At 35.4% G+C, this 72,089-nt stretch overlaps 3 protein-coding genes and 1 long non-coding RNA gene across 4 annotated transcripts; 3 read left to right on the top strand and 1 right to left on the bottom strand.

Annotated features, from left to right (window-relative positions):
* Window positions 1-3,793: 3,793 nt before the first annotated feature.
* On the top strand, window positions 3,794-10,767 carry LOC149415841 (uncharacterized). The gene is made up of 3 exons (XR_016303632.1): window positions 3,794-3,906; window positions 9,194-9,739; window positions 10,666-10,767. It is a non-coding gene; the product is annotated as an uncharacterized LOC149415841 (long non-coding RNA).
* A 439-nt stretch (window positions 10,768-11,206) lies between these two features.
* On the top strand, window positions 11,207-14,342 carry LOC149415840 (uncharacterized). The gene is made up of 4 exons (XM_089641738.1): window positions 11,207-11,214; window positions 11,299-11,771; window positions 12,141-12,733; window positions 14,229-14,342. The coding sequence occupies exons 1-3, from the start codon at window positions 11,207-11,209 to the stop codon at window positions 12,404-12,406; spliced, it is 747 nt and encodes a 248-aa protein (XP_089497864.1). The 3' UTR covers window positions 12,407-12,733; window positions 14,229-14,342.
* Window positions 14,343-46,662: 32,320 nt separating this feature from the next.
* LOC149415839 (uncharacterized) lies at window positions 46,663-47,541 on the bottom strand. The gene has a single exon (XM_089641736.1). The coding sequence runs from the start codon at window positions 47,539-47,541 to the stop codon at window positions 46,663-46,665; it is 879 nt and encodes a 292-aa protein (XP_089497862.1).
* Window positions 47,542-59,748: 12,207 nt separating this feature from the next.
* LOC149415838 (serine protease inhibitor swm-1-like) lies at window positions 59,749-62,549 on the top strand (the record flags this gene model as incomplete). The annotated part of the gene is made up of 4 exons (XM_089641735.1): window positions 59,749-59,815; window positions 60,780-60,881; window positions 61,309-61,491; window positions 62,347-62,549. Coding segments are annotated over 4 exons (555 nt in total), but the record flags the coding sequence as incomplete, so codon positions are not given.
* Window positions 62,550-72,089: the final 9,540 nt, after the last annotated feature.

Raw genomic sequence — 72,089 nt, 5'->3', positions numbered from 1 at the left:
GAAAATAGCTTTTAAAATCCGAACCCAAGTCTTGAAATTAGGCCCGTAAAAGTGATGAATTTTCCAAAAATTGAAGTTTATACAGATTTTCAAATGGATTTCAATTCAAACCACAATTATTAGTAGGATACCAAAATATGAGTTCGTTCAGCGCCATAGGGTCTGAGAAAACAGCTTTTTAAATCCGAAACCAAAATTAGGCCCGTAAAAGTGATGAATTTTCCAAAAATTAAAGTTTATACAGATTTTCAAATGGATTTCAAATTGGAATCCTACTAATAATTGTGCATCGCCTTAATGAAATTATGTAAAAAATAATGATATGCGATAAACATGTGTACAATATAAATACTAGTTAGTATTAGTGCTAGACTGTTTAATGTGTATGTATTGACGGGATAAATACTTGAATAATTTCCTCTCTGTTCATAATTACTATTGGTTAGACGCGTTTCTTTATTTTTAGAGGTTAGAGAGAAAGAGATATAGTTTATGATTTTGGCAACGCAACTTGAAAAGCACTTTTTGTGTTGTTTTCCCTGCTCTGGACTGGATATTGTGAAATTATGAAAATATTTAAATGAACTTAAATTTTCTCTGAAAATGTTATCTGTCTTTTTAATAATGTTGGTACATGAATATCTTTCAATTGTATTAAGTACTTCTAAACAATCTCCCATTAAACTACAAAACAAACTCAACTATCATATTTATTATATCTGTTTACTTTGTATAGGTATGTTAATGATGCCAACAATTGAGAAAAAAATACAACTCCAAAGATGTAATTAATATATTTTTATTTTAAAAAAAACATAACATGAATGCATTGAAGTATACTCCTCTTCTACACAATTAAAAGCTTTTAATACAAGAGTAGTACTTGATCTAAGATGTGCAAGATTATATGGCTTTTAATATCAGAGTAGTGTAGGTACTTGATCCAATATGTACAATATTATATGCCTTTTAATACAAGAGTAGTACTTGATCTAAGATGTGCAAGATTAAATGTCTTTTCACAAAAGACATATCCTTGATTTAAGATGTAGAAGATTTTATACCTTTTAATACAAGAGTAGTACTTGATATAAGATGTACCAGATTAAATATCCTTTAACACAAGATTAGCACTTGATATAAGATGTGCAAGATTATATGCCTTTTATTTTTATGACATAAGAACATGTAACAAAATGAGAAAATATTAAATTTCCAATAAAAATTGTTTTTTACACAAAACTTGTAGCCTTATTGTAAATACACCTTCTATCCCTGGGCAAAGATAAGTAAGTACTTTAAACAAGTGGATGAGTTTGTGTTCAATATGTCTTAGGTATATCACTGTTTCAAAGTGGTAAATACTTTTAGTATCGCCCTGGCCGGAAACAGAAAGAATGGAAATATATCTATTTACAAAATTAACCCACTTCCCGACATCCGATCGAGCACTCAGCAGATACAGTCGTTGTCGATGACAATGCATTCTATCAACTTTTGGTGGCAATCATATATGCATTTCTCTTAAATTACAGCATTTAATATATGAAATAACTGTCGGTCCTACCCGATCGGCACTTGGCGAGGTTGTTAACGCCGTTGACTCCAGTTCCTGGGAAGAAAGGTAAAGGAAAAAAATATATAACATGCCATTGCATGGCATGATAAATGTATCATGTGCAATTTTTGGTTGACGACATGATCGTTTTCATTGACATTGTCACCAGTTGGAACCGTTTCGTAATGTGATTTGTTAGATCGTTTTTTTTTATCAATAATTCTGGAAAAAATATTAAAATTACATATATAAAAATAAACTCTATCATTGTAGACTATTTGCTTGACAGAACTGAAATAATAACAGAACTTGAAAAAATCTTTCACAGAACTTGAAAATTAACTTTGAAATTTTAAAAATTGTTCAAATCTCCGAAACAACCCGTCCTTAGTCTTCCACACATTTTTAATTGTATTCATAGTTTGTGAAAACATCCCATTGGTGTAGAGCACAGACATGTGAGTATCAATAGACTAGAAATTAAGGATGAGGGGTAAAATCAACTGTTGAAGAACGAAGAGGGTAAAGCTGACTGTGATTCGTCAATAAATCAATCTGATAGTATATAGGCATCTCGCCTTATAATATCACCATTTAGTTCTTAAAAGTAAAATCTGCTTTTGAATGAATAGACATTTTTACATGGGAGCGCAAATTACTCGCCACGTTATGAACAAATTTGCGAAGTCCAAATTCGGCAAAATAAATTTCTTCTATTTTCAGAGTCGAATATTTCGTTTATGTATTTAGTTAAGACACTTTTATAAATGTTCATGATTTACTTCCCAGCAACCAACCAGCTTTGTGTTTCACGTCGATAGTATATGTTTCTACAACTGATCCATATTATACGATGTGAATATGCTTAAAATAATGTAAAATAATGCTTATATATGGAATGTAATACGACAATTGGGTTTATTCTCTTTTTCACATCTATTTTTACAAGTTTTCATATCACACAAGTCACCATTTTGCCGTGTTATTTCGTAAAATGAACCGATGATGCCTCGACCATAGTTCGCACAATAATGATGACGTCACGTTTTCTAAATTCACTTGAGGCCATACGCGAGCACAGCCGGCTCCAGTGGAACCGGTATGGGGAGTGGGGAATAATACGCTTTTAATCACTTAGGGCAGGTCTACTAATATTCATATGTCTATGGTGTAGAGCATTTTTTTAAATTCCTTTATTTTTCCCAATTTGTACATTAATTACATGCAATATTATATAAATCAATACGAATAATGGGAACCCACTAAGGCGCAGCCTTTGCGTGGGTAATATATTTAAGTTATTATATTATTGTACCTAGAAATAAACAAACTGTGGACATATATAACAAAAACAAGATTACATTTTGTCTAAGCGGTTTGTATAAAAAGTGTTTACAATAGTGTATAGAGAATTTATAAGTGTTTAGTGTAATATATGGTGAATATTTTATGAGGAACATAAATTGATACAAATTAAATAAGAAAAGTTTCAACTGCTGTATCGAAAAGCCATAAATTTAACTCTTTTAAATATTGAGGAAGTTTAGTAATCACTTGAATATTTTTCGGTAAAAGATTAAAATTACGAGGTCCAATGAAACTGCAGTGTGTTTGCATTTGTTTTGTGTTCGTTTGGGGAGTATAAAATACATTACTATTTCTAAATTAAATGTTGATTCTGTTTTCATTTATTTCGAATTTATTTTTGTTATATGTATTTCATAGTTTACAAAGTAAATAGTTTACGGAGACAATATTTTAGATTCTTTGTATAACTCATCTGTTGAAAATGTTCTTTTCCGATTATACATAACTTTGATGATATAATTTTGAGTTATTTGTAAAGGTTTTATATGTGCATGAAGCGCACCGCCCCATCCTAATATTCCGTATACGAGTGAAGATTGCACCAAGGAAAAATAAATAATTTTCAGTAATATGATGCCCATCGCAACAACGGGTTAACGTGTACTAGGGGCATAAAACACGCTAAATACGCAAAATACAAGATGTTAATTTTCTGAGGTAAAATTACTTGTGTTTTAGAAATCTCACGATTTTGATTATAAATTTAAATTGAAGCAATAACTAATTAATAATCTGATGTACCGTAGAATTTGAAAATTGTTTCTATCGATACTGCTAAAAATATAATTCGCTTACGTAAGTACTTTATTTTTTCTGTGTCAATTTTTTTATTACACTGGCAGCCCTAGTCTATCTAAAGTCAACCCAAGTCAACTTAACCTTCAAAATAGGAAAAAATGAGTAGAGTGATTTATTTATAAAAGAAACATGCAATAATGCGTGATTGAACATCAAACCTGTTTAAAACATCGCACATTCACGTGAGTAATCTAAAAGTGTTATATAAACGGGCGCCGGCATTTCAATGTGGCTTGTAAAATGTGAGGTTATCTACTTAATATTATTGAGTTTTAATTGTGACAGCTGTTTCGCCTGCGTTATATCTCGCCCCGCAACTACACTGCCAAACATTACGTCAATTGGGATGATGACAATGCGCAGTTGTTACATTGTTTATAACCCTAAAACTTACGAAAGGGTTACAATGTCAAACCAAGATATCTGTTTAGTTTGTGCGGGCCATCGTACTTCGTTCACTTTTTGACATTTATGGTCGGTGTAGACAAACGTCGCCTAGTGCTAGTGAAAACCTCAAGGGTTGGGTATTATCAGCGCAATTGTAGGTGCCAAGGTGCTGATAATACCTAATACAGTGCCCTTGAGGATTTCACTAGCGCCAGGCACCGTTTGTGCAGGCTCAATTGTAGGTGCCAAGGTGCTGATCAGATGCAATGATAGCCATGCTCGATGGTATTCCAGGAATCGCTAGTTAAAATCCTTCGGGTACAAGCTGTTACACCTGTATAGAAATAATACTTACTTTGTATACTAATAAATATTTCCCTAACTGCCGCACTTTTAATAGGAGCAGATAATGGAAATTAGATTTCGATCCAACTTGATTACTTCAACAAACAACTATTTACGTCGAAAGAGATGGTAAATATGTATTATAATTCCATTTTTATTAAATCAAAGTTCAAAATGAATCTTATAAAACGATTCCTCTGCTGCCATTTTGTAATTTTTCTGTACGGTTAAAGTTTCGTTTCAATTTAAATTTGCATAAATTACTTAATTAACCCAATCTAAGCACCTAATAACCTATTTTGTGCATGTTAATAGTTGTTTCTTGTAGTGATTGTTGAAATTATAAAGTGTAATTCTTATAATGTGTGCCTAAAATTGCGGCAGTCAGGGATAAATAATAATAATTACCCATAAACTTATCGAAAGTGACCCAGCATTAAAGTTTTGTATTCATTTTGTGATAAATTGAAGATGTCCACTTACTTGGCATAATTATTCTCCTCCATTAGTATTCTAGGCAATGAAGAATACACAATATGGTATCCCGACTTTCAGCATTAGTGTACGAACACAAAGGACGCAGGTTTCTGCTTTCTGATTTGTCGGCGCACTGGCACAGGCACTGGAGAATGTTTGTATGTAAACGTATGAGACCGCACATAGTGAAGACAGGTTCAGATTTGTAAATGAGCATAGCATTGCCGATAAGCTCTACCGGAATGAATTCTTAATTCCTACTCGCTGGTGACGCTTATTTTCTTGAGCAGGAAGGTAGTGACCTGTTAATTGCCGATGTTTTCAACAAATCGCCAGTCTGAGATAAATCAAACACTCTACACACAAGTAAAAACGCTTCGTCTGACTGACAGCTGCTGTTAAACTGCGTTCTACGTGTCCACAACTCGGCGCCAACTGCCGCTGACGAACTCAGACGCTGAGTACGGATAATCTGTATAGCTGAAACCCGCGTCCTTTGTGTTCGTACACTAACGTATCAAAACCAGCAATTCTGGACAAGTGTTAAATCCTTCTGTCTGACAATTTAAGCAAATCATTCAGATAATTTACAAGAGTATTGTAGTCCAACGAACATGTCCTAACATCAGCTATTCAAAGTTGCGACAGCTTCAATAAATATAGAAAACTTCCCCCATTGATTGATACTCCCTAATAATAATGAAAGATTTTTTAAATATTTATGTTGAGGGATCAGTAGGATTTATAGGTCCTGTTAGAAGTTCTACCGAGCCGAACCCTCTGATATGAAAATATCTGGAGTCGGTGAATTATTTTCCCATTTGATCTCTGGTAAGTTGACGTATTGTTTTGTATTTATTTTACTTATATAATGCACTTGCATAATGTTGATTGACTAGATGACCATTTGTGGAAAAGTGTGTGGAAGGGTTTAGTTTTTCCTATGGGGAAGATTTAACACGGACATAAAATCGGATGATTTAAAATATTTGGCTAATTTATATAGCGCCCTTTTCGTAAAAAATCACCTCGAGGGCGCTGTACAAATATATTTCTTAAATAGTTAATACTAGAACTACTGACTTAAAACCAGTGACTTACGTCTGAGACTTATATCTAGTGACTTACGACTAAGGCCTATAACTACTATCTTAATGACGTATATATTTACAGATGTAGAAACTTACAACTAACATTACCAATGTGTTTTTATAATTAATTTTATAACACGGGTGCAAAATGCGCCAAATGGTTTAACTGGATATATACGAGTATCTTAAATTAATGAAATTAATCGTCGATCTTTACTGCGTTTAGGTGATTCATCTGCCAACAATTAAACCGATCGACGTGTTATATATTAAGAAATAATAAAGAAAAAATATTGCTAGTATCAATTTACAAATTACAATTGATTGAGTGTAGCTAAGCCCTGTTTAGTATTTTCTGCAATAAAATACTTTGTAATAATCCAGTCATATCTGTCAGTGCGATAAGGTACGTTAGGCTGACATGTTCTTGACTACAATTTACAAGTATTTATTTAGTTTTTATTATAACATTGACCGGCACCGGTGCTTGACCTATTATTGCATATCGGCTCTGCTTTTCCAGCAGAATGGAAGTTCTATAGTCTCTCGTGTCTAGGATGAACCAAGTATGTATGAAGAATGAGTTAATGATGAATGTAAGTAAGTCTAAAGTCACGGTGTTTGAAAGAGAGAGTACGAAAACAGTGTGCAATATAGTTGTTGCTGAGGAATACTTGGAGCAGGTGGATGAGTTTGTGTATTTAGGAAGTATGTTCTAGAGAGATGGGAAGGCTGACAGAGATATTGAAACAAGGGGAAATGCAGGTAACTCCATTCATGGAGGACTGAACGCAGTTGGCGCTAACTAAACATTGTCCAAAGAAGCCAAGCTAGCAGTCCACAATGGAGTGCTGGCACCTACCCTGATGTATGGAACTGGCAGAGAAAGGATGAAAGTAGACTGAATGCTGTTGAAATGAAATCCCTGAGGCGTGTGCGTGAGATATGTGGAGATCCGCAAAGAGTGCAAGGCTGATGTAAGCGTATTGGGTAAGATTAAGAAAGGAACGCTTAGATGGTTTGGGCATGTAGAGCGAATGAGCGAAGAAAGGAGGATATATGATGCCAATGCGAATGGAAAACAGAAGTCGGGGACGCCCGAGGATGACATGGCACGACCAAGTGAATCAGATACTCGAGTCGGGCCATGTCAAGAGTCAGAATAATAGAAGAGTATGTATTAAATGTGAATGATGCAAGGAGTGAGTTGTTTGACCGTCCGTAGTTTTTGGTTGTTTGGCGGGTAGCTACCGCAAAATTTTACAGTAAAAAAAACTAATTTAACATTGTATAACCCTACACAACAATAAGTCATTTTGAAAATGTACTTTTACTGGCTATTTTACATAAAAAACGTCTGAAAATCAATTCGCCGGTCAAAGCCCGTCGTTCCACGGGTCGGTAAGCAATCGACACGGTATATTATTTATATCTCAAGCGCTGCAGACCGTTACCTTATAGCCAACTAATTCCCCGGTCAAAGCCCGTCGTTCCACGGGTCGGTAAGCAATCGACACGGTATATTATTTATATCTCAAGCGCTGCAGACTGTTACCTTATAGCCAACCAATTTTCTGCGCAGGATCTTGCGGCATTCGGGTTATGTCGATTGCTTACCGACCCGTTGGACGATGGGCAAAGTTAGAACAAATCGGGGGTAACTTTGACCACCCCTAGAAATACCTATTTACAGGCTTTTGTATTAAATTTTCAAGTCCTAAAAATGTTTATAAAGAAGAAATAGAATCATGAAAACTATTTTTAAAAGATTTCTATAATGTTTTTTAATAACTTTTGGAGTGCCGAAACTAACTTTTGGAGTGCCGAAACTAACTTTTGGAGTGCCGAAACTAACTTTTGGAGTGCCGAAACTAACTTTTGGAATGCCGACACTAACTTTTGGAGTGTGAATTGTGAATAAGATAAATTCATTGTAGAAATGTATTATATATCTTGTTTCCCGCCTTTGAGGTGCTTTTTTCACAAAAACGGCGCTATACAAATCATCCAAATATTATTATTATTATAATATGGCGGCACTCGAGAGGTTAAAGGTCAAAATCGTTCAAAATAAGCATATCTTACGGTAATAAATTATTATAAGCAATAATTGGTTTGCCTGTAATATCAATACAAATTTAAAATATCTCCCGACGGGAATTGAACCCGCACCTTCTGATGTCCGGTCAGACGCTCTGGACCACTGAGCCACGTCGGCTTATTTTCAACACGCCAAATAATTCAATATGTACTAGTACTTCAATGAACAATTATTACTCATTTTTTTCACCTGTAAACGGGGATATAGAAGATATTTTCAATTTGTATTGATATTACAGGCGACCAGAGATGTGCTTTATTTCAAATAAATCCATTTCAAATGTAAATGCAAAATGGAAAATACCCATTTTGCATTTTAAATGCTTTTCTAAAAACCATTTTGCATTTTAAATGCTTTTCTCAATGCATTTTCCATTTTAAATGCTTTTTTGCAACATTCTTCCTACTATCTCCACTCATCTTTTTTTTCATAAGCCCCAAATATCAATTGGTCCTCAACCTCGCTATGAGAGATAATTTCCATTTGTCAAGTTGCTCCCTGGTAGGAGCCCTGGCAATTGAGTTATACCATTACAAAAAATACTGATTCAAATACTGAACATGGGGCCATGACGCTGTAATATTAAATGTTAGATAGCAGTTTCTATGTTTTTACATTGGCAACATTAGTCCCGCGCAAATTTTTAGTGGTTTCATAATCTGTAGTCGTGGTGTTTTTGGATTTACCTTCATGTAATATGTTTGTTCTACATTGATGTCCATTATTAAATGACATAATTGTTTAAAAATTATATAATTGTTTGACCTGAGAAACCATTTTGCATTTTCAATGCATTTTGAAAATAGGTATTTTGCATTTTGCATTTGAAATGCTTTTCTAAAAACCATTTTGCATTTTCAAATGGAAAAGTTTTGACCCATTTCCATTTTGCATTTCAAATAGTTTTGGGTACCCATTTTGTACATCTCTGCAAGCGACTAATTATTGCTTATAATAATTTGTTATCCTTTGTGCTATGCATAAAAACCTTGTCTTATAAACATTAGTTTATCATTAAAAAAATAATGTCTTACGGTATTTATAATACATTTTTATTTTACTTTTCAGATTAAATATGGATTACAAACGAAGGACCAACGCAGAAGTTTTTTTTATAATGTAATAAAAAAATATATAAATAACCGAAATGTGGAAAAATTCCCAAAGAACTTTTGGATGCTCAGTGCTTTTCTTCCAAAATGGCAAGAAATGCTTTGACCCATTTCGCCAAGTCAAACGAATTATTTGCCAGCGACAGAACTTAGCCAATACAAATAGCCAATGTAGCTTTAATATACACAGTGATAATAGACTAAATAATGCAGATTTACATAGAAATATTCAAATTAGGAATAAGTCCAGTGTTGGCTGTGAGAAAAATCAAAAAATTCTCGCCGCTTTGCAAAATGTCGACGAAAAAGAAAATAAATTAGCTTCGTCGAGTGAAAAAGAAAAAGACGACGGAATCGTTTTAAAAGACGATAATAATACGGTTATTAGAAATAACGATGCAGAATTGTTGCCTATTTTTTAAGCATTTACCAAAGAATTTTATGAATATTGGGAGGAAAATTGACCCATACGTCAAACTGATGAGGATCGACAAACCTATAGGTGAGTTTAATTTCAATCTTTAAAGAATTAATAAATGGAAATTGTATGGGGGACATCGGTGTCCCATCCACAATCGACAGGTTAATGTCAAACGCTTTAAAAAGTAGATTTGATTGATTCGTGTATGATTTTAACGACTTAAAGAATAGTGTTGTTTTCAAACTCCTGTGGTATAAATCTGTGTTACTCTTCCTTCTTTTATTTAAGGCAACGTTTCGGGTAGCCTTGAAGTGTACCATCATCGGGACAGATGTGTAGAAATGATACAGACCGGTCCGTGTTTTAGTTTTTCAACTACAAACCATAAAGATGGCCAACGATGTTGAAACATTAGAATTTCGACTTTGCCAATGTTGCTTGTCTACAGAAGTAGATGTTTTTTCATCTAAAAGCAATTATGGGATCATTTTTGAGATTCTCTCCGGACAAAAGGTATTATCAATGTATTATTTAATCTATTTAAACATTACTGTATTATAATGATTTGACATTTTCCGAGCCAAAAGTATAATGGTGATTATGTTTTTGGTTCTTGAGCTGTTGCGCTTCCTCCTTCTTTAGTCAACCTTTCGGACAGCATTACAGTGTCCATCATCAGATGTAAGCCATTTGACCTTATGTGCAAAGAAATAGAGAGAAAAAGTTTGTGAAGAATAAGTTCAGAATCGCTTGTGATAAATATTGCTTCAGAAAATACTTTTTATTTGATGTGTGCAGCTTCTCTGTTGACTTTGGAATAAATTATACTTTTTGCCTGTTGTTTTGTTGTCAAGATTACGGATGTCACCACAGTCAGTAGATTAACTTGACTTATTTGGGATGAAATGTTTGGGGCCAATGTGTCCCAATAAAGCGGAATGGACTGTTTTATGCTAAACATGATTCCTTTGTTGATGATTGACTGTTGTATGTATGGGTGATTCCAGCTGGATAATGCAGAGTTCCACCTGTGCCGTCAATGTTGTCACGATATGGGGAAGTTATCTCGGTTCCGCCACATGTCCTTCTGCGCCAGACAACTTCTCCGCCAGTTCTACATCAAACACTCTGACAAACAACAGGTAAGCTTTTTAATATTAATCACCGCTGAAGTTAGCGCACTTTTCCCCCAGAAACCCTGTCAACAATAGGCTAGATTCCCAACTAAACACGTCTTGTTCACAAAAGGTATTCAATACAAGGATTAAAGAAAAACCTTATAACGAGTGATCTCTCGGCAGCTGATAATATCATGCATCCCATTACGTCAATTTAATTTAATTTACCCCGGACAGATAGTTTTTTAAATATTTTTATTAAACTTTTTTATTATTATGTTTTTTCTATTTAAATATTTAATTAATTTATTTAAAATCTCTGGATATAACAATGTGTAAATAAAATTCTTAGTTGCCTCTATTTTATTTACCTCTATTGGTTTGATTTATTCAACTCTATTCCTATATTGTTATTATTATTACACTAAAAATGAAGTCGTAGACTTACAACAAGGCGCAAGCTAGTGTAGGAAGTAGAGAAATATATTAAATATCCCGTGATTTTTCACGCGTCTGTGCTAGCTATTCATATTTTTATTGTCAACAGGTCAATTTGGAGATCCTTACACGAAAAAGAGCAGAATTAAATTTGGGAGTAAAACTTTCACGATCTAACACTCTATGTGTAAGCATATTTGCACAAGAAGTGGATTCCCCAAGTCTGGTGCAAATTAGTTCCATTTCACATGGTGCAAAACCTTCAAAGAACTTTACACAAGATGTGTTGGGAGGTACGGAAAGCAAAAATGGAAACCAAATTGAAATTAAAGAAGAAAATTTGAATGTGGAACGTGACATTGGATTTGAAATTGGAATAGAACAAAATAATACTTTATCAGAACATTTTGAAGAAGACGACAGTAATTTTGATGATTGTGAAAAATCTAAATTTATTGAAGGTGCTAAAAGTATTGTCAAAAGAGAAATTAAAACGAAACGGAAGACAAAATGTAAAAACATTAAAAGACGAATTAATGGTATTTTAGATGCTAAAGGTTTGTATATTTTACTTAAATTATTACTATTTGTGAGTTAGGCAGAGCCACCTCTGGTCTGGAGCCCTAAAAAACGATTGACTATTTTAATAAACAGCAATCCTTAGAGTACAGCAGTCAAATGGGGATTCCGTTCTTGTACCTGAATTTTAATTGGAGATGTTCCGAGGAAACATTTTTATACGGTTGTAATTTGTCACATGAGAATGGGTCGTTCTTGAGTTCAACAGCTCGACTCTGGAATGATTTGCCAGTCTCTCGTGTTTCCACCCTCCTACGACATGGTATTTCTTACTTTTCTTTAAAAAGCCTCAACACAGGATCTCCTAATATAACATACGACTGATTTACAAAATGTATCTATTCCAGAAGCACCGCAGAAGTCTGGAGTGGATAGAGTTGAAGAGGAGGCTGGTAGTCTATCATGTTCAGTGTGCCGCCAGTTATTCTGGCCCCAGAAAGAACTGACTGAACATCTACAGCAACATGTGGGGGAATCCAACGGCAGTGCGTCCAGGAGTGTGCAGTGCGAGGTGATGGATGAAGAGAGTCCGGCTGGAGAAGTCAAAGGATCTCCCGCCACGCAACTGATGTATTCAGACAAACCTCACCCCATGAACAGTTACCGGCTGTAGCTTGCCACTTGGGGTGACCTATGGCAGAGGGGAAGTTATTGCCTGCTTCGTGAGTTGAATTCCTCATCACAATATCTCCGCTCAGTGTGATGGTAGACAGCATTGGAAACAGCGACTTTGTGCATTTGGAACTTTGACTCAACGGCCGCTAAGTTTAATTGGAAATAACAGTTGTTGATGCCATTCGAGGTGTGTAAAATGTGAGTTACATTTTTGCAGGCAGGCAGCGAAACACACTTGCGCTGTACATGGAGTAGGTCAAACCTTCTGCTGTGACAAATGTGGGAAAGAGTTTTTGAGCAAATCTCCACTGGTTTCTCATTTACGGTAAGTACATTTATGTATTATGTAGAATACGTTTTTCACCGCAGCGGGTGCTTCTATAATGTATTCTTTTTGTAGTTTGGAGGCTGATAGTGATATTGATAGAAGGATAATTGTAGGAAATTGTATTAACCTCCTGAACGCCAACGCATCCTCAACCCCTCAAGCCTTTGGCATATTGACCCTTATATTTTTTAAAGAAACTTTCTGAAGGTCGTAGAATTTGTGTGTATTTCCGCTTTGCAATAAATTCAAAATAAATTAAATATATCTGGATGTATCCGGAAGGTGAGTTCTGTTGTTGAAATACGCTTTCAAATTTTATTATTAGAAATCTATATAAATAAAAATGTAAATATTCATTTGTTCAAAACCTTATACCCCCGAAATTTCTTCACCGATTGCTTTGAAATTTCGACACAACGTTGCATTCGAATCCGCGTGTGTTTTTATATACCTATATTATGTAGATGTCACCTTTGACAGGTAAAAACATGCTATATTGTCAGTGATAACAAAGATCATTGTAGAAATGTATTATATACTTGTACAGCGCCCTTGAGGTGATTTTGCACAAAAACGGCGCTTTAAAAATTGTCCAAATATTATTATTATGTCACCTGCGGTAGGTAAAAAATACATTTTTTGAAAAAAATCGCCATCTTTTGAAAGCATCACACTCTTGTTTCTCTATCTGCACAGATAGACTGAGCCACAGCAACTTAAACTTTAAACAAAAAAATGTAATTCAAACGTAAAAAAACTTCAAAAATGGCTCACCTTTCGTTTTTTCATCTAAACTCTGATTTAAAATTGGTGAAAACGAAAAAAGAAACACATGTTTTTTTAGACAATTTATTATAAACATTTCTTTCAACTCACTTTTAGTCATTTCATTTAAAAATAATTCATTAATTTTTCTCAAATTGCGGTCGGAACCTTTAATTTCATAGAGGTGTACATTTTAATTCCTCTGCGGTTAACTTATTGATTTGAATACGAAGCGTGGTGTTTTCTCTTTCTAACACCATTTAGATCATATGACAGTAAGGGAGACACAACCATTTCGATGAGACCATACGAGCTGTACCTAAAGGCAAACAAATTGTCCTGAAAATACGTTTAATTAATCATTTCTCTGAATATAATTAACTATTCTGGGGAAAGTACAGATGGTAGATTATACATTACTTCTATTAATCTATTAACACATTATCTAGTAAAACGGTACAATTTACAAAAACATCATTTTGCAAAAAATAAGTAAGTTATTACGGAAATAATGTCAGCCAGCTTACGGCGGATGATTGGAAATTAATCACCGTCTTTCCAAGGGTTAACCACTAACTAGGATACAATTCTTAAATTTCTGACGAAATCGCACAGTCCTTTGCAATCAGCAAAGTACACAACACCGGAGCTCGAGGGATCTTTTAGTAGAGTAAGAGAAGGGTTAATGACATATATTATTATCATTGTTGATTATTTAATGATTTAGATGGCACTGTGCAGCCGCGGGCCTTCCCCCCTCCCGGTCCACTAGTGCGTCGAGTGTGACCGCCACTACAAGTCGGCGTACATCTTGCGTCAGCACTTTGGCCGCACCACTCGATCCCAACCTCTACAGGTGAGTGCCGCCTAATACCAGAGTGAGCAGGCAGCATTCTGCCAATGCGCTCATATCTAGTTAAACCTCTCTCAGGATTATTAGTTTCGTTTTGCGCACAACACAGCTATTACCCGTGGAGTCAGTTTGTTTGGTCTGAGAAATCCTTGTCTTCATTACTCTCATGGTGAGATATATGATCTAAACGGTGTTGGAAAGAGAAAACACAACAAAGCACATTAATAGCAGATTCGAGTGCCCCTCGGTGCGGCGCTTCCGCAGCCCCGCTTTGCTCTCCCAGCATGCGCGCGCCGTGCATGAGCGAGTGGAACAGCTGACGTGCCACAGCTGCGGAGGTAACTATGCCACGCTGGACTCGCTGCAGTCCCACGTCAAGAAGAAACACATGGGCTACAAACCGCCGCGCAACTGGGCGTGTACTTACTGCGATAAAAAATTTAGGGTAAGTTTTATAAATTACTAGCTGAATAGGCGTTGCTTGGGGTTATAAACAGTGGCGGCTCGTGACTTTTGAATGTGATAGAGTACAATGAGTGCGCCGCACGGATTTCCTGAAAATCTTCATACAAAAAACCTAATTTTCGAAAAAATATAAAAAGTCATTTTCGGCAACAACATCAATGATGCCATTTTTTGTAATATTAGCTAATTCTAGTACACCCAAAAGTCACGAGCCGCCACTGGTTATGAATGGTTTGAATTGTGAATACCTGACAACTGGGTGCTTTTTGTGGCAATAAATAGTTGGTGGTGTAATGGTCGCTTTAGTTCCTCCCAAACAGTTGATCGAGGAAAGATTCTCGGCCGTGGCAATTTTTTATTTGAAATTTTGCATTTTTGATTTTAATTTTGAATTTTATTTAAAAAATTTGTGAGTCTGCGTTATGATCCGATCACTTTACACCTGTGACACCTAACAGTTAAGTTAAGGTCCTAACCTAACCTAACATATCCTGGCCTATTTTTTATCACATTCTCTTTTGTCCGATTACCGATTTTGGTCACATTTTAAAGTAATTTGATAGTAAAAAGCAAAATTGAATAATGTGAAAATAGAAACATTAATTTCAATGCAACACCGACTTGGAGCAATTATAGTACATGCAGATGTGAGGTTATGATTGACGCATGAATTGACACTAATTATAGTACATTCAGATGTGCGGTTATGATTGACGCATGAATTGACACTAATTATAGTACATTCAGATGTGAGGTTATGATTGACGCATGAATTGACACTAATTATAGTACATTCAGATGTGAAGTTATGGTTGACGCATGCATTGACACTAATTATACTACATTCAGATGTGAGGTTATGATTGACGCATGAATTGACACTAATTATAGTATATTCAGATGTGAAGTTATGATTGACGCATGCATTGACACTAATTATACTACATTCAGATGTGAGGTTATGATTGACGCATGAATTGACACTAATTATAGTACATTCAGATGTGAGGTTATGATTGACGCATGCATTGACACTAATTATACTACATTCAGATGTGAGGTTATGATTGACGCATGAATTGACACTAATTATACTTCATTCAGATGTGAGGTTATGATTGACGCATGAATTGACACTAATTATAGTACATTCAGATGTGAGGTTATGATTGACGCATGAATTGACACTTTATGTAATTGTAATTTGACAGGAAAAACAGTTTATCTTTTAAGGTTTTTTTAAAACAATTCCAAACTTTGAAAGATGCTGTATGCATACAATGCATCTGTGTGGGTTGTGTGTTTTTTTTATTTTAATTTTTTTAATTTTTTAATTTTTTTATTTTTTTTATTAACTTTCAAAAATACATTTTTTACAATTAAGTCCCATTAAACTGATTGTTATCAGTTTGTCAACGGGTTCTTTTAACAATTACTTTTTAAATACATACACAATTTTTACAAGTACATAAAATATACACATAATTACATTAGTACAAAAAAATTCTTTCACATAACCATTTTTTTAACATACATTTCCTTCTGTGAGTCAATTCACAGCTTTTTATTGAGTTTGGTAACATGTTGTAAATTATTGGAACGGGGTATTCTAGAGTTCTTTGACCATATTTATTCAGGTATCTGGGAACTACAAGTCCATCGTTTGCAATTAGTCTTGTATTTTGAACATGTGTCACTATTTTACTATGTTCAGATTGAGATGTATGCTGACTCGCAATTTTAAGCCACAATAAAGCACGAACAGATAATACATTTAAAGAGTTGTATAGTAATGACTTTGATACGTCATTTCTTTGTTCGTATTTAGTTCTGTTTAATAATAATTTTACCAAAGAATATTGTACATTTTGGACTGAAAGAAGATTTGTTTTGGTTGAATGTCCCCATGAAGTTATTCCGTATCTTATTAGGGATTCCGCCAATGATAGGTATACTATTTTAAGCGTATTTGGTGGAACAAAAAACTTCAATCTATAAAGTTTGCTCACTATAGCTCTAAGCCGTGTGCACACTTTTTGTATATGTATATCCCATTTAAAATTACAATCAATTGTTAAGCCTATATATACGTATTTTGAAACAAGTTCAATATTTTTGCATGAGCATGGTTGTATTACAAAGTTATGGATGCAATTAAAGTCATGAGAAATAATTTTAGGAGTTATGGTGATGTTATTATGAGGAGATCTGATGTGCATAAGCTTCGTTTTTTTAGCATTGATTATTAAACCTACATCATGTGACAATTTTTGAAGAGATGGATGAGAGATGGTCGGTTTAGATGAGAGAGGTGTATAGGCCAAACGTTTATTTGGGTTTGTCAAATATATGTACGTATTTGTTGTTATTATTATATGAAATGGATTTCTAAAGATACATATTCGTATAGTGCTCTATAATAATATGTTGTTTATTACATAACTTAGAAGTTTTTATTATTATACATGTCACATAACATGTGATACACAGAAAAGTCTCACAGTGAACTGGGCTGTAAACCGTTATTTTACTTTTGGTCTTTACTTTTCTGCGCGGTGGTCCTGAATTCGCGCGGGGCACGTCAACAAATAGCGACGGAATACCGTACCGGGCGGGAAAAGCAAATATTCTAACTTAAAATATTAATTCAACTATGAAATCTTAATCAATTTTTTTTTTAATAACATCAATTCTAATAGACGGTTAACTTTGGTAAAAAAAATTACTGGAATTCCTTATTGAAGAATTATTTTTTTTTCCATACAAAATGTTAAAGTGACGTAGTTCTTACAATTTGAATGACGTCACACCCACACCCCGCCTCTTACCGCTCGGATTCTTAATAAAATTCAAACTTTGAGAATTAATTTAACTATGAAAACAAACTTAAAAAAAAAATACTCGTATTTAAGTTTAAATGCGAACATTGAAAAAAAAAAAAAAAAAAAATGGAATCAACTTCCTTATTGTCATATGTGTATAGGAGCTGATCGATTTGTATTGATTGTATGTTTTATGTTAAGATACAATAAACTTTAATACACAAACAAGAATTGTTTTTTTAAAGTATTTTAAATTATCTTCAACTGTTTATCGAAACGTGTTATTTATTATCTCTACATACTAATGGAGAAAGTGATATTAAACGAAAATGAGACTGGGCAGTGTTCTCATCCAGTCTGGCATATTCCATTTGTATTTTCGTTGTAAACTATTGTTATTACCTATAAAATGCCAAATAACAGTTTCCACAAACATTTGGATAGAATTATCACATAAAGGTATGAAGTTTCAACGTCATGTTCAGTCAGATGTGTGTGTCGTTGAACGTGTGAGTGATCATGGTTAAACTTTACTAACATTAAACATTTTTATCATATGTGAATTTAAAAGATACATGGGAGTTCGATATTAAAAAAACCTAAAAATGCTTAAAATTATACAAAGGGTTCAACGCGTAAAGCAGAGTTTTTCAATATGCATGTTCAAATTTCATCGCAATCTGCAGAATGATTTATTTTATTTTATTAGGAACATTAACAGGTTTATAACATAACATGCATAGAGAGAGAGAAAAAATAAGTAAAAGAATTAGGTTACAACCCAATAACCAATTTTCACATCATGCAATAAAGATAAAGAAGGTTAAAAAGCAATAAACAAACAAAGAAAACAAAGAAAGATTAAAAACAAAGAAATGTTAAAAACAAGGAAATAATAAGAGAAAATGTATATATATATATATATATGTTTATACACGTATAAACACATACATACATATATATACATACACATGCATATACACATATAAATACATACGTACACACATACATATACATAGTTGCATACATACATACGCATACATACATGCATACATACATACATACACACACGTACATTTGATATTAAATACAAATAATATTTAAGAGTGATAATGAATAAATGATGAATGTAATGTATTAAATTTAGAAAAGGGTTAATTATTACAATACTCTGTTAACAAAATTTTTTTTAAAAGCTCCTAAGGAATATTTTTCACTCAACTTCCTTATTGTCTTGTTATATCAAATTTAAAAATATTTAACACACTCCATAAAGAGTAGTTTCTACAATTATCTAACATTTACTACAAAATAATATTCAGCTTCACATAGCACTCTTTTTAGGGTGAATTGCCTAATACAAAAAAAAAAAAAATATTGAGCTTCATAATGTAACTTTTCCACATTCTGAATGATGTGAAGTATTTTCCATATTTCTGTAATATAAGATATTTAATATAGTGTTGAAACATGATATGCTAACATAGTAGTACAATTAACGTCATTTTTAGATCACATTCATGTAATATTTCTTAACATGTTTCAAAACTGTATTTAATAACATTGTTAATTTTATAACATTATGCAAACATGTATCTTAGTCTTAAGTAATCTTAATGTACAATAAGTTTATATCGAACTCTGATATCATGAAATATACAATTTTGTGTTATAGTCACAACTGTTTTCAGCACTTGCACCAAACCAAAATGTTTCTGGATGCAAAAATTTTAAGTATAGGTAGCTTAAACATCTAGTCAAAGCATACTCCTAGATATAACTTTATTTTTATAACTTCTTAATATTTATAGTAAAAAGTCTTCTCGTTTACCACATTGAAATCTATTTTCATAACTTTATATACATTGTTCAATCACTTACAAATTCTGAACTTTATAAAAAAATGTTTTTTTTTTTTTTTAATTCTTGCGACATACAGCCATATTGTATTAATAAACTTTTTAATTTGAAATTTTACTGCTTTCTGTATACATAAGTAGACTGCAACTCAGTGAGCGACATGTTTATGTGGTGTGTGCCCTACATAACATAAGTCATTTTTTTTAAACTATTTTTTTCTATGTATACTACTATATATTTCTTTTTTTCTCCTTCATATCGTTTAACAACTGCGGGCGAAGTATGTAGACGGTACCTACCAGCGAATAACATAAAAGATTATTTCCCTATTATGGCAACATTCTGGACAGGTACCGTGTAAATGGTACCCACAGCGGGCAGCGGACGTAAGTCCGCTGGCCCAAAGATTCTTGATCTCCCATTTGCCTCGCCTGGTGGTGTCTTTTGGTTCAGACCGTCTACATTCTAGAAACTTCCATTTAAATTTATTGTCGCGTATAACTGGTAACGATGTGTTATAAATAAACTCAGTGAACTTCAATCTTATTTTTATTCAAACAACCTTCTGATATTTAGAGTCATGTTAGAACCCGTTTTCACCTACAAAATAAGTAATTCTAAAATTATATTGGCATTGCAGCCTTTACAAACCCGACTTTTAAAATTTAAAAAAAAATCCATGGTTAAAATTTGTTCTGTTATGTACGGAGAAAAATACTAACATTTTCAAATATCTGAGAGGAAAATGGTCATCAGTGAAATCAATGGAACTTTTCCTGTCTGCCCAGGTAGGAAGTTCTCGAGCGGTTAAAGTACCTAGCAGTTGTGTTTACCAAATAATTCTAGTAGGTACAAGGTGCGATCTCCGCCGGGAAATAGAAAAGAAAATGTTCTAGAACGCACTAGTAGCTGCTGCTACAGTTCTACAGTTTTGAGAGTGAATTTAGAAGTGTAAAAATATTATTTGAAGAAATAATTAGATACATTACTGTACACATATTCATATATATATTTTGATATTCGTGTTAGTAGTATGACATAAGTTTCATTTTTACACATACATTGACAAGTTACACGTACATTTAAGTTTAAAAAAAACAAATCTTTTACAATGCGTTTCAGAACAAATTCAAAGAAATCTCATGGTTATAAATATTTTGACCACTATAAATTTATACTAATTTTACATACTGGAAACTCTCCGGTGAAACATATCATATCTATTACTAGAATTTATTCTGTAAATAGTTTTCGTGAAGGTGAATGTTAACGCAAGGAACAAGAAAAGTGTCCAGTCAAAGAGTCTTTCGAGAAAATGCATAATTGCATATGAAAAAAAAATTGTGAGTGCACACGCGTTTTTTCAAATCTCTCTTCAGCCAGAAAACGAAAAAGTTTTTTCTCAGCTGTCAGTCAGTTTTTTTCTCTTCAAGGTACAGTAGTGATAACTTGCATAGTTGCACTCGGAAAAAGACAACGGGGTTTTTCTCCGCTCTGAGTCAGCATATGTTCCAACAAATGTCCTATATGTTTTTCTCCACTGTGAATCCGCATGTGTCCGTTTAGTTCCCTTTTTTGATAACATGCATAGTTGCACAAGGAACATGAAAAAGGTTTTTCTCCACTGTGAATCAGCATGTGCCTCTTCAGCTGACCCTTTTGACAACACGCATACTTGCACACAGAACATGAAAAAGGTTTTTCTCCACTGTGAATCCACATGTGTCTGTTTAGTTCGCTTTTTTTATGACATGCATACTTGCACAATGAACATGAAAATCGTTTTTCTCCACTGTGAATCTGCATATGGCTCCTTAAATTACTCTTATGTTTACATGCATAGTTGCACACGGAACATGAAAAGGGCTTTTCTCCACTGTGAATCCGCATGTGTTTTGTCAAATATTGTTTTTGAGAACAAGAAAAATTGCAAACGGAACATATAAAAGGTTTTTCTCCACTGTGAATCAGCATGTGATTCGTCAAATGAGCCTTACGAATACACGAATAACTGCAGTCAGAACATGAAAAAGGTTTTTCTCCACCATGAGTCAGCAAGTGTCTCTTCAGGGTACTCTGTTGAAAACTTGCATAGTTGCACTCCAAACATGAAAATGGTTTTTCTCCACTGTGAGTCAGCATGTGTATCTTCAGTTTACCTTTTTGATAACTTGCATAGTTGCACTCCGAACATGAAAAAGGTTTTTCTCCACTGTGAGTCAGCATGTGGTGCTTCAGCTGACCCTTTCGACAACACGCATAGTTGCACACGGAACATGGAAAAGGTTTTTCTCCACTGTGAATCCGCATGTGTCTGTTTAGTTCGCTTTTTTGATAACATGCATACTTGCACAAAGAACATGAAAATTGTTTTTCTCCACTGTGAGTCAGCATATGGCTCTTTAGTTGACTCTTCCGATAACATTCATAGTTGCAAGCGGAACATGAAAAAGGTTTTTCTCCACTGTGATTCAGCATGTGGCTCCTTAAATTACTGTTATGTTTACATGCATAGTTGCACACGGAACATGAAAAAGGTTTTTCTCCACTGTGAATCCGCATGTGTTTTGTCAAATATTGTTTTTGAGAACAAGAAAAATTGCAATCGGAACATATAAAAGGTTTTTCTCCACTGTGAATCAGCATGTGATTAGTCAAATGAGCCTTACGATTACATGAATAACTGCAGTCGGAACATGAAAAAGGTTTTTCTCCACTATGAGTCAGCAAGTGTCTCTTCAGGGTACTCTGTTGAAAACTTGAATAGTTGCACTCCAAACATGAAAATATTTTTTCTCCACTGTGAGTCAGCATGTGTATCTTCAGTTTACTCGGTTGATAACTTGCATAGTTGCACTCCGAACATGAAAAAGGTTTTTCTCCACTGTGAGTCAGCATGTGCTGCTTCAGCTGACCCTTTCGACAACACGCATAGTTGCACACGGAACATGAAAAAGGTTTTTCTCCACTGTGAGTCAGCATATGGCTCTTCAGTTGACCCTTTCCATAACATGCATAGATGCACACGGAACATGAAAATGGTTTTTCTTCACTGTGAGTCAGCATGTGGTTCTTTAAATTACCCTTAGATTTACATGCATAGTGGCACACGGAACATGAAAAAGGTTTTTCTCCACTGTGAATCCGCATGTGGCCCGTTAGGCGGCTCTTTTTATAACATGCGTAGTTGCACAAGGAACATGAAAAAGGTTTTTCTCCATTGTGAGTCAGCATGTGCAACTTTAAATTACTCTTTTGATAACACGCATAGTTGCACACGGAACATAAAAAAGGTTTTTCTCCACTGTGAGTCAGCATATGACTCTTTACATTTTTATTTTGAGCATTTGAATAGTTGCACTTGGAACAAGAAAAAGTTTTTTCTGTTACATGGGTGCGCACATTTATTGCAAAATTTGAATTAGGATAGGAGGAGTAGTTGTGATGGGGAAGAGCGAATCCTTTTTCCACAAAATGCGTCTGAAGATCTGTCGACAAATTGGAAAAATAACATGGGTGAAAATGATTCAGATAAACTTATTTCCTAAACTTAGAGTTAATAAGTGAAATAAGTTCGTAGAATGGTTAAAAAAATAGGAGTGTCCGAATCGTTCAAGTTTAAAGTGAAAATCGGTTTTACCTGCTTCCTTGGTAATTCTTCCAAAGCGTTCTAAGCATTCCTCTTTTACATCCGGCAGATCTATGTCAATTTTCATAGAAGTAAGCCCCGCTTCATCTTGTCGGGGTACAAGATCCGCGTTTACGGTAACTGTCTCCACATAAATGCTTCCTGTAATAAAAAGGACAATAAATAGAATGTATCTTTGCATGGCCAGCCCTGAACCAGACGGCGCCAGCCACGAGTTAAATTTTGACTGCCCTAACAGTCTTAATTAGTACACGCCAAGGCAGGATATCACTGTAATCAATAAAAGGATGATTTGTGTTTTTTTGTAGCGCGGTATTTATCAAAAATAATATCGAGGATGTGTTAGGTTGAGCACTCGACGCCCGGAGCGAACTGCTCCAATTGCGCCAGGATAGGGCCAGCCTATCTTCGTAAAATTGATGAAAACGAGAATTATTTAAATTGGTAAATAATAAACTATTTTTTTACGAATACAGATACCATTAATCGACGAGGTCATTGTCAGATAAAGAAAATGACCTCAGATTTCCGCTTCAGTGACTGATTCTTCAAAAAAACAAAAACTTTCTCTAGAGCACCCGTAGTAGAGAGTTTGATTGTTTTCAGTCAATGGGATATTGTTTTTCCTACGATATTTATGTATTTTTAACGTATAATAAAAACGTGTTGTTAAAATCATGTCCCAAATGAAATTAGGTGAGAATCGAGGAACCGAGAAATTTTTGTCAATAATATAATAAAGTTTAATGAGTGCTGTATTTTGGTATTTTCCGGCAAGGACGCATATTAAGGTAAATACCCAATCAACCTCATGTATTATGAGAAAGGATGTTGTGAACAAGTATGTGTCCTGTTTGGACGACATTTCAAAAGAGATATTGATTCCGGACATCCGAATTTAAAGTTCTATATTTTCCACGTATGCAATGCAACAAACTGGCTGTCTGAGTACTCTCCGCACATTGCGAGAATTCCTTCGTTACAGCTGGGTGATCGAAATCTAAATCTGAAAATGCAATTTCACCTCCATCTTCTTCCCGGAGACCTGGTTCCGTCTTGATGGATATAGTATCTGACTTCAGGAGATCCATGGTCTGCTTTGGTAGAGTTTGGTTATTGGTTCAACACCAAAAATATATCTGAAACAGAACGTTGTTAAAATAAAATGATAAAAATCCAAAAGTAAAATTAAAACAGGATACATGATTTTAAGCTAAGCTCGTTAAATAATAATAATTTGTACCATTAAAAATTGAATATAACAACCTGCAAATCCTGATACATTGATAAACACCTAACTTTTAAACAGCATATTCAAGATATTAAAGATAAAATCAACCCGTTAATTAACCTATTTAGCCGGATATCAGATCTGTTACCAAATAAAATTTAAAAAGGTCTATATTATAGCCTCATACATTCACATTTAAACTACTTGATTGAAATCTGGGGAAATGCATATGAAAAATATATAAATGAACTTCACGTAAAACAAAACAAAGTAATCATAAAGCTATTTCACTTTAAACCTAGAAACTTTAACAGAAAAATTATGCATGGAAACAAAACTATTAACATTAAGAAACTTTTTATGAATATTATACATGTCTCCTTAAATGCAAAATAAATAATAAACTCATACATCTAAATACAGAAATCATAAAAACGTACCAATTACAGACACACTTTACACGGCAAAACGATAAAATACATTTAAACACCATACATACTCATTACGGCAAGCAATCCATTAGTTACGAGGGGAGCAATATATATAATTGCCTCCCAGACGAAATTAAAAATGAAAAAAAAGTGTAGGTAAATTTTAAAAAAAAGTTGTTCAATTTTATGCTCTGTCAACAAAACAATGATAGTGAATAAAATCGTAATGTAATATATTAATATGTAATATACTCATTCCTTATCTACAAACATGTGTTATTTACATTTATTTACTCTTTCTTATTAAAACTGCTTATGTTTTACGCATGCCTAGTTTATCAATACCTAATGCTCTTGTTTAAACTATTTTTTGAAATGTTATTATTATGTGATTTAGACACTACCATTTTGTAAATTTAAAGTTCCTATGAAATTCTTGTTTTTATGTAACTATATATGTATATAACTATAGATGGAATTTGTATAAATGTATGTGTAAGCAAATATATGTACCCGCCTCAGAACAGAAATCTTCTAGTGAGGCGGGTTACTTTCATATTTGTTATATTGATCATATTATTGCAATAAACGCCCGGGTTTCCGGCATTTAAAAAAAAAAAAAAAATATATATATATATATATATATATATATATATATATATATATATATATATATATAATGTATTAGTTTTTTCTAGTTAAATACGTGAAAATGTAATTTTCTTTTTTCTAGAATAAAAAAAAACATTAAAAAAATAAAATGTGGTTTCGCTTGGAATATCCTGTCAAAAAAACGAAGTCGTAGCCAAAACACATATTAGAAAACCTTGAAGATATGACGACGGTTAAGAGAAACGTTGTTTATCGTGGAAAAACTGTATTTATATATTTACAATGTTTACCGCCATTCCGCTTTTAACAAAATATCTGTTAACCATATGTTTTTTGTTGTGTAATTGTAATAAATGCCTTCTAAATACTAATCTAATAATAGGTAGACGTCAAATTGACAGTTTAAACATTCTACTGTGACAAAACGCCCAATGATTCCCTAACTAAACTGGAATAACGGCAGCTACCAAATAAATAGCGATGAATATAAGAATGAGTACTTACTTTAACAATAACCATCACAGGCGTGGGATAGTAAGTTTAACAACGCGGGATAAACAGAGTTGGGAAACAGGAAGAAACGGCTCTCGGAGAAGAAAGCACTAGTTAGCACTTGTCAAAAATATTTATAGGTTATGCATAGACAAGAATGAAGTCATAGACAATTATTATAATTTTCATGGCGACCAAATAACTCAAAGAAAAAATCATTTTCAACATGTGACTTTAGAACACATACATATTGTTAACATGCATATTCATCATATGATAATTAATAAGAACGGTTATTATTAAGAATGATCGTAACTAAGAATAATGATTTTTAAGAACATTTCATATTCAGCACAATTCGCGAGTCATTCCACGCTAGTGGTACCAACTACCAATATAAAGGCGGAAAGCAAGTTTAGCTATTATGTCTTTCAAAATCAGGAACAATTTTATCGATATCCCATTCCTCTTGGGATGCTATGATTTATATGTACCAGACCACTAGAGCCGAAGTCGATACCATGACCTATTCAGAGTACCAAAAGGCAAAACCGACGTCCTGGCAAAGCATAGCACGACGTGGGGAGGTGTGCTGTTAAACAAACTTGCAAAGAATTTGGATGTAAGTGACTGTTCTCTAAATGACTTAAAACAATTATTGAATAGTCACCTAGCTAAATGCTGACATATGTAAAATTGTACTGTAATTGGAAAAAATATTCTGTTGCACAATAAAAAAAATATATATAAAAAATATTCCAAACAACACTAAATCAACTGTCACCTTGTTTATGGTCACCGTCATGCCTCCGACTACGTCCGATTAAAGCTTTTTCCATAAAATGTGTTCTTCAATTTTCTAATTTGTTTAATAAAATGCTTAATTGGGACGATTCGAAGGGCTATGTCAACATTTTTCACTTCAAATTCAAGATGTTATTACAGCTGTATTTAAAAATGAATAAAACAAAGGTAGTGAACATTTCCAGTGAGAAAAACAATTTGAATATCGTTCCATATATTGTGAATTCGTTAATAGCACAGGTGAGGTACCTGTGTTATTAAGGAATTCACATAAATCAAGTCAGTAACCTGTAAATATTGTCATTTACCCTAATGACGTACCGAAATGTACAAGACATTTAGATCTGTTGTGGACAGATTAGATATCCACTTAAATAACACGGTATATCATAATTTCATACCAATAACACTAAGATTGATGCATAAAGTACCTAAATAAACTCCACAACTTTGACATATTTTCATTAATTCATTCAAAATATCGTTACAAAACCTAACTGATAATTTTTCGATTTCTTAATAATTGATTATCAAAATATAATCGTTGTCAATTATAAACCTTGTCAAATCACCCCCGTGTTGTGGGTAAGTTCTGCCTCAAAGTCTCAACAAAACAGTTCCATTATTTTACCTGGTTAATTATTGATTCGATAAGGGTTATAATTAATTTTAATTATATTTTTATTTGTTTTCCTAGTTTCAATAGAAAAAATTAACAATGTTGTTTGCTTAAAATCAAATTTAATAATATAATTATTAAGTTCTGCAAGTATTTATTGGTTTTTGTTATTGTTACAGCTGTTTCGGCTTTCAAGGCCATTTTCAAACTGTGGTTAAGCCACGTTTTGACGACTTATTAATATGATTCTATTTTACCCCCTCCCAAGTTCAAATGATTTATTAGCGGTTAAACCAATTTACTGATAAAAATAATTGTGACAATAGATTTCATATTCAACATATAAGATGTTATAATAATAAAAGCACATTTTCAAAATTCGCAGAACATCTCTTAGTAAATAATCACGTCCCGCTTGACAACAACGAATTTAAATTTAAAGTAAATTTAATCTAAGGCCCTTTCTTTCGATGTGCAAGGGTTTAAGTTCGTTGTTGTCAAGCGGGACGTGATTATTTACTAAGAGATGTTCTGCGAATTTTGAAAATGTGCTTTTATTATTATAACATCTTATATGTTGAATATGAAATCTATTGTCACAATTATTTTTATCAGTAAATTGGTTTAACCGCTAATAAATCATTTGAACTTGGGAGGGGGTAAAATAGAATCATATTAATAAGTCGTCAAAACGTGGCTTAACCACAGTTTGAAAATGGCCTTGAAAGCCGAAACAGCTGTAACAATAACAAAAACCAATAAATACTTGCAGAACTTAATAATTATATTATTAAATTTGATTTTAATTAAATTTTTAAAAAATTAAATGGAGTTCTACCAATTAAACACAAAAACAATAAATAATGTTGTTTGCAACTAAATAATTTTTGAGCTTTAATGTGTTTGTGATATTTGCAAGTAGATTTCTTTTTGACGCTTTTATGTAAATATTTTTTTTGTGCATTTATTTGCAGGTATCGACACTTGCAGAGAGCCATTTTTTTGTGATTCTCTTTCGATGAGACCAATCCAAGTTACAGTACTGCGCACTTGTCTACAACTTACTGTCCCATTACTTTTTCGTCCATTGACATTGTTTTTCAAACCTTTTGTTTAAATGAGAGTATATTCAATAACAAACCTAACAAATAGACAGTCCCGAAAAACAATGTCAGATTTGCATGTATTGTATTTTTGAAATAAAGCTGTTTAAATAATAAATAATAAACAAATTCTTTATTCCAGGATGTGGGGAGGTTAGTTCAATACCACACATCCCATAGAGGATACAGATAGTATTTACATTTAGTAAAATAAATAAAAAGAGATTAAAAAATTATAAATTAATTTGAAAATTAAATTAAATTAAAGCAGAGAAGCACGGGAATCCATCGGATCTAAGATTATGGGAGCAAGTATCTTTTTCCAATGGTCTTCAATGCTCGATCCTGAAGTCAGACGGGATTCTATGATAAGAATGTTTCTGGAATGGTTTATCATTTCCCTCAGTCCTGCAATCCTGGTTCTTAACAGAGCTGTAAATCCTGGAACTCGCCCTTCTGTAAACATTGAGGAGGCACTGCAGTGCCTGGGGAGTCCAAACATCAATCGGTAAGCATTGTTATATTGCACCCGAAGCCTTTCAATTGTTCTTTTCTTGAAATTAGCCCAGAGCTCGCATGTGTGGCGCAAAAGGCTAAGAAGAGCGTCCTTTGGAAAACCCATCTGACTGTCTTTCGTTTTCGATTGGGGTCCGACTTGATCTTAGAGAACTCGTTCAAATATTCTGGCGGTGGCGGTGGCGATGGATATCGGTCTGTAATTTTCCTGTAAAGTTATGTCTGTCAGTTTAGATTTTACTATCGGTATTATGATTGTCTTTGTCATGTCTTTGGGTAGATAACCACTCTTTATGATATCGGTGAACAATGTTGCCAGTAGTTTCAGAATCGCTACCCCTCCTGCATGTTTGAAGTGTTCGGTACTTAAGCCGTCATATCCTGCTGATTTTCCGGATTTCATGTTTTTAATGGCGGTTTTCACCATGTTTGCAGTGACTATGGGGTCAATGTCATCATAGGCGTTCAAATGCGTTTCGTTTGAGGAGATGGTCGGCGTGGAATTAGCGAAATATTTTTTGAAAATATTGGCAATTACTTCAGGATTTGTTTCTCCGTTTATGTTGCACGAGACTTTGAAACGCATGTTCAATATTTTGTTAGACTTATTCCAAAATGATTTGCATTCCCGATTATCTAAGTCCGCTGTTATTTTATCCATCTGGAGTTGTGTCGAATTCTTTTGGCATTGTTTTAGAGCTGTTTTGAAGGCGGCACGCTTTGTCCTTCTATCCTCCGCGATGGGACCATTGTGCGGTCTCCCATTATCAATCCAGGTGAGCATCGCTTGTCTTGATTTTTCGTATTTATCTGCGACAAATTCATTCCATCCACAAACTTGCTTATATTTTGGTGAAGTAGTATTTCTAAATATACAAGCGGCACTGTATCGTAATGCTTGTAGTATACATCCGTAGAGGTGTTTTATTTTGGCACGTTCAGGGTTGCCACTGTCCTCACGAGATGATTTTTTTGGCTTGATTTTAGCTAGATAAGTTTGCGAACATGAGTTATAAATTCCGATATCACGTATATTTTTCGGATTCCATAATGCTGGATCCCTTAATATAGATGAAAATACTTCCGATGTTACTATTCCATTCGTATTTAAAGTTAGTTCGAGGGGTCGGTGGTCAGTCCAATGAACATCGTAATGTATTTTCATCTCGATAATTTGTTTGTAAATATTTTTCGTAACTAGTCAGTGGTCTAACCACCTGGTAGTACTATGCGCGTCACTGACGTATGTGTAAGGATTCTCAGGTAAAATTTCGGCGTCGGCACAAATGTATTCGAATTCTCGACAAAAAGAATTTAGCTCTATTCCAAAGAGTGAGTCGGGATTAGCGTTGAAGTGTCCGATAATAATTTAATTGATATTATCTTTTTCGTCAATGATCGTTTGAAAGGAGGCCAGGCAGTTGGTAAACTCCACAAAGTTGTCAGTTAAGCAAGTCGGCATATAGATCGTGAAGATGGTTAAGTTTTTAGTACTCAGACTCACCTTGATTCCGGCCATACGACAATTGTCCATCGGGATTGTGGTAACCCTTTAATTTTGCTTTTAAATTATCTCTACTCCGCCGTGCGGCCTACCTAGTAGGGGACCGTTAGCTATATTGACGGCAGAGGTGCCAAAGCTATTGAAATGCGGGTGAATATTGGACAAAAATTCAATCTCGGTTGGCAGTAGCCACGTTTCTTGGACTAGTATAATGTCATATGATTCGCAGAGATCGTGAATAAATTTTTCGGAGCTACGGACCGATCTGCAATTAATCGAAATAATTCTTAATTTATCGGTTGTCATTTTGATATTTGGTTGATGCACGCGATTCTATATATTTACGGAATACAATTCCTTCCGGCCATAGTTCTTCCACCAGGTATTTCGGCCCTTCAGTTGCTTTTACAGAAAATTTGAAGGTGTTAAATGGCGTGGGACGGTAAGGCTTAATTTTTTCGATCTTAGTATTTTCGAGACCATTATCTACAAGGTAAGTCTTTACGTCGTCCTCGGTAGTTTCCAAGGTAAACCTTGAAATATAAATTGACGTAATTAAATCTGCCGACTTCAGTGTCGTTGAGGTTGCTTTTCCTCTCAAGTTACATTTGGGTTTTCTAGTTACTAATGTAAATCCTCTCTCATCTTCCGCAGGAGGCCGGGGCCGCGGGCAGTGGTCACGCGATACCTGTTTATTATTTTGTTTTAAAGCATGTGCGAAGTTCATTCCCGGCTGCACTGGACTATATGGAGTGTGTTCGTTCATTGTCTTTGTGTGTGTGGTTGAAAGTGCATTGCTAGAACCAGTCGATAAGCAGGATGCGCCGCCCGTCGGTATTTGTTTACTATCTGGAAATCGTGGCTTACCCACAGTCAAGTGGTTAATAATTACTTCCGAATTCCCAGTTAAGTCAGTTTGTTTGTTTGGGACCTGAATATTTGCAATTTGCTCTCTTATTAGTGCCAGTTCTTGTTTTATGTCTTCATTTTTTGTGGTCGATGAATCTTTTAGTTCGGTTTTTATATGCGTTATTTCCGTTTTCAGTGCATTGAGTTCCTTAAGGAGTTTGGACACATCTATGCTGTCGAAGTTGATGGGAGGCAATTTATGTAATTATTTAGCAGCGAACACTGGTAGCTTATCAGGATCGGTCTCCTTCAATGCTCTCAGGATGTCCTGGAGGTCTCGGCTGATTCTGCCATCTCCTTTCCGCAAAGTACGTTTATCCGGAAGCTTTTCAAACAGGATAGTTTTCGCCTCCTTTATTTCCTCTTCGGAGTAAGTAGAGATGCATAATTGTGCAATTGCAATCTCATCCAGAGTGTCTGCCTTGTTTTGAATGAACGTAAGACTAGTAATATCTGAGTTCAAATTTTAACTACGGTGAACAACGCTAAATGCGGTTGGTAAAGTTAGATTTAAATGAAAAATTGTAGCCAATAAGTAGTTATCTGTATTTACTACTAATAATTACAAAAACAAGAATATTTCAACTTTTTTTTAAATGAAAGAGTTTTCGTTTTTTTCGAATAAAATCTTAGATTATATTGTGACATTGCAGCCTTTACAAACCTCACTTAAAAATTTTAAAAAAAATCTAGGGTTAAAATTTGTTCTATTATGTACGGAGAAAAATACTTACATTTTAAAATATCTAAAAGGAAAATGGTCATCAGTCAAATCAACGGAACTTTTTTCTGTCTGCCCAGGTAGTACGTTCTCGAGCGGTTAAAGTACCTAGCAGTTTTGTTTACCAAATAATTCTCGTAGGTACAAGGTGCGATCTCCGCAGGAAAATAGAAAAAAAAATATATTCTAGAACGCACTAGTAGCTGCTGCTACAGTTCTACAGTTTTGAGAGTGAATTTAGAAGTGTACAAATATTATTTGAAGAAATAATTAAATACATTACTGTACACATATTCATATATATTTTGATATTCGTGTTAGTAGTATGACATAATTATCTTTTTTACACATACATTGACATTCAAGTTACACGTACATTTAAGTTAAAAAATATCAAATCATTTACAAAGCGATTTACAACAAATTCAAAGAAATCTCAAGATTATTAATATTTTGACCACTATAAAATTATACTAATTTTATCAATTTGTAATCTAAATTGTACATACTCATTTTTCCTCTTGCTGGTATGTTTAATTTCATATATTTATGTAGTTTGCTTTGTTTATTTTTAAATACTATAAATTATACTAGTTTATTCATTAATTATCAATTTTTTCAACTTGTAAATGTGTATCTAATCGCGTTCGTGATTGGATACAAATTTGCAAGTTATTAATTAATTATTTTGCTTCCCCAAAAATGGACGTCTTGTATAGTTAATGCCTAAGGTATTTTTTGTATTAAATAATTATGCAATGTAGTGTTCTAGTTCTTATTTCTAAATCTGTAAATATTTCACTTACTTACATGGAAAAAAAAACTAAACAAAGACAAAAACAATATAAGACACTACTTACAAATTCACATTGAACATTACTTGACACTGGCTAGAACACTCCTTTGGGGTGAAAAGCTATTAAATTTAAAAAATAAATAATACACTGGAAACTCTCTGGTGAAACATATCATATCAATTACTAGAATTTATTTTGTAAATAGTTTTCGTGAAGGTGAATGTTAACGCAAGGAAGAAAAAAAGTGTCCAGTCAGTCTTTCCGAGAAAACGCATAATTGCATATGAAAAAAAAAAATGTGAGTGCGCACGCGTTTTTTCGAATCTCCCTTCAGCCATAAAATGAAAAAAAAAATTTCTTAGCTGTCAGTCAGTTTTTTCTCTTCAAGGTACACTGTTGATAATTTGCATTGTTGCACTCGGAACAAGAAAAGGGGGTTTTTATCCGCTCTGAGTCAGCATGTGTTCTAACAAATGTTTTATATGTTTTTATCCACTGTGAATCCGCATGTGTCTGTTTAGTTCGCTTTTTTGATAACATGCATAGTTGCACAAGGAACATGAAAAAGGTTTTTCTCCACTGTGAGTCAGCATATGGCTCTTCAGTTGACCCTTTCGATAACATGCATAATTGCAAGCGGAACATGAAAAAGGTTTTTCTCAACTGTGAATCAGCATGTGGCTCTTCAGGTTACCCTGTTGATAACTTGCATAGTTGCACTCTAAACATGAAAAAACTTTTTCTCCACTGTGAATTAGCATGTGCTTATTCAGCTGACATTTTCGACAGCATGCATAGTTGCACACGGGACATGAAAAAGGTTTTTCTCCACCGTGAGTCAGCATATGGATCTTCAGTTGACCCTTTCCATAACATTCATAGATGCACACGGAACATGAAAATGGTTTTTCTCCACTGTGAGTCAGGATATGATTCTTCAGTTGAACATTTTGATAACATGCATAGTTGCACAAGGAACATGAAAAAGGTTTTTCTCCACTGTGAGTCAGCATGTGCCTCTTTAAATTACTCTTATGATTACACGCATAGTTGCAAACGGAACATAAAAAAGGTTTTTCTCCACTTTGAGTCAGCATGTGCCTCTTTAAATTACTCTTATGATTACACGCATAGTTGCAAACGGAACATAAAAAAGGTTTTTCTCCACTGTGAGTCAGGATATGACGCTTCAGTTGAACCTTTTGATAACATGCATAGTTGCACAAGGAACATGAAAAAGGTATTTCTTCACTGTGAGTCAGCATATGACGCTTCAGTTGACCCTTTTGATAACATGCATAGTTGCAAGCGGAACATGAAAAAAGTTTTTCTCCACTGTGAGTCAGCATGTGGCTCTTTAAATTACCCTTATTATTACATGCATAGTTGCACACGGAACATGAAAAAGGTTTTTCTCCACTGTGAGTCAGGATATGATTCTTCAGTTGAACATTTTGATAACATGCATAGTTGCACAAGGAACATGAAAAAGGTTTTTCTCCACTGTGAGTCAGCATGTGCCTCTTTAAATTACTCTTATGATTACATGCATAGTTGCAAACGGAACATAAAAAAGGTTTTTCTCCACTGTGAGTCAGGATATGACGCTTCAGTTGAACCTTTTGATAACATGCATAGTTGCACAAGGAACATGAAAAAGGTATTTCTTCACTGTGAGTCAGCATATGACGCTTCAGTTGACCCTTTTGATTACATGCATAGTTGCAAGCGGAACATGAAAAAAGTTTTTCTCTACTGTGAGTCAGCATGTGGCTCTTTAAATTACCCCTATGATTACATGCATAGTTGCACACGGAACATGAAAAAGGTTTTTCTCCCGTGTGAGTAAGCATGTGGCTCTTTAAATCTCCCTTTCGAGAAGATGAATAGTGGCAATCGGTACAATACAAATATTTTTTTCTTTCATGGGTGCGTACGTTTATTGCAAAATTTGACTTAGGAGAGGAGGAGTAGTTGCGATGTGGAGGAGTGAATCCTTTTTCGACAAAATGCATCTGAAGATCTGTGGACAAATTTGAGAAATAACATGGGTGAAAATGACTCAGTTAACCACATTTTTAAAACTTTAAAACTTAGAGTAAATAAGCGAAGTAAGTTCGTAGAAAGGTTAAAAAAAATAGGAGAGTCCGAATCGTTCAAGTTTACAGTGAAAAATTGGTTTTACCTGCTGCCTTGGTAATTCTTCCAAAGCGTTCTAAGCATTCCTCTTTTACATCAGGCAGATCTATGTCAATTTTCATATAAGTAAGCCCCGCTTCATCTTGTCGGGGTACAAGATCCGCGTTTACGGTAACTGTCTCCACATAAATGCTTCCTGTAATAAAAAGGACAATAAATAGAATGTATCTTTGCATGGCCAGCCCTGAACCAAACGTCGCCAGGCGCGAGTTAAATTTTGACTGCCCTAACAGTCTCAATTAGTACACGACAAGGCAGGATATTACTGTAATCAATAAAATGATGATTTTTGTTTTTTTGTAGCGCGGTATTTATCAAAAATAATATCAAGGGCGATGTGTTAGGTTAAGTATTCGACCCCCGGAGCGAACTGCTCCAATTGCGCCAGGATAGGGCCAGCCTATCTTCGTAAAATTGATGTAAACGAGAATTTTTTTAAATTGGAAAATAATAAACTATTTTTTTACGAATACAGATACCATTGATCAACGAGGTCAATGAGAGATAAAAAAAATGACCTCAGATGTCAGCTTCAGTGACCGATTCTTCAAAAAAACAAAAACTTCCTCTAGAGCACCCGTAGTAGAGAGTTTTATTGTTTTCAGTCAATGGGATATTGTTTTTCCAATCGATATTTATGTATTTTTAACGTATAATAAAAACGTGTTGTTAAAATCATGTCCCAAATGAAATTAGGTGAGAATCGAGGAACCGAGAACTTTTTGTCAATAATATAATAAAGTTTAATGAGTGCTGTATTTTGGTATTTTCCGGCAAGGACGCATATTAAGGTAAATACCCAATCAACCTCATGTATTATGAGAAAGGATGTTGTGAACAAGTATGTGTCCTGTTTGCACGACATTTCAAAAGAGACATTGATTCCGGACATCCGAATTTGAAGTTCTATATTTTACACGTATGCAATGCAACAAACTGGCTGTCTGAGTACTCTCCGCACATTGCGAGCATTCCTTCGTTACAGCTGGGTGGTCGAAATCTAAATCTGAAAATGCAATTTCACCTCCATCTTCTTCCCGGAGACCTGGTTCCGTCTTGATAGATAAAGTATCTGACTTCAGGAGATCCATGGTCTGCTTTGGTAGAGTTTGGTAATTGGTTTAACAACAAAAATATATCTGAAACAGAACGTTGTTAAAATAAAATGATAAAATTCCAAAAGTAAAATTAAAACAGGATACATGATTTTAAGCTAAACTCGTTAAATAATAATAATTTGTACCATTAAAAATTGAATATAACAACCTGCAAATCCTGATACATTGATAAACACCTAACTTTTAAACAGCATATTCAAGATATTAAAGATAAAATCAACCCTTTAATTAGCCTATTTAGCCGGATATCAGATCTGTTACCAAATAAAATTTAAAAAGGTCTAAATTATAGCCTCATACATTCACATTTAAACTACTTGATTGAAATCTGCATATTTTTTATAAAATACATTTAAACACCATCCATACTCATTACGGCAAGCAATCCATAAGTTACGAGGGGAGCAACATATATAATTGCCTCCCAGACGAAATTAAAAATGAAAAAAAGTGTAGGTAAATTTAAAAAAAAGTTGTTCAATTTTATGCTCAGTCAACAAAACAATGATAGTGAATAAAATCGTAATGTAATATATTAATATATAATGTATTAGTTTTTTCTAGTTAAATACGTGAAAATGTAATTTTCTTTTTTCTAGAATAAAAAAAAAACATTAAAAAAATAAAATGTGGTTTCGCTTGGAATATCCTGTCAAAAAAACGAAGTCGTAGCCAAAACACATATTTGAAAACCTTGACGATATGACGACGGTTAAGAGAAACGTTGTGTTCAGGATCTTAACTTCACTCTCCTGACAGAGCAATCCGGCGTGGTGAGTCACCAGATTCCAAGGAAGTATGACTGGAGTAACTCTTCAATTAAAACTCCAGCTCTTGAATATTGGTCTTTATTTAACAATAAAAAAGACCCGTAGGCAGCTCATGTAAGGTGAGCCCAATATTGCTATCTCTCTCCGCGGTTTTATAACCCACATGTAAGTGAAAACCTGGCAGCTCTGCCGTTTTGCCAAAACGACCGCCCAAGACGGATGGTAACAAGAGAAGAAAAATTAAATCCGTGGCAATACGAAATTGCCCCGGCAATCGCTAACACAAAATAAATGTTGCCACATCATTAGGGTGACAAGCACCAATATTAATATTTCAGTACCTGAAATCTTAACATATTCCCGCCCCAAAACGAGTATTAAGGAATAGTCGTTTTTCATAAAATAATGTAGGAAGAGATTGCAACATTGGTACTCAGAATTTACCCAACAGGTTCACATACAAAAATAAACAATATTCAATACATGGATATCAAAATAATAACAAAAAAACTTATAACAACGTATATAACCCTATGTCAGACTTGACATTAAAAAATAAAAGTCTAATAACGTAGAAACTTCTGGTGCGCTGCACCCACTTATGAGAAAATATCTTATCACTTGGCACTGTTGAGCCTGACGGCATTTTGATTCACACATAACATCACTTTTAGTGTTGTAATTTGTTCTTAATCCAGGTTGGAGGAAGGATCCTCCATGGGAAGTAGACAGAGCTGTGTCACGGCTCTTTTGGTGACACCTCTGGCCGTCCTCAAGGAGACGACGCGGACGCGTCCGTCTTGACCAGGGTGGATCTCCGTCACTCGCGCCATCCTCCAGTACTGCGGAGGTAGTTGGTTGTCTTTGATGATGACCATGTCACCAGGCTGTAAACTGCGTTGACGTCCTTCTTGCCATTTGACTCGGTTCTGCAATTCTGCTAGGTATTCCCGGCTCCATCTGTGCCAAAAAGATTGAACAACGGTAGACATCTTTTGGTAAATATTAAGCCTGTTTGTAGGCAGATGATGGATATCAAGCTCAGGCAATGCTAACAGGTTGTCGCCAATAAGGAAGTGTGAAGGAGTGAGTGCGTTTAAATCATTTGGATCTGATGATAATGGAGTCAGAGGACGGGAATTTAAACAAGCCTCAATCTGTATTAGTATGGTATTCATGCCTTCGTATGTCAAAACAGTTGACCGCATTGCCTTTTTTAAATGTAACTTAGTCATTTTAACTGCACTTTCCCAAAGTCCACCGTGATGCGGTGAGCGGGGAGGCAAGAAACTCCAGCTAATATTCTGCTGGGCTAAAAAATTATGGATTTCCTTATCAGATGCCTTCAAAAAATCAAATAGTTCAGTAAGTTCCCTATAACTACCTGTAAAGTTAGTTCCATTATCACTAAAGAGTCGTGAGGGTTTACCCCTCCTAGCTATAAATCTTTTCAATGCATTCATAAATGCCATTGAAGTTAAATTAGTCACTAATTCTAGGTGAATTGCCTTCGTTGAAAAACAAATAAATAAACATATGTAAGATTTTACACTCTTAGCATTTCTGGTTAAACCAGACTTAATTAAAATTGGACCTGCATAATCTATGCCGGTTACATAAAATGGTCTTTGGATTCGGAATCGGTCAGCAGGAAGGTCACCCATGAGCTGGCGACACTCGCGCGGACGGACTCGGAAACATACAATACATTTATGCAGTGCTCGCTTTACTGCGTTTTTACCAATATTGGCCAAAACCGTAAACGCAGTAATGCGAGCAGAGCATTACATCCTAAATGCAAATTCTCATAATGCAGATGGGTTACTATTAAGTCAGTCAACTTATGATTTTGTGGTAACAAAATTGGATGTTTTTGAGAGACCGAGGTAATATCAGATTGTGATAGTCGACCTCCAACACACAATAACCCATCCTGCATAAAAGGATTTAGTGCCTTTACCTTGCTCCGCCTAGATACAAATCTTCCATTACTTAAAGAAGCTATTTCATCACGAAATGCGAATCGCTGAGCGTTCAAAATCATTACATGCATGGCATGTTCCAGTTCGATTACAGAAAGCTCGTCGACCCGCATCGGTTTTCGTTTAGAACAGTTATGTATGAAACGTAACATATAAGCAACTACGCGCCTCAGTCGTCTTAATGAAGAATAATTATTAAATATTTCCCAATCGACAGGACTACTAGTAACCAAAACTATCCTCGCCGTTTCTGGCAACTCCGTGGGAGTATCAAATGTAGTAAATGAAACGTCATTACCTAGCTGGTGCAGACAACGTATTGATAAATAAGGCGAAGGAGCCAAACCATATGTCACCGTGTTTAGCGTATAATGTTTCAAACAATCCTCCGCATCCCTTTTCCATAATATACGCTGGTAATTTCTGTGTTCCGGGTTGATATTAATTTGGCGGTACATCTTTGCAATATCTGCGGTGACTGCATATTGATGTTTTCTGAAAAATACCAAGTGACAAAATATATCATTTTGAATGGTGGGCCCAATCATTAGAGCGCGATTCAAAGAAATCCCTCGAGCGGGTTTAGCCGACCCGTCAAAAACAACACGAATTTTAGTAGTTGTGCTTGCTTCTTTAAATACAGCGTGATGTGGTAAATAATAAGTAATTTCATCGCGTTTTGGAGGTTCACATTCAGTCATGTGACCTAACGCAAGATACTCATCAATAAATTCCGAGTATTGTTCCTTTAAACTAGGTTGTCTTAAGAATTTCCTTCCCATTGACGCTAATCTACCTTTAGCAATACTAAATGAATCTCCTAATTGAGATAGGTTAGATTTAAACGGTATGTTGACTACAAATCTACCGTTTGCATCGCGTTTATGCGTGCCTTCGAAAATCCTTTCACATTCACTATCTTCCAGAGAGTGATGCTTACTATTTTCGGTTTCTTCAACCTTCCAAAACCTTTCTATTTGGTTCTGCAAAGAATTTAATGAAATATGACAAACTTTAACTGGCCTCGTATTATGACGACTCTGTACAGCTCCTGATATTATCCAGTCTAGCTCCGTTCGATGCAATGTAGGTTTACCCTTTCCTAACTGTATCTGATCCGTACGAAGCACCTGCCAGAAAACCTCTGCTCCGATCAGCATATCAATAGAAGCTGGCTGGTAAAACTGCGGATCAGCTAACCGGACACCGTCTGGAATGTTCAACATTTTTGGGTTAATCACGGTCTGTGGAAGATTGCAAGAAATCTCATCTAATACCAAACAAGATATTTCATCCTCGTATTGAGAACATAATGATTTAAATTTAATGTCAACTGTTTCCTTTACATGAATTAAATTATTATGCAAACCTGAAACAGGTATGTTCAATTTTGTACAATGCAAATTTAATCTTTTACAAGTATCCTTTGTAATAAAATTAGACATTGAACCTGAATCCAAAAGTGCGCGTATTTTGTGTGTTCCACCGTACGCGTCTTCTATTTTTACTATTACGGTAGATAGTAAAATTTCTCGCCCGTTCATGTCGCTATGACACGCTAAATTCACTGGTGCCTCCGACTGACCCTTGCCAGTTGAAGTACCCGCTTGTACATTATCAGTATTGATATGTAACAGAGTGTGATGTTTTCGATCACAAACACTGCATTTTTCCTTCCACCTGCACACCTTTGAAGGGTGCCCCGGTTTTAGGCAGTTATAACATAAATTGCTCTCTGAAACGAACTTTCTTCGTGCCGCTGGTTCTTTGTTAACAAATATTTTACAAGAATAAATGAAATGGCTGTCATTACACAGCATACAATTAACGTTGCTTGACGCTAACGTAACCTTGTTCGTAGAATTCCTTTCCTTAAAATTAAAAAAATTTGGTTTTGTTGCAACTGGTTCCGCTTTCTGTTGCATTCCACCATTATCACCTTGGATAGTTTCCAGGATCTGCGACCTTTGTGAAATAAAATTGCTAAACTGCTCGAACGTAGGATAAACTTTATCGCACTCCATGGATTCCCACAGGCTACGTGTGTGATTATCTAACTTTGAGGTTAGAATATGTATAATTAATGTGTCCCAATGTTCTGTTGGAAGTTTTAAATTATGTAACGCTCTCAAATGAATGTTTGCTTGATCAATTAAATTTCGCAATTCATGATGATTCTGTCGTTTTAACGGTGTAACATTACATAAGAAATTCAAATGTCTATTTGCAATAAGTCTGATATTTTCGTATCTTAAAATAAGCATCGTCCAGGCTGAACTATAATTATCTCCGGTTATTTCTAGAGAACTAATCAAATCAAGTGCGTCTCCGGACACATAACTAATAAGGTAATGAAATTTCTGAACATGATTTAATTTACTGTTATCATGAATTAGGGCAATGAACGAGTTCTTAAAAGTCAACCATTTATGATTATCTCCTGAAAAAATAGGTATTGAAATTGGTGGTAAATTCACTGATGTAATCGGGACATTTTCAATCTTCTTAAATTTTGATAATATTTCCTGTCCTAATGCAATTAAATTAAAATATGTACCTTCAAAATTATCCCTCGCGTCATGATCTTCTGATTTATTCAATAAATCAATCTCCAGCTGAATTTTGGAGAATTCTATCAGAGAAGGTTTGATGGCATCTAATCTCGACGACAATACGCTGGGCCTAATATCATTTTCGTTGCTTAAATAGGTTTCAAATCTCGTTAATGAACCTTTCAACACCCCGCGCTGTCTAACCAACTTGTCGAGTTCCATTTTTTAGAAACGAATACCACAATAACCTGATTTAAAACAATACACAACTCGAAACGGCAGCTTGACGTTTGACGTGAAAAAAAATAATACTATGGATTATAAAGAAACCGATCACAATACTATGGCATGCAAATTGCAAAGCTTGCAAACGCGTGGCTAGATATGTAGGTAAGCAAAGCAAAGTTATTCGGCAGAATACAACAATAAAAATTATTATCACCAACAATTTTATGCTATTTTGAAAGCATCTGATTATGAACACCCGAATATAATTCGATATAATCAATACGAAATAATGTGGCATCTACACAGATTTTTAGCTTTTTTAAATGGAATTTGAAAGGACAATGAAAGGAAGGCTACAACCTGATTTGCTGTGCATGCGAGCGTCGTGATGAGGCTCGCTTGATCAATCCAATGATGGTGATGAGGACGCCGACTGGACCACTCCCGATGATGATGAGGCCCGACTGGACCACTCCCAATAATGATCTTCCGTCTCAAATGGATCAATCCAAATAATAATCATCCGGCTCGAATGATCAATGTTCAGGATCTTAACTTCACTCTCCTGACAGAGCAATCCGGCGTGGTGAGTCACCAGATTCCAAGGAAGTATGACTGGAGTAACTCTTCAATTAAAACTCCAGCTCTTGAATATTGGTCTTTATTTAACAATAAAAAAGACCCGTAGGCAGCTCATGTAAGGTGAGCCCAATATTGCTATCTCTCTCCGCGGTTTTATAACCCACATGTAAGTGAAAACCTGGCAGCTCTGCCGTTTTGCCAAAACGACCGCCCAAGACGGATGGTAACAAGAGAAGAAAAATTAAATCCGTGGCAATACGAAATTGCCCCGGCAATCGCTAACACAAAATAAATGTTGCCACATCATTAGGGTGACAAGCACCAATATTAATATTTCAGTACCTGAAATCTTAACACGTTGTTTATCGTGTAAATTATCTTATATATATAATATCTGTATTTATATATTTACAATGTTTACCGCCATTACGCTTTTAACAAAATATCTGTTAATCATATGTTTTTTGTTGTGTAATTGTAATAAATGCCTTCTAAATACTAATCTAATAATCGGTAGACGTCAAATTGACAGTTTAAATATTCTACTGTGACAAAACGCCCAATGATTCCCTAACTAAACTGGAATAACGGCAGCTACCAAATAAATAGCGATGAATATAAGTATTAGTTCTTACTTTACCAATAACCATCACAGGCGTGGGATAGTATGTTTAACAACGCGGGATAAACAGAGTTGGGAAACACGAAGAAACGGCTGTCGGAGAAGAAAGCACTAGTTAGCACTTGTCAAAAATATTTATAGGTTATGCATAGACAAGAATGAAGTCAAAGACAATTATTATAATTTTCATGGCGACCAGATAACTCAAGAAAAAAACATTTTCATCATGTGACTTTTGAACACATACATATTGATAACATACATATTAATCATATGATAATTAATCACGGTAATTAATAAGAACGGTTTTTATTAAGAATGATCGTAACTAAGAATAATGATTCTTAACCTTTCCTCATCTGTGGTGTGTATTTATTTTTTATTTTATTTTATTTTATTTTATTAGGAACATTAACAGGTTTATAACATAACATGCATAGAGAGAGAGAAAAAATAAGTAAAAGAATTAGGTTACAACCCAATAACCAATGTTCACATCATGCAAAAAAGATAAAGAAGTTTAAAAAGCAATAAACAAACAAAGAAAACAAAGAAAGGTTAAAAACAAAGAAATGTTAAAAACAAGGAAATAATAAGAGAAAATGTATATATATATATACACGTATAAACACATACATACATATATATACATACAAATGCATATACACATATAAATACATACGTACACACAAACATATACATAGTTGCATACATACATACGCATACATACATGCATACATACATACATATACACACGTACATTTGATATTAAATACAAATAATATGCAAGAGTGATAATGAATAAATGATTAATGTAATGTATTAAATTTAGAAAAGGGTTAATTATTACAATACTCTGTTAACAATTTTTTTGAAAGCTCCTAAGGTACACGACAGGATATCAGCATCAAAATAAGTTTTATTATAATGATTGCAAGTTCTTAGTAAGAAAGAATTTTGCCTGAGACTCGTTGAAGCAATTTCGATATGAAACAATGATTTGTCTCTAGTTTTCTTACTTGGGACTCTAATATTGATTGATGACAAAAGGGCTGGACGGTCAATATGACCACTCAAGACTTTGTGTAAGTAAATCATGTCCGCAGTGTCTCTCCTGCTTTTTAATGTTTTAAGTCCGTAGTGCTTGATAGAGCTTTCCATATCGTAATAACGTAATTGTCTCCTGAAGTTCAAGTGATGTACAAACTTTCTTTGAACAGCTTCAATGCGTTTTGTATGAATGTTATAAAAAGGATTCCATATGGCAGAAGCGTACTCAAGATGACTACGGACGTAGGAGTAATACAAAATTTTGAGTGTATGGATATTGTTGAATTCCTTTCCAATACGGAATAAAAATCCTAACATGCTCAATGATTTCTTGACAATCTTATCCACATGTGCCTTGAATGAAAGTTTGTCGTCAATCAGTACACCGAGATCTCGAATTTGATTGACTTTTTTGAGTGGTTGACTGTTTGTAATATGGTAATTATATTCAATTTTATTTTTATTTTTTGTAAAGGTTATTACATAACATTTGGCAGTATTAATGTGGAGATAGTTGACAGTACAATAATCATTAAGCCTATTAAGATCTTGTTGCAGTTTATAACATTCAATAATAGAGTTAATAGAAAGAAATATTTTCATGTCATCAGCAAAAAGTAAAACTTTAGCATGCTTAAAGCATTTTACAATGTCATTGATAAATATAGTAAAAAGCAACGGTCCCAGGTGAGATCCTTGAGGGACACCTGAAGGTACATTGACAATCTCAGAATTGAAACCGTTTACTGCTATTATCTGGGAGCGTCCATTTAGGTATGAAACTAGCCATCGGTACAAATTACCGTGTATTCCTAAAGCTAAAAGTTTAGACAATAATAGGCTGTGGTTGATTTTATCGAATGCTTTTGAGAAATCTGTATATATAGCATCCACTTGGATTCGTTTATCCATTGATTTTGAAATATATTCGGTGAATACTGCAAGATTGGATACAGTTGATCTTTTTTTCATAAAGGCGTGTTGATTATCAGTTATAACAGACTTAACACAGTCATAGAGTTGCTCATGAACAATCTTTTCAAGAATCTTACTGAAGATAGGTAGTTTTGAAATTGGCCGATAGTTCTGGACGTCGTTTTTAGAGCCGGATTTGAATACTGGTGTAATGAGAGCACATTTCCATCGGTCTGGGAAGATGCCTTCTTTCAGTGATGATTGAAAAAGCAGTAGGAGAGGCTTAGATAATTGCTTGCTGCACATTTTTATAAAGTAAGATGGTATTTTGTCATATCCTTCTCCCAACGACCATGAGATATCATTAATTATTTTTTCTATCTGTTCCTTGGAAATTGAAATAGTAGAAATATTTATAGGATTATCAGTTTGGGGATTATTAGCGAAAGCCTTTGGAGTAACATTATGATTATAAGTGGATGCAAAATGATTTGAAAACATATTACATATAGCTAAAGGATCGTTAGCAGTTACATTCATTAGTTTCATAGTGTTGGGTAACCCCGTACTATTTCTTTTACTTTTAACATAGGACCAGAAATTCTTTGGGTCATGCGATATTTTGACTTCTGCATTTATTATGAATTGTCTATGACATTCGTTCGAAACTTTTTTTTGTCTCGTTCGCAGAACACAGAATTCATGATAATCTAAAGGATTTGACCATTTTTTCCACTTTTTAAATATTCTGTATTTTTCTTTTGTTAATTTTATTAAAGCCGGGTTATACCAATATGGATATGTGCTGTTATCCTGAACTTTTTTTGATGGAACGTTACAGTGAATGATTTCATCCAATATATCGTAAAAACGGTTAATAGCTATATCGGTTGTTAGATTAGAAAATTCAGCATCCCAATCAACATTGTTGAGGACATTGTTTATATTTTCATAATTCGCCTGTTTAAAGAGATTTATTGTTCTTTTCTTACTTACCATGGGGATTTCTATCTCTGTACTGATATCAATAATGATTGATTTATGATATTTACATTCAGGTATAAGATGTTGGGAGGTATGTGACACGATTACAGGGAAAGAGCTAAAAACTAGGTCTAAGAATTTGTGATTGTTGTTCGGAAAAGTACAATATTGTGAAAGCTCATTAAAACTAAGAGTGTCAGAGATTTTAGAAATAATTTCAGATTGATGACTATTTGTAATTTTCATATTATTATCATTACTTATTGACCAGTTTATTAAAGGTAAATTGAAGTCACCCGCTATAAGAAAATTATCATCACGATGAAGCGCTCGCAGTTCACATAATTTATCCATAAAGTCATAAGTGTTACGGGAGTGATTGGCTCCAGGTGGAATATAAACGCAACACAAATTGATCCTTTTGAGATTTTTAGTAATAACTGTCACCCATAAGTCTTCAGCATTCGATTCCCAATCCTTCCGCTCTACAACTGTAAGGTGTTTCTTTAACGCAAGAATCACTCCCCCTCCTCTTTTATTCTCACTACGATCGCGTCTAAATACTATGTAACGATTATCAAATAGTTCCTCACTGGCGATGCTTTTCACAAGCCAAGATTCAGTTATCATAATAATATCATAATCATTATTGGTAATATTTATGTAAAATGTATTCGTTTTAGAGCGCAGTCCTGTTACATTTTGATAATAAACGTTTAACATTATTAAGTGTAGAAAGCAAAGAAGAGAATTATATTATTGCATCATTAACTAATGCGTTGAGGATGAGTTGTTTGCCGATTGCATTTTGGATGATAGTTTGAGGAGAGAATCTTTGGTTTTTACAAGCACAGAAGCAGACGTATCATCCTTTCTCAAGAATATGCGCCCACTCTTGACCCACACGTACTTGAAGCGAAGGTCTTTAGCGGCGCGCCTGGCAGCCGCGTGTACATCCTTGTTGTGTGGAGATAAGTGCTCACACACATAAATTGGAGAGGAGTCCGGGAATCCAAGATGCTGACGATTCAATTTGTTATCAGCATTCCTGCGATTGAACGCCTTCACTGCTGATAGAAGTTCGTCACGCATACGAGGGCTGGGAAGAGCCAGAATAATATTCTTTGGTCGTGAACCTGAAACGGCGTTTGGATGATGAGGTGTTCGATGGCAGGACCTAATGTCATCTTCCTTTAGTGTGTAATTGACAGCGGTACACAGTTTTAACACTGTAGCCTTGATTACTTCATCCCTCTTTTCAGGAACCATCTGAATCTCAACATTGCAATTCCTGTTTGACTGCTCTATATCATTCAGTTTAGTGAGAAGTTCCTGTTGGCTCTGCTGAAGATGAGCATTCGCAGCATTAAGTTTTTTGATTTCTGCCTCATTTATGTTGCATATTTTATTTAGTCTATCATACTCCGCAGAAAAGAATTGGAGTGAAGTTTTGAGTTCATCAAAATCCCCCAGCTTGGTCTTGATGTCCCCCAATTGTTCTACTATTTGTGAGTTGAGGTACACAAATAGCTCACTTTTAAGATTCTTCAACATTTCGTCTAGCCACTTACGGTCTAAATGAGACATCATCTCATCTTCCTCAGAGTCGCCAGATGTCACTTTCTTTTGTGTTTTCTTCTGTCTGTTCATTTTTAAATGGTTCGAATATTGGGTATTAATTTTATAAAAATAAAAATGTTTGGATTATGTAGGATTCGATCTCAGGTCGTCTACAGCTGCAGTTAGCAAACAAGTCAAGCACGGTGACCACAACACTACGACAGGCTTGCATGTACCCGTGGAGTTAGCTTAATATATTAGGAAACAAGTCTTCGAGTGATTTAGATAAATATTATATTATTGTTTCCAGTTATTATGAGATCACTTTTAATAATGTTTATTTTAAACTATCACACAGATCCCAATTGTGAAACACTTTGTGATTATTTAATTATCTCTCGCCAGGGAATTTATAAACAGGGAAATTAAAGAAAGTTATTTAAATTCACTTGTTACCATTGAGACAATGGCATTGAACTGTCACTTGATTTTATATTGTTCTTTTTATCACTTGTTTAATTGATAAATTTGATTAGTAAATAGGATGTTTCACTATATAGATCAACGGTAAAACACCGATATAACTTTTTGTTGCTTCCACAGGTTTTTAGCTATGATTTTTTTTACTTTTATTTGGAGCGAATAATGATAATAACTACACATTGCTTCTAATATCTTTAATAACTCTATAAATATAATAAATTCTGAGTTCAGTTTTTAGGTATTCCTCCGTTATACATTTATGCACTGAATTTTTTTTTTTTTTTTTTTTTTTAATTTATTTATTTCATCAAAAAATTACAGAATATATATAATATATCATTAGTAAGTTGTATAATTATATGTCAGTTAGAAACAATGAAATTGTTGAAATAATAGTGTTACAATAATACGGCAGTTTCTAATATAAGAAAAAATATTTATCAATGTAAGAGTGTTATATAGGAATGGCATAATATACTATATTTTAGGTTGTGCATAACCTGCCTCACTAGGCGAACCTGTATTGAGGCAGAATTTTTAGTTAATTATTTCTCCATTTTGTCTATGGTTTGCTAATATGTAAATGTATGGGTTCCCATACAGCAATCCATTATTCTAGGTTACATTATTGTTTACATATTGAAGATACAGATAGAATAAGTTTAAACACAATACATACTATAATAACTCACTGTGACAAGGCATTTGGTTACTTTTCATTATTGTTTGCATTTACACAATACGTATATAGTAAGTTTTAGCACCGTACATACTGCAATAACTGTCAATGACAAGGCGTTTGGGTGAGGGCACCGGTGTAGGCTCGATCATTTGAATAAATCCAAATTTTAACATTTTTTTTAAACTCTTTCCGTGTTTGACTCTCTTTAATATTTTCCGGGAGCATGTTGAAGATCTTTGTGGCAAAGTAGCCAAAGCTACGTTGACCAAAGGTGGAAGAAAGTGCTGGAACTTGCAACATGTCTTTGTTCGAATTACGCGTAAATCTAAAGTTAGTTTTTTTTTCGTAAAGCACGTGTTTGTTTTTAAAGAGATGCATGAGGATAGTTTTTACATAGATCTGTCGAACATCAAATACTCTCATTATGTTGAAAATTAAGTTACTGTTTGCAGTTTGAGGAAGTTTGAGAATAATTTTCATAATTGTTTTCTGCGCCTTTACAACAGGATCTAGAGCTGATGAAGTACCCCCTCCCCATGCAATGATACCATACTCAATGATAGATTGGGTTAATGCAAAATATATTGTTTTTAGAATTTGTAAGTTAAGGAAGTTCCTTACGGATCTGAAGAAATGTATTGTTTTCCTAATTTTATTCGCAATGATCTGAGTATGTATATTCCATTTGAGGTATGGGTCAATGGTGAGGCCGAGGTACTTCATCTCTGGAGTTCGCTCTATACAGGGGCACTCATTGCATACATTGGAATTCGTACAGTTATGTATTTTTATGGAGTAATCATCATTAGGTTGGCCTGCAGTATTGATGCTTGAAGTGATATATTTTGTTTTTTTCGTGTTAAGGGTAAGCGTGTTTATATCTAACCATTTTTTAACTAAGTTAATATTTTTTTCAGCTTTTTTAAATACAGCTGACCAATTGTTGTCTTCAAACAGTAAGACAGTATCGTCGGCAAAGCTAACAATGCTTCCCTCAATTTCAAGGTTGCAAAAGTTGTTTATATACAGTAAGAACAGAGTTGGTCCCAATACGCTTCCTTGTGGAATTCCATAGTCAGTTGAGCGCTGGTTACTGAGGGTATTATGTATTTTAACCTGTTGTTTGCGTCCATTTAGGTAGCTTTTAAAGAAGTTTAGCTCTTTGTCCGTGATGCCGATTTTTTCAAGTTTTTTAATTAGTTTAAAGTGTGATATTGTATCAAAAGCCTTTGAGAGGTCTAAAAAGATTGAAATACATTTATTTCCTTTATCAAGGCTTTTTACAATGAAGTCTGTCACCCTGGCAATGGCATCTGAGGTACTTTTGTTTTTTTGAAAACCATATTGATTTTTTGAAAGTATTTTATGGCTCTCGATGAATTTTAAAAGTTGTGTATTAATAAGGTTTTCAAAAACTTTAGACAAGCTATTCAGTAAAGTAATTGGTCTATAGTTATTGATATCTGACTTGTTTCCAGATTTGTAGATGGGAATTACGATACTTTGTTTTAGGTTAGAGGGGAAGTAGCCCTGTGTAATACTTAGGTTTATAAGGTATTCTAGTGGCAATGTTATCTCCGAAGACAGCGTTTTAAGGATTTTGGTTGAAATTTCGTCTGGTCCAGAAGAAGAAGTGTTTTTTAGAGAATTAATTGTTTTGAGAATTTCTTCCTGTGACACAGTTTGGAATAGAAATTTTGTATTTATGTTATTTGTTTGAACCACTGTATCGGTAGATTGGGTGATTCCGCTCTGGGCAATTTGAGAAGCAAGATTTGGACCGATATTAATAAAAAAATTGTTTACATGATCAGCAACGAGCTTAGGATTTTTTGTGGTTTCAACAATATGTCCATCAATAGAAAGTTTATTTATGCTCTGTTTCTCTTTTGTAGTTTGCGAGTTTGTGGCTTCTCTAAGTATTTCCCATATTTTTTTGGGATTATAGTTACTTTCTTTAATTCTTTCTGAGTAGTAAATTTCTTTTGCTTTTCTGATGACGTTACAGCACATGTTTCTATATTTTTTATAATAGTTGAATTTTAGTTGGTCATACGGATTTTCTTTGGTTTTTTTGTGTAGCGTGTTTCTTTTGTGAATGCAATTTATAATGGAGTGGTTAATCCATGGTTTCAAGGGTTTCAATTTGTTACTTATATTTTTGGTCATCGTCAGGGTATTGTGGTGTAATTCGTTTTTCAAATAGTTAATAAAGTATATCCATGCGTCCTCCGATTGTTTATTTTGGAAGAGTTCTTGCCATGATTTGTTCTTTAAATTGTTTATTATATTTTGAAAGTTGATTTTATTGTATGCTAAAGGCAGGCTACATTTATTTATTTGGATAGCTGTTTGTAGTGCAAAGATAGTTGAATAATGGTCCGTGATAGTTGATTTGTAGATGATACTTTTAGATGGTTTTTTTGACTTTACCATAATGTGGTCAATGCATGATATAGATCCATTTGTCGTTCTTGTTGGTGAGTTAACGGTACTCACTAATCCATGAAATTCTAGCATGTTGATATAGTCTTGGCTTTGGTGGTGTTGGTTGCTCGGTAGTATGTTAATATTTAGATCGCCCATTATTATGATATTTTTGGTATTGGAAAGATTTGAAAGTGTGCAACTAAGACTGTTTAGAAATGGCGTGATGTTACAAGTCGATGGCGAGCGGTATATAGCGAGGATAACTGTATCATTGTTGTATTCTATTTGTGTGCAACTTGCATCCTGAATTTTTAGTTCGGTTACTGTGAAGTTTTGATTATTTTTTGTGTAAACAACAATCCCATCGTTCTGATTATCAAACGTAGTTGAATTGTGTGATGTGTAATTTTTTATGATTTTAGGTGTATATGTGTTTGACAACCAGCACTCGGTCAGAATGATTATGTCGAAAACAATATCTATGTGGTGAAGTTGAATTAAGAGTTCGTCAAAGTTTTTATTTATAGATCTTATGTTTTGGTGCATAATTTTTGTATTGGCAGAGTTTCCAATCAGGCGTTTACACATATTAGTATCTGAAGTTGCGTAAGAAAGGTTTTGGTTGTGTAATTCCTCATCAAAAAATTCCATTGAGATAGGCATGTTGATATAATAATTATACGAAAATTAAAAAAAATAGTTTATATGTTTATGGGAGCTCCACTGTCCGTGGCAGTTACCGGGAGTTTCACCCTAGTTGCAGATAGAGAATTACCGAAGTGGATAATTATTGTTGTAGTTCGAAACAATAAATGTGAAGTTTCTCCTTACCGTTTGATTATGAAGGGTGATCGGGCCAATAACTAACCGACGTTGGAGCTCTCCAGAAGCATCTAAACCATTTTTAACAGATCATCAGCGTGTTTAATATAGATGATTTTTTCTCCTTCTTTTTTTCTAATCATAATTTTTGAATCTTTGTACCACACATAATTATATCCCCTTTCTTTCGCCTTTGATTTTGTTCTCCATAGAAGGTCTTTGTAATGAGGACTGAGAATTTCGCTGATGTAGATTCGTTGACTTTCTGGATCTTGCGCGGTGGCTGAGCTTAAAAGTTTCCTGTTTGTAAGAAGTTGGTATCTCTTTTGTCTATTGTTTAGTTTAATATGTATTTTTGGGGGGACTCCTGGTCGTTTATCAGGTATCCTCCTCACTTCCACTATATCTTCTCCTTTTATATCCACTCCTGCAATTGAAGCCACCCGTTTTATAGCATCAGAGGGCTGCTCGTCATTTTTTGGAATGAGGCCGGCAAACTCCAGTGAATCTTCTAGTGATCTTTGATCAACTTCCGCCAATCTGACTTCCAGACACTTTATTTGTTTGTCCTTTTCGATGAGTGTATTCCTTAGTGACTCTACTTCGGAAACCAATTTAGTGATGGTTTCCATTTTAGCAATTAGATCGTCATATTGACGGCTGATGAAATCTCTCGAGTGTTTACTCTCTAAGTTTTCATCGTCAATTTTTTTTATAATTGCCGATTTAAAAGCTTCCAATTTTGTTACCATTTTTTTTTCCATTTTCTCCATAAGTATGTCAATTTGTGAAGATACATCTGTAGCCAAGCTCGTTGTCGCGGGCATTTGTCCTTTGCTTCGAAGGTTTTTGTCGGCAGACATTTCTTGTTGTTGTGCTCTTTGTAGTAGGAAAGGTTGGAAACTGGCTTTACTACTCTATGTGGATTCGCTGCGTTATCTGTGTTGTTATTGTGGCTGAGTGACGTTTGTTTTGGAATGTCAGCATGAACTGTTAGGACACTATAAACTCACAGATCACTCTGGTTTCGTGCTACCATTTGAATAACGGATCACTTGTAAGGTATTTTTTTAGTTCGGTTTAGGTTTTGGCACTGTTATCAATAAAAAAATTGAGGATAGAACTTCAACTGTACTTTTCGATGTGTGTCCATAGACAATCCTCTTAATTAAAAAATAATATTTATCATAGTTTTCAAATTCAATTAAAAATCAGAGTTTTTTTAAGAAATCGGGAGCAAATATACCAATACACTCAACCGTGTGCCATTGCTACGCGAAGAGTGTGCGAGGAAATGACACGCTATTGATATCCCGCTTTACTTCGCTATGCGTGCACATGAGAAATCCACTTGTCCCCAGTTCTATTTTTCTATTTAGACCATCGATACCTACGACCGCATTGTGTAGCTTCGTCTCGTGACCAACTTGTGCAGGGGTACTAAAGTGAATCATTATTTCCGTTCGATAATTAAATTAATAATTTTTTGTAAGTACTTTTTCATTTATTTCCGAATACTGTGTTATACCTTATATTATAGTATTGAAAAGTGTGTATTACGTAACTATTTATTCGTGCGCTTTCGTCATTTAATCATTGATCTAAGATTTATTTTTGAATATTTATTTCACATTTTTTTTCTTATTCGTTATAATATTCAGTTAAGCAATACTGCGTTTTACATTATTTACAAAAACCCTTCCATTTTCAGGAAGAATAATGACTGACAGAAATTTAACAGAAGAAGAGATAGCGCAAGAACTTGATTATGATAGTGATATTGATACTGAAGATTTGGTTGAACATTTAGAAGAATCGGACTCGGAATCGACTAGTGAAAATGAAGACGAGGGAGAAATACTAGTTTCAAAACACGGATTCGAATGGAGTGTATTACCACCATCATCATCGAGACGTCGGCAATGCAATATTGTCAATGAAACTTCCGGCCTGAAAAATGGTAGTTTATTATCTAACACAATAAGAGAAATGTTTGCTTTATTTATAAGCGCAGATATGGTGACAGAAATATGCCAAGAAACGAATCGTCAATTGAGGCGTTTACCCGGGAATATGATTGAGCAATTATCCGAAGATGAACTATATGCTTTCATCGGTATAATGCTTGCTTCCGGCAGAAATCGCACCCGAAAACTAAGTTTGAATGAGTTGTGGACAAGTGAAAGTCCATTTTGTCAGCCGTTTTTCACGGCAGCTATGTCTCGAGACAGGTTCATAAAAATTTATAGTCAGATCCGTTTTGATAATAGAGATACAAGACGAGAGAGATTTGAAGCTTCTTCAGACAAGCTAGAGCCAATTAAGTCGATTTTCAGTAAATTGGTAGATGCGTGTAAATCAAATTACTCTCCATCGCTTGATATAACCGTGGATGAGCGTTTGGCGGCGTTTAGAGGTAAATGTCCATTTCGGGTATATATTAAGTCAAAGCCAGCCAGGTATGGCATCAAAATATGGATCGCTGCAGATGCTAAAACCGCATATATATGTAACATGCAAATATACACCGGTATGATAAATAATAAAAGAGAAATAAATCAAGGCAATCGTGTCGTTATGGAATTGGTGGAACCTCAATATGGCACCAATAGAGGCATAACCACGGATAATTTTTTTACGTCAGTACCACTGGCGGACAATCTTTTGTCTAAAAATCTGACTATAACTGGCACTCTTCGCAAAAATAAGAGAGAAATCCCTAAAGAGTTTTTGCCATCAAAAGAAAGGCCATTGCATAGTAGCCAGTTTGGTTTATATCAAATAAAACACTTGTATCATATGTGCCTCAGCAAAATAAAGCAGTTTTGCTCTTATCAACTCAATTCCTTGGAAATGAAATAAGCCAAACCGATACAAAAAAACCAGATATTATTTTACATTACAATAAAACCAAAGGTGCTGTTGACACAGGGGACAAAATGACCTCCGAGTATTCGTGTGTAAGGTCGACAAGAAGATGGCCGTTTCGCTTGTTCATGGAAATGTTAGACATTGCTGCACTGAACACATATTTATTATGGATTCAAAAGTATCCGGAGTGGAAAAAAAATAATAGAAGTAAAAGGAAATTATTCATAAGACAGCTAGGTTTAGAGTTGGCTAAGCCCAATGTAATGAAAAGAAAAAACAGCACGGTCAAATTTCACAAACAACAACAAGATGCTTTCGAGACAGTTTTGTCATATTATCAAGAAACACCACCCGCAACTGCTGTTACGAATGATATTACGAGTGATTCAAGAAATGTACTAGTGTCCCGAGCACCGTCGAAAACTTGCAGATTTTGTCCATACAACACAAAAAAAAGAAGCACCATAGTTTGTCATATTTGTCAAAAATCTGTATGCACAAGCCACAGAAAAGAAAAAAAAATATTTCCTCCCACAATTGCAATGCAATTTAGATTAACAATTTAATATATTTGGTTTAAAATTTTTATTATTTTTAATTTCGCTGTATTGTTTTGTTCTTACATAATTTTGCTGTTATATTTAAATATAATGAATATAGAATTTTTAATGTTTAGTTTCTCAATATAATATTTCTTTTTACAAATTTGTTTATTTCATTTAAAAAAAAAAAAGTTTGAAACCCCTGCAAGACTGGCAGCGTAAACACGCAAAGCTGTGTGCGTGAGTCCAGCGCCCATCAGCCGCCATTCGGTCACGGACCGTCGTTAGATAAGGACTTCTCGCACGTTTTTTTAGCATCTGCCGATGGTTTTTTCATGTTTTCAGCTATTAAATTACAATTATTATTACTTTTGACATAAAATATAATAAACATAAGCGATTGGCTATGAATATTCATATTTTTCCGATTTAAAATCGCTTATTTTAAGATGTGTATTGACTACACAGCACCGTAACGGGTGTATTTTTTTAGGACAGTAAGGGAAAGGTTAAAATATGTTTAATTAATTTTATCTATGAAATTTATTAAATATGTGTACAATACTAGAATAGTGAAATCATTGGTCTCAAATTTTGTCTTTTTCTAGGTAAGACGAAGGGCATTTTGAGCTTCATTGGTCCGACGGCAGCCCTTTCTCTCAGGAAACAGAAGACGCACTTGGAGATTTTGGGGACCAGACGGCAACTGCGATATGTATAACGATTGTATATATATAACAGACTTTTCTGTGGGCATTTTTAAGGTATACAATTCCGTAGTACATTATTTTGATATTCTCATAAGGTCTCGCCAGCGTTAACAATGTAAGCGGCCAAAAATAATCTTTATATCGACTTTTCTCTGCTTTTTATCAATATGTGTCAATGCATGTGTTATTTATCTAAAACTTCCGGAAGAAATTCTCTAAATGATGCTGAAAACCTTATCGAAATCAGTCGCATAGTTAAGACGAACTAAGCGCACAGACAGACGCGAATGTCACTTTATTTTATACTATTTATAGATAATTGATTCCACCGCGAATTGTCAGTATCCAAAATAGAAAAATTATTATTTTACTTTTTTTTTATTTTTTATTATCAATCTAATGTTTTTTTTCAGGTTTTTTTTTCGATGTCTGCCTCACTAGGATAACCCTGTGTCGAGACAGACGTATTTGATACATGAATTAATTTTTACATATTTTTTTTGATACATAAAATATTTCATTACATTAACTCTTAAACCCTACCTGGGGTACTGGAGTACCCCCCTGGTGTTTAAAATATCAACAATTTTGACAATATTGCACTGTTGCAAAAATCGCTCTAGCTAATCTACTCTCGATAAATGGCGTGTAAGTACGTCGGTAAGCCGTGACCTCCAAGTGCAACCGGCAAGTGCAGTCGCGTCCACAGGTGTTCCGGGGTACCCCAGTACCCCGTGGTAGGAATAGTGTTAGTTCTTCCTTCCAGTTATACTTGAATTACTGAAGTTGTTTTTTGACACCTCTCTGGTAAGTTTACAGATTATTTATGATTTACTTTACTTTGTGATAATGACTACAGTACAGTGTTGATAGAGAGGGCCTGCGCCCAGTAACGAGACATTCATGGACTAATAATGTGTTATGAATGTAATGACAGTGTGTGCAGTGTAATGAGGTGTTGTATTGTTTTCAGATATGGAATCCCAGACTCGAAATCTTGGGGGGGGTAAAATTGCAGCTGCTTTGTTGGTTTCTGACGACGAAGAGCTAAACCTAGGAGAAGATTTAGAAGATGAGCCCGACAGTGTTATCGAGGATTTCTGGGACCATTCTGAAGTCCCATCTCATGAAGACGGTGATCAAGTGGAAGGAGATGAAGAGTATTTAGTGCCTGACAATGATGGGGCTGGTATAAATGAAGAAGATAGGCGCTTGGTTCGTGTGCTAGATTCTCCATCAGTTCTGTACAGAAAATGTCATAATAATGTTATGGAACTGACTGCTCCCGTACAAGGTCTTAACAGAAACCTGACATGTAACAATTGGTTCACGTCTATACCCACGGCCAAGAAGTTACTGGAAAAAGGGATAACATTAGTTGGAACAGTAAAGAAGAATAAACGAGAAATTCCTCGTGTATACTTGGACACTAAAAATTGAGAAAGATGCACCTCAATGTTTGCCTACGACGGACCTCTCACACTTTTGTCGTATTGTCCTCTGAAGTCAGCTAAGAAAAAAGCTGTAATCATGCTGTCCACCATGCATGACAGCCCTGACAAGGATAATGAAGTGTACCTCCCAGAAATAATACATTTCTATAGTAAAACCAAATGCGGGGTGGATGTGTTCGACCAACTTTGTAAGAAGTACTCGACGTCCAGGAAGACCAAAAGGTGTCCCATGTGTCTCTTCTACGGGTTGCTAAATGCCGTTGGTGTCAACTCTTGGGTCTTATTCAAACTGTCAACTAACATTGATAAAGAGAAAATAACCAAACGGCGTGAATTTCTTTAGAGTTTGTCAATGGCACTCATATATTCTCATATGAGAGCAAAATTTCAATGGCCAAGTTTACTCCGGGATATCAGAGAAACTATAAGTGCAGTCTTGAATATTCATAGTGAAGATCATAGACCGGTCCCTGATAATCTCAAACCTGGTCGCTGCTGTTTTTGTCCGCGCACAAAGGACAGAAAATCTCGATCTGTCTGTAACACTTGTCGCCGCCATATTTGTGCTGACCATCAATACAAAATCTGTCCTTCATGTGACGACAAAAATGTCTTTTAGTTTTTATTAATAAATTTTATTGTCTTTTTTTATTACTTTGCCATAATACAAATAATATTTTAAAAAATATCAAATACTTTTATTTTATTAATTTTTTTCTGCCCGGGGTACTTCAGTACCCCGTGGTAGGAATAATTACATTCCCAGAGTGGTAGGGTTTAAGAGTTAAACATTGTGAAAAAGATAAAAAATAATAAATAATAATAATAATAAATGATAAATTTGTTAAACAGCATCTAGTTGGAGTACATACTTATGTAGGGATTTTTATAAAATTTTTGATCATGGATCTGTCTTGGCTGATGATCCAAGACTTGATGTCTGTTTTATATTTCAGAAAAAAAATCGTTCAGTCTAATGGCTAGTGGGAGAGCATTATATAGCCTTGTTGCAAAATATCTAAAATTTCTCTGGCCAAAAGTTGTTTTAGCGAAAGGGATTTCTAAGAAATTATGTCCTTTGGTTCTAGTATCACGAGCAGTTTAGATATTGTCAAAATAGTTTTGTGTTTGAAGAGATATGTTAGTATGTTTTTGGCATAAAGTTGCCTTATGTCCATAACACAGATTTTCCCAAAGATTTCTTCCGAACTGCTTGTGATTGGTAGTTTGAGGATAATCATTATTATAAGTTTCTGAGCTTTAGATATTGGATCAATGGAGGCAGCTTTTGCTCCTCCCCATGCTATGATACCATACTCTATTAAACATTGACACGGTGCAGAGTAGATTGTTTTGAGCTGGCTTAGGTTGAGAAAGTTGCGAGTTTGTCTAAAAAAGTAAATGAATTTTCTAAGTTTGTTTGCTGTAGAGGTTATATGTTGTTTCCACTTTAAATTGCTGTCAAAAATAATACCTAAGTATTTAATTTTAGTTACCTGTTCTAAATAAGGGCAATCACATATTATCGTATTTGTCAGGTTGCAAGCACATATTTTAATTTGATTTTCTGGGTTTCTTAAGGAAGGATTAATACTAAAATCAATGTATTTAGTTTTGGTCACATTCATTGTTAGTGTATTATTGTTTAACCATCTTTTAACCACAGTTATGCCCCTGTTAGCTTTTATGTATACATCATTCCAATTTCTTGATTTGAAGAGGAGAATCGTATTATCAGCGAAACTTACAATTTTGGCATCTATTTGAAGATTGCATTTAATTACATGTTCTTAACTTCTATTTCATAATATCTTTTGTTGTTTTACAAGCTATATTTCTTTACAAGCTTTTATTATGTACACGATTTTTATTTATTATATTATGGTTTATGTATTATGATTTAAATTATACCATGTAAAAGTCAAAAGGCGTTACTATTGTTGTTCGTCTAGTCAGGGCTGGTCCTGAGCCAAATGGCGCATGGCGCAAGTAAAATTTTAGCGCTCTTGTCAAAACCAATAGATGCCTAGGCCCTAGGAAAAAGATAGGCGATCACTGTAGGTAATCAATTATATTTTGATGATTTGTATGTATGAGTAGCGTGGTTTTTATGAAAGATAATCTTACTGGTGGTGTGTTAGTTTAGGAATTATCACTCTTGGAAATTCACCGCCCATTTTGTATTTGCCTCCAGAGAAATTCGGAGTGAAAACGAGTTCTTCGCCTGCTTCTCCGCTTGCGACACAACTTGCGCCACCCTTGGGGATCCTTGTACTAGTATCAACAAGAACTGCAGCAAAAATTGCTACTTCAAAGCAGGCTTCGCCAGAAACGCCAAGAACGTCTGCATTCCAGTCAAGCAGTGTCCAGGTTAGTCTCAACAACAATCATCAACTATCAGATCTGTGTGCCTTTCTGTGATATCACTAACTAGTGTTGCACTATCATCAACAAGGCTTTCGAAAAGACTTGTTACTGCAAGGTGGGCTTCTCCAGGGACGCGAACAATGTCTGCATTTCAGTCGAGCAGTGTTTAGACCAGTCCAATCAACATCAAAACAACTACCAAACCTAAGTATCCTAAGTAACTAAGTAACTGCGTTATTACTTAAGTAACCTATGTAACTGCGTTATTACTTGCTAGTGTTGCACCATCAACCTAAGTAACTGCGTTATTACTTGCTAGTGTTGCACCATCAAAATCAAGCAACAATAAATGCTATTGTGAGATGGGCTTCGCCAGGGATGCCAAGAACATCTGCATTACAGTCAAGCAATGTCCAGCTCAGTCCAAACAACTACGATACCCGTGCCTTACTGTGATATCATTTGCTAGTATTGCACCATCATCAACAAGACCTGCAACAATAAGTGCTTCTGCAATGCGTTCCACTCGAGCAGATGTGTTGTGAAGCTGGATATAGTGGGAACGTTAAGGAGATAGGTAAGAGGAAGGTGGAGGAATACTTGAGTATTCAGATCTTGTCACCGCATACCATATAAATTCATTTCAAGCAACATTTCCATTCTGAATGTTGGTCCTACACCAGGGTGATATTGAGAGTATCTTACACTCTGTAACGTACCGCAAATATACATTTGATGAAATAATTGTCAAAATTTCAAATTATCTTTACTTGTGCGGGATGGGATCAAATTCGAACCAGCGAACTACAGATTCTTAGTCTTACCCCTCGACAACAGAGGCCGTCAAATATTTCTCTTTTACCCAACCAAAAACGCCAAACGAGTACATTGTATTATAAGTGTCATACATTTTTACATAAGTATGTAAAAATTTCTTATCGATGCCTTTGCATAACTCTTTTTGCAGCTAAACCATGCCAGGGAGACTTGAACGCAAACCGAGCCGATGGTTGCAAATGCAAGAGTGGATTTGTCAAGGACAAGGGCGGGAAGTGTATTGCGCGGCCAAGTTAGTTCTTTTAGATGACTTTCTTCTTAAATAAATGTTTATAAACTAGATCAAGGGCTTGGAGGAATAATATCCTCCAAGGTCGAGTGAGATAATGTTTACTTTGTTTTTAATAGCGCAGAATCAAATGAGAACACAACATATTTTCCACTCTGTGCAGTGGTCACTTGTATAAAATCAATGGTCCTTTGATTACATACATAATCACACAATTTACACACCAATTAGTCATTATTATTAATTTCATCAAACTAATTAAATAATAATATTATTATCAACTATCTTATTTTAAAACACCCCAATGTCTTCTTGTTCACTTTTTTTTCAAATGCAATTTTTGTGGTCTATTACTATTGAGGGGGACGCAAATTCAATGCCCATTTTCATTTGAATTTGCATATTATTACAAATTTCCTAATATTTCCAGCCCCTCAATGTGGTGCGAATGAAATAGTTGACACCTGCGCGCTGTGCGCCGACCGGACTTGCGCAATGGTGTTTTCAGGTGAAGAAGCCAAATGTACCAAGCCGCCCGGTTGCCCTATCGCGTGTCGCTGTCTGCCTGGATTCGTGAGAGGCCTGTCCAATCAGTGCGTCAAACCAGAACAATGTAAGAACAAATTGATAAATTACAAATACTCTCATTATGTGAGGCGGTTATGGATACCACCGCCCCTGGAACTATTGTGCCATAAGTCACCCCAGTGGCGACCTACGGCTGGTAACTTTTAAGAAAGTTACAAACAATGTTGGACCCAATACTAATCCTTGCAGTACCTCTTGTGTGTTTCCTATAGAAGCTATACATTTTATTTGTTAGGCCACCAAAAGGCACAGAAACTTCAAAGGCTCAGATGGCGTTGACCCAGAGAATGCACAGTTACATCAAAGGTTTTTCTTTGGGTACGAACCTCATTTTTAGTGTCTGATTATGACTAAAAGGAATCGATTTGATGGTATAGCGGCATCAACTGATACAATCTTTGCAATAAGCATTCCGATTACATCATTCCTGTACCAGTGTCATGCCTCACTGCCATACACCAGGGTGTGTACCAACACTCCATTGTGGACTGTTAGCCTTGCTTCTCTTGACAACTTTTCACTAGCCACAATCGCTGTCAGTCCTACATTTATCCTTCTTTCAACATTTCCATCTCTCAATACACAAACTCGTCCACTAGCTACAAGTGTTCATTATTCACGACGAGAATTCGTACTGCTTTCGTACTCTCTTTTGTAAAAATATAACTGTGGAGTTATTGATATTCATCATTAACTCATTCTGCATTGTATCTAACTACATAAGCATTTGGTTCATTCTAAACACAAGAAACTGTAGATGGTGTCAATCTTCCATACTGTTAGCACCGCATATTGAATAAGCAATATCAATTCAGATTGTTCATTTTCGCACCCAAGCCCACATGTTCAACATTGTAGCAAATAAACACTCTGATTCCAGGCTGCACTGACCCTAACTCCGAACTGGTGGCCTCTCCGAGTCCCTGCGCCAGTGGCACGTGTGAGTGCCCCACGGTGGCCCAATGCAAGGACAAGGTACCAGCAAAGGGGTGCCGCTGCAAGATCTTCTTCCTGAAGAAGAGTGCTGCGGATGCCACCTGTGTGGCCCTCAAGAATTGTCCTAAAAAGGCCACCAACTACTAAATAATATTTTAAATAATCTTGAATAACATAAAATGTTGAATAACATAATCTTGAATAACAATGAACATATTAACCACTCAAACAGATGCGCTGATTCTATACAGCATGTTTCAAACTACCTTTTGGAAATATTAAAAATAATATTTTTTCCCCTATTGTAAAAAAAAATATTAATGAGTAAACATAAATTCTTTGCGCAAACCTGTATTTAAGTACATATTTCTGTTATTAAAATTGCGAGATTTAGCAAATAAAAATTAATACATTATTGCTGTGTTTTTTCGGATTCAGTTTGGGCTGATTCTGTTGTATTGTTCCAAATTCTCATCCTGAAATTCCTACTAATAATTTGCCAACACAGTTCCACCTGGGACCACAAACCTGAGTTCTACATCATCCGTCATCAGAGCAGGAGTAACTCAGCAAAGAGCTAGAGTAAAGTTCCAACCTGATCTGTAAAACAATAACGTAAGGAAGTTCTTCTAACTCAAACTATGTCGCTTCTGTACGATCTTTTTCACTTCCCATTTCCAAATCTTAAAATATTTCTCAAATGAAGGACGCCAGTCTACTATAAACTACTACACTGCCTACCGTAAGCCTGTAATCTATATTTTATCATACCTACTTTCTACTATAGACTACAGCACTGTCTACTGCAAGCCTTTAATCTATATTTTCTCATACCTAATGTCTACTATAGACTACTGCACTGTCTACTGAAAGCCTGTAATCTATATTTTATCATACCTACTTTCTCCTATAGACTAAGCACTGTCTACTGCAAGCCTTTAATCTATATTTTCTCATACCTAATGTCTACTATAGACTACTGCACTGTCTACTGTAAGCCTGTAATCTATATTTTATCATACCTACTTTCTCCTATAGACTAAGCACTGTCTACTGCAAGCCTTTAATCTATATTTTCTCATACCTAATGTCTACTATAGACTACTGCACTGTCTACTGAAAGCCTGTAATCTATTTTTTATCGTACCTACTCACTGTCCCAGTTCTTGTATGTTCAATAGACCTTTTTTTGCAAAACTGAGTTATGAAAGCCAATATGTTCATTAGCCTATTGCGCATTAATGAAGCTAAAAATAACATATTTTTTTGGTTTTTAAGTGACATTTTCAGAATTTTTCGTGTGCCAATATCCACTCACGGAACAATGTTTTAGCACTTATTTGTTCAAACTCCCGGATATTGAACATTCAAATACTCAACGTTATGAATATAAAATATTTTTAAAAGTTAATAGTTATTTGTTCAACATCCCGCCAAACGTTGAGGGCTTGAATGTTCAATCTCCACTTTCAACCAATCAGGAGTCGGTTAGTTCAAATGAGCGGCCATGTTGATTTTTAGCTGTTTTCTAACAACTAAATTGTTTCACTAAAAATACATTTAATTGCGAATATATACTGTTATTGAACTGAAACTTCAATTTCACTACTCAAGAATCAATAAACCTTAGACCAGTAGCTCAAATAGAAAGGTAAGTCTTAAAATTATGTCATTTATAACCAACATTTATTTACCGGATCTCTAGTCAAAAGCTTTACCCCATGGACACGGAGGCCGTAATACGTACTATGTTAGAATATTTCACATCACGCATGCACCGACAACCGATAGTAGTATATTAGCGGTAGGTACTTTTGTACTTGTACGTTGTTTTCAAACTTACATAATATTTGGATGATTCAAGGACGCTGATTGTATATTTTAAAGTAATACTTTAAGTCAACTACTACCCAAGATAAAAGTAAAGTGTTGAAATCTGAAAATCACCCTGTACCCATATACAATTTATCACTAATTGGCTAATTTAACAAAAAAATACCTAAAACTTATGGGAGCCGAATTGTTCAATCTCCAGACGATGTGTTCAATATCCAAAATAATCATTCATAATTTTCAAGCCATGTTCAACGTCCACCTTTAAAGTCATAATATGGCCATATTATAGCTTCAATCTTCGAAAAATGATCTTTAAACATTTCCTGCTACTCATATGCATAAAACGAAATTACCAAAATCGAGAATATTTCAGAATTTGCCTGTAAAAACAAAAAAAAGTATCCTGTAAAAGTTGCTAAATGGTCTATTGAACATACAAGCACTAAGGCAGCGTACTGGGTTTATTCGGATATTTCACACGTGAGCGAAAACAATTAAATAACAACTCAGTTTAAAGATAGATGTAATTTAAAGATGAAAAGAACATAATAGATAAACTATACAAAGGAAAGGAAAAATAGGGATAACATAAATAGCATTTAGACATATGAGAATAATAAATAGACTGATATAAATGAAAATAAAACATTTATGAATATTAAAATATACACAAAGAAATAATAACACACCTCGGTAATAATAAAAATTAAGGTTAGCATAATACATCTCTTCTGCACTCCTTTTATATCATTTTACTTTTGATTTCTGTTTCACTAAATTATTAAATCACCACACTACAACTAGTATGAAGTCCAGTGTAAAAAATGTGAATTAAATATGTTTGCATAAACATGTTGCTGAGAATTGTTAAACTTGTAATATATATTTGTAATAAGCATTTACTTTGTGGCTCGTCATAATTTACAATAATATTCTAATTCTATTTAATATTCTATTTAATATTCTCCTGACGAAGGAAGAGTGCTTCCGAAACCGGTAGAGTACAGTTAAAATTAAAGTGGTCTAAAACAAATTTATATATTTTATTGCTTGTAATAGATAGCTGAAAATAGAAGACACATATATACATACATACATACATACACACATATACCCGGTCAGCGGCTGAGTTGGCATCATGTTTGGGTCCCACCCAGGCTTTGTAGACAATATTTTCCGCTCAAGGTGAAGGCAGTAAGAGATTTTTAAATATTGTCAAGTTATTCGTAACACAGTAATGTTTGTCTCTCTTTAAAACAAATATAAAATATGTTTGTAGGGTAACTACAAATATATATGTATGTATTTATAATGAGTATTATATAAATTATTGATGTAAAATAAAAAATAGTCGCCAGTATTTTGACGACATTTTGCCTACGAAAATTTTCTTTTGTAAGGGACAACGGCCATATTGACATATTTGTATGTCAGTATTCCACATATTTCAGAATGTGTCTCGTCAATTGTCCCTTTTGAGATCATACATAGATACATTCGAATCATGAAAAGGGTTGTATCGCTGTGTCAGAATACGTCTTGTCAAATCTCTCTTCCAATATTATTAATAGTTACAGTTGGAAGAAGTAAAAGGTTTTTCTCCACCGTGAATCATCGTGTGTTTCGTCAATTTGCCCATTAAATAACATGGATAACTGCAGTTGGAATACAAAAAAGGTTTTTCTCGGCTCTGAGTCAGCAGGTGTTATATCAATTGTCCCCTTTGAGAACATGAATAGTTACAATCGGAACATTACGAAGGCTTGTTTCGACTGTGAGTCAGCATGTGTCTCTTTAAATCTGCCCTTCGAGAACATGAATAGTTACAATTGCAACATGGAAAAGGTTTTTCTCCACCGTGGGTCAGCATGTGTCTCGTCAATTGTCCCAATTGAGAACATGAATAGTTACAATCTGAACACGAAAAGGGCTTTTCTTGACTGTGAGTCAGCATGTGTCTCTTCAAATCTCCCTTTCGAGAACATAAATATTTACAATCGGAACATGAAAATGGTTTTTCTCCACTGTGAGTCAGCATGTGTCTCGTCAATTGTTCCTTTCGAGAACATGTGTAGTTACAACCGGAACACGAAAAAGGTTTTTCTCCCCTGAGAGTTACCATGTGTCTCTTCAAATCTCCCTTTTGAGAACAAGAATGGTTACATTCACCACATGAAAATGGCTTTTCTCCATTGTGCTCCAGGATGTGTTTCGACAAATCACCCTTTCGTGAACATGTAAAGTTACAATCGGAACATAGAAAAGCTTTTCCTCTACTGTGAGTTTTCATATGTGTCTTCAATTGTCCCTTTCGAGAACATGAATAGTTACAATCGGAACACGAAAAGGTTTATCTCTACTGTGAGTCAGCATGTGTGTGGACAAATAAACTTTTCGAGAACATGAATAGTTGCAATTAGAACACGAAAAAGGTTTTTCTCCAGTATGTGTGCGCAAGTGCTGTTCTTCTGTTCTCTGCTTTTAATTTGGGAGGTGGTCAATGGGTACCGCCGCCCCGGGAACCATACTCTGGGTTACCAACACCTCTGCCACAGGTCACCTGAAGTGGTTCGCTACGTTTGGTGACTTAGCAGGGGTGCCCGGGCTCATGGAGGGTTGTGCGTTCTGGATCACACTGATGAATGGGTCGGCCTACTCACTGCGGGGCGGGCCGGGCTGGGAGAGGCCGGTTGAGGGAGATCCAGTAAACCGGTTATCGCTGTCCGGGCCGCTGGATAGTACAGGGGCCCGACCCTTGGGCTCACGACCAAGGGTGGGCTGCTCCATCAGCCAGCGAAAAAACCCTGCCGCTGATGTTGTGCCGGTTCGTGACCGGTGAGGACCCAGCATCTAGCGTTTGGGGCGCACTGGGCGACCTCCACAGCCGGACTCTCCTGCCCATTGCCTAGAACCGCAGTCAGAAGAACATACCTTACATTTGGTGTATCCAGTTGCTCCACTCTCCAACTCCCCACCCAACCTTTTTAACCTAATCCTTCCCAACCCATCCTAAATCCCACAAACAAATAAAACAAACTTAAAACCTATGAACTCACAACAAATTAATATAAACTCAGCGACAGCGAACAGTAGGAGTCCTCAGTGTGGACCGAGGATGAAGGTGAATTTCGCTAACATTCGCGGTCTGCACACCAACCTAACTCCCATCCACCACCACCTTCTCTCACAAAATCCCCATCTCCTCTTCCTTACGGAAACACAGATTGCCGAGCCCCCAGATACCTCCTATCTGAACTGCCCAGGATATCATCTGGAAAGCCTTTTCAGGCCCAAAGGAGGTGTCTGCCTTTACAGCCGTGCTGACATCAGCTGCGCTCGTCTCGCAAATATCGAGAGCGCAAAACACGAAGTGTTATGGGTACGTGTGGATCTCACCGGTATAATGAGAATTTATGCGTGCCTATATCGCTCACCAAACCTTGCCGAATCAGACACTGTTGAGTTGTTTAAATACTTGAGTGACACTGTAGATATTCTCTTGCCCCGTTACCCATCGGCCGAGTTTGTAATCCGAGTTTGTAACTCCGGAAGATTAGCTCCATGAATAACCTTTCGGAATACCGAAAACGGGCAAGGGATTGTAAGAGAGTTCTAAATAGAGCTAAGAGCGATCACGACCAGAGAATTGCGAAAAAGCTGGCTGACTGCCCCACTGGTAGCCGTGCTTTCTGGTCACTCGCTAGCTCGATCGGAAGAAATTTCTGCAGAACCACTTTCCCACCTCTGACCAAGCCTGATGGTCGGCTGGCTAACTCGGCCCGCGAGAAAGCTGAATTATTAGGCAAAATTTTCGCGGAAAACTCAACTCTTCAAGATAACGGAGAGACTCCCCCTTCCATTCCGCACTGCGGTTTTCAAATGGAGGAACCGAAGATCCAGAACAGAGAGGTTCTCCGAGTCTTGAACGAGCTGAAAGTCGACAAAGCCAGTGGGCCGGACGGAATACCTGCCTTGGTCCTCAAGAGGTGTTCTGCAGAAATGACTCCAGTGCTCGCGAAATTATTTAGGCTCTCTCTCAAAGGTGGAAAGGTGCCAGATCTTTGGAAAAAGGCAATCGTTCACCCAATCCCAAAAAAGGGGGACCGTTCCGACCCTTCTAACTACCGCCCCATAGCCATCACTTCCATACTCTCGAAGGTATTAGAAAGGGTGGTTAACAACAAATTGCTCACATATCTCGAGAATAACAATATCCTAAGCGATCGGCAATATGGATTTCGTCGAAACCGATCGTGTGGCGATCTACTCGGATATGTAACGCATATTTGGGGGCGGTACATGGAACGTTTTGGTGAAACCCAAACCGTTGGGTTGGATATCTCCAAAGCCTTTGACAGAGTCTGGCACCGGGCGCTTATCGGGAAATTACCATCGTATGGGATCCACCCAACCCTGCATAGTTGGATTGCGGACTTTCTGAGGGGAAGAACAATTCAAACCGTGGTTGACGGCTCTTCTCCCTCACCGCACCAAATCAATGCGGGGGTGCCACAAGGATCTGTGCTGTCTCCGACGCTGTTTTTATTGCACATCAACGATCTCGTTGAATGTGCACCAATTCACTGCTACGCTGATGACAGCACCGTTCACGAGGGTTATCTTTTTGACAGGCCCCCTTCCACCTATGATGTCCGAACAGCTCGGGAAGTTTTGAAGCGAAAAATTGACCACCACCTAGAGATGGTTCGTGCCTGGGGTAAGGCCAACTTGGTCAGTTTCAACGTCTCAAAAACCCAAGCGTGTCTGATTTCGGCAAAGAAGGAGATCAATGACTGTCTGGTGCAATTTGATGGGAGCACTCTCCCCAATAAAGACTCCATTGAAATGCTTGGAGTTACTATATCAGACCAGCTCAAGTATCGGGGATCCATAGAAGCCCGAGTAAATCAGGCCTCCAAAAAGTTGGGCGTCTTGTACAGGGCTAGGAGATTCTTCAACAGTGACCAGCTGCTGACCCTGTACAAGTCTCAAGTCCGCCCAACTATTGAATTTGGGAGCCACCTTTGGGCTGGTGCCCCAAAATACTTGATAAACCTGCTTGAGACTGTGCAAAGGAGAGCGATCCGTCTGATTGACAATCCGTTGTTAACAGACCGATTGCCTTCTCTGATGCATAGACGCAATGTAGGCATGCTGTGTCTGTTCTACAGGTATTTCAATGGAGCCTGCTCCAAGGAGCTAGCAGCATTGATTCCTGATGCACCGGTGCACGTGCGCGAAACTCGACGGACCCGAACTGAACACCCGTTCACGGTTGACGTTGGCTTCATGAGAACGGGCCGTTTTTACGACTCGTTTTTGTGTAAGTCGGCTCGTATGTGGAACGAGCTACCGGCATCTGTTTTTCCTCCGTCCTATAATCCGAGCCTCTTCAAGGCCCGCATTAACAAATCCCTTCCTACAGCCCCTACCTTACTCCGCCTCACAATGCCGCCCAACCGGGTGGTGACATAGTTCCCCTGTCTGTGCACTGCACAGGCAGGGACACTCTTGTGAGGTGTCACATAAAAAAAATAAAAAAATAATAACTCTGACTTATAAGTGCACGAGTAGTTACAATGGGGACACGATAGTCGTTTTCCTGCAGTATGCTTCTTCAGATCTGTCAAAAAGTCAAAAAATGATTACGGATAAAATATAACAAGTGTAAAAAAAACAAACAAATACCAAGAATTGTTGAATAAAACAAAGCTAGTTGGTTTTACCTGCTGACTGTGTAATTTTTTTATAGCGTTTTAAGCATTTATAATTGAAACGCGGCAGGTCTATGTCAATTTCAACTTTATAAGGAACTCTCGCTTCATCTTCTTCTCGGGCTTCTGGTTCCGGCTTGATGGTTACAGACTCCATATTAAAGCTACCTGGAAAAACAAAACAACAATACCTACATTGATCAAATGATCATATTAATCATGCCAAGACGAACATCAATAACTACACATAATGCATTTAAGAATACGATCGCCCCTCTCCGAGAGATCTGAAATACCTATACATATTTTTTGTTATAATAATTACGCCTAAAGATACAACTGAATAACTACGTAGACGAGTAAAATTGGATAAGAGACTAAAATAAATAAAATGGGCCCAGATTTCCGCTTCAGGGACCAATTTTTCAAGAAGATTGTGCAAATAGTTGTTTTTTATAGTTATTAAGTTGAGTCAAAGGGTTTTTTACCAAAGAAAATATTTGCATTAACCCTTAACTATGGACGTGAAATGTAACTATTTGAAAAAAAAATCACACTCCCATGGACGTCGGGTCACACAGACCCCTTCATAAAATTCTTCTAATTTTCAAACCTGGACCAATCTGACTTTAGGAAGGAGTTTATATGTATAAAGTATTTATAAATAAAAGATCGAGTAATAAAAATAATCAATTTTTATTCATATTTTAATAATTATCTCCAAATTTAACAAACCTAGTCAGTTTTCAGTCTTAATTGACTTGAGATCATATTAAGGCTCCTTAATTACAGTAGGTATTACAAAAATCAAAACCAATAATTTTTCCTAGCTAATAAAAGAAACAGTAACAAAAAGTCATAAAAAAAACTTCTGAAAGAAATAAAATAAAAATTCTCACAAGGATCAAACTTATGTAAAATTACTGGCACTCAGAACATAGAGGCTTGGAACACTGAAGACAAACTGGCAAACAAAAGGATCATTTACAAACATTACTTTATGCCTGCAATGTTCATTTGTTGGGTGGGCACCACGTTTCACAGCTGATGTAGTTGGCTCACTACTGTCCGCCATTTTGTTTTTAAATCTAGAACAAATTAAAAAAGATTATAATACTAAAATGTAAGAAAATTATAGTAGACGGGTCACATAGGCCCGAGTATATTTGTATGGAAATTATAGTCAACGGGTCTCCCAGGCCCTGATCAAATTTTAAATGATTATTACTCACGTAATAAGTGCCGGATGACGCGACCTTCTGCCTCCTTGGTCATAACACAACTAAAACTGAAGCTACTGAGACGCGCGGGGATGGCACGCGCGGGGAAGGTGTTTATTCCGAGAAATTGAAGAAGGGGTTGGGCCTCTGAGACCCGACGTCCATAGTTAAAGGTTAAGCATGGCCAGCGATCCTAAAAGTTGACCACAGAGTTTAACTAATTAACCATGACACCGTATTTCCACAGAGATAGGCAGTGAAAATGGACCTCAACAGAACACACTATGTCTTGTCACATTCAAATATCACCTCATACATAATCTTCTATTATTGTGACTTTTGATATGACATGACCCGATTTAAGTATTTGGTTTACTTGATTTTGGTATGTCTTCCTTGGGAGTCATCAACTTTTTCTACCATTCAAATCCGCATCATGAATATGTATAACGATTTTACTATGATAATTGTAATGATAACTTAAGATTAACAAATAAAGTTACACATAGTTTAAAGATAAAACAAATTAATATACAACGCGATTCAACATAATTTTTAGAGAATTTGGATTTCGCTATTTCTACCACTTATTATTGACATTGATATTGTATACTGGACACTCTCTGATGTAACTGTGTACATGTCTGTTCTATGACTGTCTTGACATACCTATGTCCCTTTTGAGAGTTGAATAGTTAGTAATCGGAACATGAAAAAGGTTTTTCTCCACTGTGAGTCAGCATGTGTTTCATCAAATCTCCCTTTCGAGAACATGACTAATTACAATCGCAACATGGAAAAGGTTTTTCTCCACTTTGAGTCAGCATGTGTATCGTCAAATGTCTCATTTAAAAACATGAATATTTGCAATCGGAACATCAATAATTGCAGTAAGAAAACGAAAAATGTTTTTCTCC

Source organism: Hesperophylax consimilis, chromosome 17, assembly GCF_061612785.1.
Source record: "Hesperophylax consimilis isolate HC1 chromosome 17, BYU_Hcon_1.0, whole genome shotgun sequence".
Taxonomy (NCBI): domain Eukaryota; kingdom Metazoa; phylum Arthropoda; class Insecta; order Trichoptera; family Limnephilidae; genus Hesperophylax; species Hesperophylax consimilis.
Note: the sequence above shows the minus strand (reverse complement) of the source record. Positions and strands in the feature narration are given on the sequence as shown.

Coding starts and splice junctions, on each gene's coding strand:
- LOC149415839 (XM_089641736.1), bottom strand. CDS start 47,541: ATGAACAGACAGAAGAAAACACAAAAGAAAGTGACATCTGGCGACTCT.
- LOC149415840 (XM_089641738.1), top strand. Junction 11,772..12,140: donor TGGTATTTTAGATGCTAAAG/GTTTGTATATTT, acceptor TATCTATTCCAG/AAGCACCGCAGAAGTCTGGA.